Source organism: Neopsephotus bourkii, unplaced genomic scaffold (genome assembly GCF_033783945.1).
Source record: "Neopsephotus bourkii isolate Nb327-2 ecotype Australia unplaced genomic scaffold, CSIRO-AGI_Nbou_v1 NB_894, whole genome shotgun sequence".
Taxonomy (NCBI): Eukaryota; Metazoa; Chordata; class Aves; order Psittaciformes; family Psittacidae; genus Neopsephotus; species Neopsephotus bourkii.
The window spans coordinates 62590-134406 of NW_026901388.1; the positions used below are offsets into that span (position 1 = coordinate 62590).

General features: G+C 37.4%; 2 protein-coding genes across 4 annotated transcripts; both read left to right on the forward strand.

Annotated features, from left to right (window-relative positions):
* Positions 1 to 4663: 4663 nt before the first annotated feature.
* TMX3 (thioredoxin related transmembrane protein 3) lies at positions 4664 to 31402 on the forward strand. 2 transcript variants are annotated; one of them, XM_061357390.1, is made up of 15 exons: positions 4664 to 4791; positions 5055 to 5109; positions 8599 to 8638; positions 9908 to 10031; positions 13075 to 13120; positions 14692 to 14772; positions 16150 to 16249; positions 16458 to 16535; positions 20885 to 20951; positions 21810 to 21908; positions 22433 to 22490; positions 23323 to 23376; positions 23689 to 23745; positions 26499 to 26628; positions 28746 to 28867. In XM_061357390.1, exons 1-15 carry the CDS (start codon positions 4746 to 4748, stop codon positions 28773 to 28775), a joined length of 1065 nt encoding a protein of 354 aa, XP_061213374.1. In that variant the 5' UTR covers positions 4664 to 4745; the 3' UTR covers positions 28776 to 28867. The 2 variants fall into 2 exon arrangements, with proteins under 2 accessions (XP_061213374.1, XP_061213375.1); XM_061357391.1 differs by lacking the exons at positions 4664 to 4791; positions 5055 to 5109; positions 8599 to 8638; positions 13075 to 13120 and adding an exon at positions 30039 to 31402 and having other exon boundaries at positions 28838 to 28906.
* Positions 31403 to 53750: 22348 nt separating this feature from the next.
* On the forward strand, positions 53751 to 69130 carry LOC133214479 (protein-glutamine gamma-glutamyltransferase 5-like). 2 transcript variants are annotated; one of them, XM_061357388.1, is made up of 13 exons: positions 53751 to 54817; positions 57212 to 57391; positions 57690 to 57932; positions 58932 to 59050; positions 59300 to 59428; positions 59666 to 59843; positions 60742 to 60874; positions 61802 to 61905; positions 62004 to 62246; positions 63245 to 63571; positions 64464 to 64621; positions 64817 to 64950; positions 65921 to 69130. In XM_061357388.1, the coding sequence occupies exons 1-13, from the start codon at positions 54655 to 54657 to the stop codon at positions 67608 to 67610; spliced, it is 3801 nt and encodes a 1266-aa protein (XP_061213372.1). In that variant the 5' UTR covers positions 53751 to 54654; the 3' UTR covers positions 67611 to 69130. The 2 variants fall into 2 exon arrangements, with proteins under 2 accessions (XP_061213372.1, XP_061213373.1); XM_061357389.1 differs by lacking the exon at positions 53751 to 54817 and adding an exon at positions 54944 to 55658.
* Positions 69131 to 71817: the final 2687 nt, after the last annotated feature.

Sequence of the window (71817 nt, forward strand, 5' to 3'; positions counted from 1 at the left end):
CATGATCAACCATAAGAACCAATATCAGAGTATGTACCAGATAATATGTAAATGTTCTGAATTTAATTTTCAAATTAGGTAGTAGGAGGTTCTAAATGTGACTTATTAGAAATGATAAAGCAAACTTTAAAGTAAACTCAGACAAAAGAAAAAAAAAAAAAAAAAGGAAAATGTGTTTTTTGCAAATATACCCAAAGACCACCAGGTGTCTCTGTGATAAACACAACGTAAAAATGTAATTATCTTTCATTTTATTTTTAAATCAATCACCAACTCACCATCCTCCCCCCCGCCCCCCAGGGGTCAGTTCAACCTGATCTAAAAAGTAAATTGTTCAGAAAGGTGAAATGTTAATGCGAGACCAGCCAAATTCTGCTGCCAGTGTCAGCAGTACAGAGGCCATCACAATTACATTTTTAATTCAGATTCTACTTTATGCTGTGCCTTGCAAAAACTCCAAGCATTTTCATGCAGAACACGTAGAAAAAAACCCAAAGTGTACCAGAACATGTGTAGTTATCTGTTCTTCTAATTAAACACAAAATTGTAACACTACAAGTTTATTACAACTTTGAATTTAACTGTGATTAATAACAACTGCCTTACTGGTTTAGCTCAATTTATGAAACAGGTTGTATCTATAGAAGGTACTGAGAGAGTGGCACAAACCCGCTATCATAGAGGCAGTCACTATGGGAAGATACCCTGTAACAGTGCAGCTTATTCTGCAATGGGCGAGAAATAAACAGCACTAATATAAACTATTGATGGGAGTATAACTTTGCATACTGTGCATCATAAAAATTGATACCAAATGATACAGTTACTGCTATTGTTGTTTGCAATAGTACTTGCATTACACAATACAAACACTTCTTTCTGTAGCCTGCAGGTAGTTCTAAGAACACATAGGTATGCTCTGTAAAAACGTAACAATGCAAGAAACATTTGTTCACAAATGTGTACTTATCACTTTCAAATTCAGGTACCCATCCCCCCTTCCCCTTCACTGCCACAGTGTATTTTTGTTTTGCTTAACATGCTGAACCCAGCAGTTCTTAGCTGTGAGCACTGTAATCTTAACTGTCTGATAAAAGGTTATACCAAGGAGGTGAATATTTTCAAAGTCCAGAAGGCCTCTACCTTGTTAAGTAATACGAAAAATGTTTCGTCATACTTTCACAAAGAAATACCGCTTAATTTTGAAAATACCCTGGTACTGAAAATTCTGGATCTACTACTAAATTTAAAACATATGTTTTCCCACACATTTTCAGATTTCACATGGCAGGAAGGAAAATGTAAATAGCTGGAAAACATTTTGTATAAAATCTTTGTGTAAATGTTCACAAATAGTATTCTGTAAACTTTATTTTGATGTTTACGTTTCATGTTCTATAATAGAAAATGAATTTAGTAAATAATACACAATGAAGTCAAAATATAAGAGTAAAATTTTATGACAGGCTGGTAAGTTTTCTGTGTCACAGATATGCTATTCACTGTATTGTAATAAAGATGTGCACAAAGAACTTTAATAATTTTAGTATTTTATTTATGTCTATGTGTTTAAGGCCAGGTTGGACAGAGCCTTGGGTGGCATGGTTTAGTGTGAGGTGTCCCTGCCCACCGCAGGAGGGTTGGGACTAGATGATCTTAAGGTCCTTTCCAATCCTAACTATTCCATGATTCTATGATTCTTTTTATGATAACAAAATTGTAGACAGGAAATTATTTGAAAGAGATTATTTCTATTAAGGCAAAATTCCACACATTCCACCAAAAATGTCCGCATTTTGTAATTTAGATGCAGTTACCACCAAGTCCTTTTCCTTGCCCTTCACACAGGGCAATAAGAGTGGACAACCTGCCTAAACAGGTACATAATCTTGCAACAGCAAAAAAGTTCTGAAAAGCAGCCTTCAGCAGGCCACAAGGCAAAGCCTGTGTCTTACCTTTGCTAAATCTCCCCATCTATCAGGTTCAAAAAAGAACTCTTTGGGGCAGAAGGAATATTAAATCTTCCTAGAAAATACGGATTTGAAGGAGCCTTTGAAACCTTGTAGGCAAACTTGGCTGCTCAATTTTCAATGTTGCACTGACTGCAGATCTCCCTGTAATGTTCACTTCCTCCTGCAGTACCTTTCAAAACTTTAACAGTATTCTCTACATCTTATCCTTCTCTTCTTTTTTTCATACCTCCTGCTCAAATAATTTACCAAAGTCATCCCTTTCCCTTCTCTAATTGTCTTCCTAAATCCATGAGTTTAGTGATCTATTAATAGTAATCTATTAATCTCATGTTTTTCAGTTGAACTGTTCATAGTAGAAATAATATTCACACACACACACACACACACAACCAACAAAACAACCAAAAAATCCCAACAACACCTCCTTGAGATTTTAGACCTCATCTATCATTATCCTGTTTATTTCTTTTGCATGTCACATGCCTTTCTCATGGTACTTTGTTACTTGGCTTCAGTGCAAGAACTTTTATATGTATATCACATCTTAGGCAATAAAGCTGTGCTACAAGTTGTGCAAATAAATATAGCATAGTGTTGTGTATGTGGGTGTACACAAATTTAGTTATGAAGACTAAATATATAGTGACCCCTTCAATTTCAAAATAACAGTTCAAGAATAGTGCAGTCTTGCAGAAGTCTTTGGCACACAAAATTAAAAACAATGATTGCATTCCATTATTTGCAGAGACAATACACCTCAAGGCTGACACACAGGATCTAAAGGATGTGCAAACAGCTTTATTCAAATCTTTACAAAACTATATAAATATTCCCCTCTCTTTAAAAGTTATTTAGAACCAACTGTGAAGTGCATGAGAAAGAGAAAAGGATTATACTAATTTAACAGTTACTTGGCTACTCCCATTTTCTCCAGTATAGATTTTCCACTAAAGGACTGCTGGGGTAAATTGTTTTCATTGTCTCAGTCTAGACAGCAGCTAGACGAGGATCAAAACAGATGTCAGCTCTCATTTTGTCAGGCATATAGACACCACTTAGCTAACTGTGGTATACAGAAAGTGAAATGCTGTGGAACATAAATTCTTGGTATTCAGTGAATAATTCTCTTAGTTTATCCGATTTCAGGAGCTCATTAACATCCAATGTTAGCAGCTCTTTAGCTCTAATGAAGGGCAGGGGAAGAGAAAAAAACCCCAACAAACCAAAACCAGTTAAATAGTCAATCAAGATGTGTAATCACAGAACCGTAGAATGAGGTAGGTTTGGAAAAGACCTTTAACATCACCAAGTACAACTACTATCCCAGCACTGTCAAGGCCACCACTAAACCATGTCACTAAGGGCTTCATCTAAAAGTGAACACTTCCATGCAGAGTGATTCCACCACTTCCCTGGGCAGCCTGCTTGATTTCCCTTTCAGTGAAGAAATTTTTCCTTGTATCCTGCCTAACCTTCCCTGGTGCAGCTTGAGGCTGTTTCCTCTTGTCCTATCGCTTGTCACTTGAGAGAAGAGACCAGCCACCTCCTTGCTCCATGCTGCATAATCTTCCAGTGAAATGCAGCTAAGAAAATGGTAAGTCTACCATAGGCAGTCAGATACTTCTGAATTGTAATGTGAGCTATGGCACATACTTTGAGGTCTCAACTTCTTTTTCAGCCAGTAAACCTATGGCATGGTAGCCGGCTTTTCCAAAGGGCTGGACAACTCTGGGGGGAAGTCATCACCAGACATGTATGGCCTAGTGAGGAAGTAATGAACAGCCAGCTAATTTTTATTGCTAGAGAAGGAGCACATGTATCTACATAAATGTAGATACATGCATATGCACACACATGCATACATAGAGCAGCCCAAAAGTGAGGCAACTACAATGTTAGCTGCTTGCAGACCCTATCATTAGAAGACGAGACAGTGAAAAAGTGTTCCCTGATGTTTAGAGGGAACCTCCTGTGTTTCAGTGTGTGTGCCCATTGCCTCTGGTCCTGTCACCAGGAACTGGACAGAGCTTGGCTCTGTCCTCTTTGCACCCTCCCTTCCAGGTACTTGTGCACATCTCAGATTCCCCTCAGCCTTCTCTTCTCCAGGCTGAATAGCCCCAGACCTGCTTTAACTGAACCGTTTAAGAGAGGTCTCTCAGCTGGATTACCTGCCCCTGTGGGACCCTGAACGACAAACAAGGCATTTGAAGATACCAAGAACAGAAACAGGTTTGAAAGAACGAGGAAAGCTGAAGAGAATGATACAGTCATTAGCAGGAAGCAAGCCCGTGTTTTTCATAAAGGTGCTGAAGGAGGGTTCCTGGCATCGCAGTATCAGCACGTGGTGCGGGATGAGCTCTACCCATGGGAACAGCTGACAACAATGCAAATGGCAGACGTTTTTCTGAACGTGTTGAAACTCCCTTCCCTAGGACTCAGAGCACTGATTTTATTGAATTCGAGTCCGGTGGGCCCCACCTCTGGAACTCATTGGAGATATGACAAGGTCCACCCGCGCCACGGCCCAGCAGCGAGTCAGGGCGTCACTTGAGTCAACCCCCTCCCGCTTCCAAAGGCGCTTTTCGGCGGCAGGGAGACCTGGGAACCACCGGGGGACACACCACCCCGGACCCGGACGCGAAACTCGCCAAGCACCAGCGACTCCCGCAGCAGCTACCCCCCGGCCCCACGCTTCCACGTCTGCGCAGTGCGGAAAGGTCGGCATCGCGGAGCGCCGCTTCCCCTTCCGGCTGCGCCGGGGCTCCTGTCAACATGGCAGCGGCGGGTGGTCGGTGGCGGTGGCAGCTTTGGGTGGCAGGTCAGTGCCGGGCGACCGCTGTGGCCTGGTGGGCGGAGCGGGGAGAAGCGGTTGGCTTCGGAAGAGGGCGACGGGCCGAGGAGAGCAGCGGGCAGTGCTGGAGGGGGGGCTGGAGTTGCCAGTCTGGGGCTGTGAGGAAGCGTCGGAGGCGTGAGGGGAGGTGGGGAAAGGGAACGCAGGCGGTGAGCCTGTCAGCCGGCGTGGCTGAGCACCCCCAGCTTCGGTTGCAGGTCACTCACGGAACGTTTTTCCTTACCTCGCAGTGGTTGCACATGTGGTGGTGTCAGGTGCGGGTTTTGTGGAGGATCTGAATGAGTCGTAAGTACTGGGGTGTCTTGCTTTTTTGACTTAAATATTTGGGATTTTGCTGGTGGAAGACCCCAGACTGACAGCTGTATGCAGCCTGTGATTGTCAGGAAAGCTACACTGGGAAAGTTTGTCGTTTTCTTAGGAGAAACGGCAGAAACATGGTGTGTATTTAAGAAGGTGAAATTTATAAAACTGAGGAAAACGTTAATTTTGCAGGTTTATTTCTTTTTTTAACTGTTTTTACAGTTGCTGTTGCCAAAATAGTTCTCAAGCTTTTTTGCTTTTTCTTTCTTTTTGGTCGAGTAAATGGCTTGGTGGATTGATGCTCACCACAAATAAAACCTCATTGCATTTAACCGGATTCTTCATTAGAGTTTGCTGCATAGCTGCTACAGGGAATTAGGAGAACAAGTATAAGTGCATTCATGCATGGCCGGGAAAGGAAGAGGAGGCCTGCAGAACTAGTTCATGGCTGCTTAAAGTGCCAGTTATATTTCATTATAAAAAAGTGCTTTGATGACAGATTTAGCCCTGATACTGTGGAGGTGTTGAAGTAGGTAGTCCTGCCCATACCTCAGTGGTGTGGCGTCATTGTGAACTGCCTTGCTTTGGCAGTTTCATGGCTCCATGCTTCCTCTTCCAAATAAAAGTTAATGTTCTGAAAATCAAGTTTTTTCTTTGTCAGATTAGCAGGTTGATATAAAGTTCTACAAAGCAGCACAATTATTAGAGTTGAAATAGAAGGTATAGAAAATACTACCTGCTAGGGAAGGAGAAGGTGGCATTAGGTGGCTGCTTTGTGGTAAATTTAAGCCAGTTAAAGGCAATGTTTTCATGAGGGTACAATCTGTGATAAATTACATCCTAGAGCTAAACAGTCAGAAAACCATTCACTTTTTTACCATATTGCTTATTCAGCTAGAGCAGATAATCATAGGATCAAATGAGGTGCAGAATTATGGGGGAAGGAATGGGAGTGTGTGGAAGGGGTGCATCAGCAGTTCTGGCTGGTGTTCAATGTGTAGTGAAAAAGTGAAGTACAGCACTGCTTAGACTTGATTTTCAAAGCTTGTTTTTGAAACATGCCTCATATTTTCAAGGACTGGGGATAAAGAGGCTACGTGAATAAAATAGCATATCACATTCCCACAGGTATAAATTTAAATGTGATTGCTGTTTTGGGATGAAGAAGCATAATTCTGTATTCACATAACTTTTTTGAAATAGCTGGTAAATGAAAATCCTTTTTTAGAACACGTGGATTTTTTTCATCTGCAAAACAGCCTGTAATTTGCAGCTGGGATAAGAATTGAATGGTGAGTTGTTCAGGACAGATTCTGGGTTATTTGTTATTTTAGGGTGTTTTGTGTTTTGGTGGGATTTTGTGTGTGTGTTTTTCTTTCTTTGTAGCTAATAGGAAAACATTTTTTAAAAGAAGCTGGGAGCAGTGATTGGTGAAAGTTTCAGGTATTCTCTTTTATAGGTGTGAGTATTTTGTAGATAAATAAACATTATGGAGTTTTTGCTGTTGCTGAGAACTTTGGGGTTTATGTGAGTTTTGGTAGTTGCAAACAATGCCTACTAGAACAAGGTGCTATAGGCGCTAAGTTACAGATACAGGAAAACAAGTAGCAGAGAGAGCAGAGGTGCGGGTTATCCAGCATCACCCAACTGGCTTGTGGGCATGCAAAATAAGAGCTGGGGTTCCTATCAGCTTATGCTGACCTCGCTGCTGGCTGCCTCAGATCAATACTGATCTTGTGATACTTGCTGACTTGTTCCAGTGTGATAACAAAACAGATAAGTAACCTAATTAATGCGGGAAATATTTTTCTCTCTGTGAAGATGTATTGGTGGCTCAACCCAGGGTCTAAAGCAGCAGAAACTGTGCAAGGGGGTGAGAAGAGAGGCAGGGAGAAGTAGATACCAGCTGGGTTGGTTGATGGCCCTTTGGATTATGATGTCCGGTTTGTGTCATGCTGGTTTCTTTTAACTGTTAATGATAAAAGTGAGATTCATGGCTTAAGTAGAGATTGAGGCAACATTTGATCACATAGTGCTAAATGTTGGGAAGTTACATGTATTTGACACAAATAATGTTGTATCTTATATCCTGATATCTTGTGTTATCCTCTTGTGATGTTGATAGAGGATACACTTTCCACAAGTATGATTGTCACTGTGTCAGCTAGCAGACAGGACTGCATAAGACAGTTAAAAAAAGGCAGTGAAATTTTAAGGCTGGGAATATATTTACAGGGTCTAGAAACAACACCTTCATAATATCCTAAAATACCCATTTGGACAGAGATTTTAGTTTTTCTTCAGTCGTATGTTGGGCTTTCTTAATGTTGTCTAATAATTTAATCACTGACATTAGCAAAACTAGAATGAGTTTAGATAGTTGTTTTTTTTCACACTGTAGTTTCTGAGGAAGTTGATTAAGTAGGTGCTTTTAATGAGTGGTCCACCTTGGCAGTTAACATTGTGAACACTACGGTATTTTTTGTAAGATCTTAGGCCAAAGTTACTAAGCTCTGTTGGAACATTCTGCCTTCAGACGTTTCTTTCCCTTGCTTTCTGCCAGTTTTGTGAGATTCTGATCTAACTTTCTCAGTGCGTTAATGGTCTTTGCAGTCTCCCATAACAGTCATACTGTGGCAGGGAGAGAAGAACTCTTCTCTTGTAAATTCTTCTTTGTAAATTCTTCTCTTACAAACCAAAGATGATACTCTGAATTGAAGCACAGCCCAGGGTCTGATGATTCAGTAGCTGCTTTCTGCCTCTTGCATCATAACTGATTATTTAACATTGTAATTGGAAGTTAGCTGGAGCTTCATTAGAGTTCTCAAGAGATTCTAGACTGTAACTAGTTCTTTGATTATCTCTCTAGTACTTAAGGCAGTGAAGCAGATTTTGAGTGGGGTGTTCAACTAAGCAATATTGTGACTCAAAAATGCTCCTTTCCTGTAGCAGTTTTGTTTTAGTTGTTGCAGATACCTTTTCTGCTCTACAGCAAGCTTTGCAAACTTGGTATGCCACCAGTAAAATAAAAAAAGGTTTGACTTTACCAGTGTATTGTTCTATAAAAATGCATTATTCTCTAAACAGTCAACAAAAGTATTTAATATAACTAGAACAGCTGCAAAATGCTTCTCCTTAGATTACATATCCTAATCAAACATCTTTTGTTTTTTTTGGTGTGTTTTCTGATTAATTTTTTCTGTTTTGGTTTTTTTTGTTTTTTTTTTGTCTCTGTGAATAGTTACAGAAACCTAGTTGGTGCAACTGTGTATGTAGCATCAGGTGCAGGGGCAATCTTAATACCGAAACGTAACTATTTCCTCCTTCTTACCCCCAAAGAAAGAAACAAACCAGGATTTTTATATCTATAGTTTTATATCAACTTAATTGTATATTTTTCCTGTTTTACATATGCATTTCACTTATTCATTTTCAGATTTATAATATAGTGATTTCTTTTTTTCCTCTTTCTAGGTTTAAAGAAAGTCGTAAAGATGATATTTGGCTCGTAGATGTGAGTATATGAGAAAAATGGGAATGCCTTCTAGTGGGAATCAAAACACAAAAAAATTTACAGTGCTACACTGTCTGTAGTAAAGCTGCTTCATCATTTGGAAAATCATTTGTACATGGTGCAGAAAAATTACATGACAGTAATTCTTCTGACAAGATGGGTAAACAGTGTGTTTGCATTGTTCAGGATAAAGCAGGAATTATACTGAGTACTGGATGCAGTCAGGCTTCATCCTATAGTTTACTGTCTTTTAAAAAGGAAAGCAGATTGCCTAACACAGTCAGGAGGTGATAACCTCTGTTCAGAATTTTTACAGTTCCATTGTCTAGTAATACCAACTGATTTGTGTTCTACATGTTCGTATTCTGGCACTATAACATCAAATATACAAGGAACTTCTTTTACTTCTCTAATATATTTGAAAAGATTCAGTGCTTCTTATTTCAGAAGCAGGAAATTACTGGAAAGATTGAGCATGTTTGAGAATGAGATAAAATTCTTTTCAGCTCACATAGGAACTGAAATTCCCAAATTGTCTAATTCAGTTTTGAGATTCTGAGTCAGGAAACCTATGTATGCTAATTCAGAATTAATCAGTGCTGTATAGAAAAACAAAATCCAACTTTGTCAAGTTGTGACCTGATCTTGTTACACCAAAATACTGATATCTTCCCAATTAATTTCACTGAGGTTTTGCAGCAAGACATATTCAGAAAGATGAAATGAAGTCTTCGAGTTCTGCTTGGCTGTGAGAAAACAGATTGATTTTACAGTGTGCTTATATAAAAGTGGTTGCTGAAGAACAGAAATCCAGAGGGCAGCTTGGGGAAGTGTGTATGCATATATATGTATAGTGTTTCCTTTGGAAGAATAGTGTTCCCCTGTTGGCAAATAAATTAATATTCCTGGATAGATTGAATACATAATATTTTTTTAAAAGGGAAAATATTCACAAATAATTAAAAAAATGTTACTGCACAGTCTATTTTTAAATAGGAAATAATAAGACAGCAATTGAATGTATTCTTTTCAAACGTGTGCTTTCGTATGAAAAGTAGCACCAAATCGGAAGAGCTCTGTTTGTCACTCCAGCTTTGTCATTAACTTGCGGTTTTATACTCATAAGAGCACCACGACTGGAAAATAATCCTTGCTAATGTATTCGACAGTTAATCATAGAATCACCTTCTCTTAAGTATTTATCTTAATTAACTTCTTTTCCCTCTTTTTTTTTTTTTTTCCTCTTCTTTAAATGTATTTGCTTCTCAGTTTTATGCACCTTGGTGTGGCCACTGCAAGAAACTGGAGCCTGTGTGGAATGAAGTGGGTATAGAAATGAGAAACATGGGCTCTCCAGTAAAAGTTGGGAAGATGGATGCAACTTCCTTTTCTAGTAAGCATGGTTTGGTGAGGGGTAATTTCATGGCACCCTCTGTTTTGATACTGTTCTCACTTTTTTCTTTAAGCCATTCTTCTTTTCTGTATCGTAGAGAACAGTTTCCTGATCTTTTTCTTTCTAAAAGTGACAATATGCTGTAGTGTGCATTTATCACACTTCTGTCTGCTTGTGTGGGAGATTCTTTCTGACAAAGGGAAGGTAAAAGCTTTTGAAAGATCTGCTTCTGATATACTTATTAAAGTACTGTTATGCAGGCATCTTTATGTGGTGTGTCTCTTGACAACATGCAATTTTAGGTTCCCTGTATTACTGTTGAAGTGCTTGTGTTCTTGCTGTTATTCTTTCCAGGTAATTGTCCCTTAAGATGTTGCACCAAAAGCATGCTTAAATCACTGAAGTCATTACATCAATGTCGAGCCAATTTCTCCCCATGTTTCTCTGTAAATGTCTTGTTGAAGAACCAATTTCAGCTATTTTAATGCTTTCTTCTTTGATGATGCCTTTCATATGTACTGACCTTTGCAGGGAAAAGCCAAAACGTTAGCTATTCAGATAAGTAGTTTGGGTAGACATAAGAGGATTGTTGCATTCTTAACATCATTTTCTTAGTTTTAGCATGCTTTTTTATTGTCATTTCATTTAAATCTATGTTAAACCAAGAAGGTGTTTAAGAGAGAAGGCACAGGGGGAGCAGTGTGGACCAAGTAAGATCTGTGTGTAATAAAACTTGGTTATTACAGGTAACATTTTTAGCTAATATGCATTAAAAGTGATTCTTCAGGATTTTTATATTTGCATAAATATTATGCAAAATGTTTTTTTTTTCAGTGATAGTCTAGTTCTTCTGTGATTATATGTAGCAGAGTTTGGTCTTTTGAGATCAGATTGATCTTGTGTCAGGCACCAATTTGTTGTATATAGCTTTTCTGTCAGACAACAGAAGTTTTACCTCATGTTTCATCTTAAAGATACACATTTGCTAAAGAAAAATTAGTCTTGATAATTAAAAATAACAGGATTATGCAACCAGATAACTTCAAAATTGGGAACAGATTTGGTGGATCTCTAGCATTCCAGTCATATATATATATAAAATTCTAAATCATAGAAATTGTATAAACTCTTACCCTGAAACATTTGCATTTGTCATCCTGATACTAACTTTTTGTGCTTGATACCTGCAACAGAATTGGCATTTCTTTTTTGCTCTAAAATTCACATTTGCATATTTAAAAATTACTAAAACCTGCAAAGATTCCTTTGTGCCATGGACATGTTTTTCTTCTCAGAATTGTTACCAGTTTTATGAAGAATTGAGTCCAATAAATCTTTTGAAATTGTTTCATGCTTTTATTTCCAAACTGGAGATTTTACATCTGAATATGAAAACCTCAGTCAACTCTGCTTAATGTCTTCCTGGTCTAAAGATTCTCTGAAATCAATTAGTAATTCAGTCTTGAGAATATCAGAAGGAAATGCAGCTGGGCACACACACAACTAGGAAGGAACTTGAATGGTTGACTCTGCGTAGTTTGTGTTCCTAGTATGAATGTGAAGTAGTGTGAAAAATCTGAACTTTGGGTAGCTTGTTATAAGTGTTGAGATCACAGCTGAACGTGTAAAGCATCTAGTAAGTGTTGCCTGTGGTAGCTGTGTGGAAGGAGGATACAGCAGTTACATCAACAGAGCAGTCACCTGGTGTGGTATCTGTTGAATTTTCATAGGGGTTAGCCTCAGAAGTCTGCCAAATGTGATAAAAAAGGGAACATAACTGCTCCTGTTTGACTTTATAGGCAAACATGTATGCATTCTTCATATCAGGAAGTGGAGATGATGATGTAAATAAGAAAGTCACTTCCATGATGTTGAGAGAACATATTAACTGTCTGTTGACAGCTCTTGTGATTGGACGTTCTAATATACATTGTAATTCATTCCAGTTGTGTGTGGTACAGCTATGAGGGAAAAGGATCAGAATCAAATCAATCCTAATACATATATTTCTTAGATTGATCTCCTTTGATTAAGATGCCGGAAGGTGAGCTGCTAGTTTAAATTGTAGTTCTGTGGAATTAGGATTTTCACCCAACCTTAGTGTTACAATTTCTAAACTGTTATTCAGAGCCCTGCACATAAGTTCTCCCACATGTGCTGATCTGGTATGTGGTTGTTAGCTTCAGAATGTTTATGTTAAAAGTACTGAATCTTGGTGCATTTTGAAAGTAGGGGTTATTTTTCAGTAGGAATTGCACAGGCATTGTCAGAATTTTAGATTTTCTGAATTTTTTTTAGCCTTTTTTGAGTCCTACTTAGTTTACTTTTGGAAGACACTGGATAGTGAAGTTTAAGGTGGCAGTTGCTGTGTTCACAACTGGAAGGGCAGTTGCAAGTTGTACTGTAATTTATAGGAGCAAGATACAAGGTTTTAAAGACGAGGTGGGGAAAAAAATTCTGGAATTGTCTTACTGTTTTTGCCACTTCAATAAGCAGCAGGTAAGTAACTGAATGGTTAGACTCTATTTCTGGTGAAGTGGATGACTGTAGACATACACCTCTGCAGAATTTGCTTCAAAACCTGACATTTTTGTAACTACTACTACTGCAATTTTGTTTTACCCATTACTGCAGCATGTAAGTAGTTAATTGTCTTTTATATTTCTTTTAAGCATTGGTATTTACAACTGTACATCCATGGTGCTTAATTTTTGTCTCTGGTGCTACTTGTATGTCTATTTTAAATGCATATTACCTTCAAGCGAAAAGTGACCAGGCATGTCTATTTAGAGGATTGTCATGCCATTTGACATATTAATTGAGACTGTGTGCTGGTACTCTGGTACTACCTGAAAGAGGTTCGAAATTTAATAAGGTAGTGTCAGAATAACAGCTTCTTGAAAGCACATAAAATAATTTCTGATGAACTAAGTGGTAGGTTTTTCATCTATTTATGTGGCTTCTGTGCTAAATTATATTTACAAGTTAAGGTAAGAGAGCAAGAAAGCCTTCGTTTACTTTGGCATTAACACGTTTCTTTCAGGTATTGCATCTGAATTTGGAGTGCGAGGCTATCCAACAATTAAGCTGTAAGTTGATGCTTCCCATTGAATTTCTAACAATTACCTCTCCTATCACTGATTTCATGACAGTAAAAAGCCTACTCCTCTTGGCTTAAAAAATAATAATGAAAAAAAGCAAACCACATAAAAGCCCCCAAAACAAAACCAACCAAACAAAATGCTCAACCATGTCAATGTAACATTTTTGTTTTCTGCTGGATTCCTTTGCTTTGAAATTCAGCAATCTCAATCAAGCATCTTATTTTGAAACAGAATTCTCAAAGCCAGGTTAGCAAATTTGGAATTCATTTAACTGCTGTTTGCTGTGCAAATTTTAAAGAGTGTGTGTATATAAATACATATTTCAAATATATATTTACTTCTATATATTATATATATATAAAACTATTGAGAGGAATTTTATACACCAGTTGATTTTACATCTTTAGAGTGATTCAGGCAGTAAGTGCATACCTGAGTCTTCCTGTTAACTTTTACTAAGTTGCTGATTGCATTTTCTTATTTTTAATTGCCTTTCTTCTCTTCAGTGTACCTGAAAATCTTAAGTAAACTATAGTAGTGGTTACTGCATAGGATGAAGTGTGAAAGCAGTTATTTGACAAGAGAAGCATATGTAGATTTTTTTAATTCATGTATTTAAAAACAAAATTAATGGAGGACAAAATTTATATTAAAATACCAGTCCATAATAATGTACTTGCTTATAACACATATATTCCAGCACAATTTTGAGTACTTTTTAGTATTAACATACTGGGTTTGCTAGCAGCTTTTTGTTTAAGGAAATAGTATTCATAATGTATAAGAAATCTTGTCAAGTTTTTTTTTTTTTTTCAAAAAAAGACAGCAGAGATGTTTAGCTTCTTAGTATTTAAGGGTGAAAAACTTTGTTGGCATACCGAAGCATAGAAAATTCAGGTTTTTTTTGTTCCTATGGGTTTGCTAAACCTTCATGGATTCAAAGAAAGCCTTTTAGAATTAGTAAAACTTACTTGAATATTCTTATAATGCAAGTGTGCTACATCCCCTGTCAGCAGTGTACAATAAACTGACCTGCACTTCGTGAAAGCTTAATTTAATACATAAATTAAGAAAGTTTTACAGGTCATTTGATACTTTTCAATTATCTTTTTTAAAAAAGTATTTAAGAAGCTTATATGCTTGTCTTTTACAAGGCCTAATTCCTGAGTGCTATAAATACTGAATGTTTGGGGTTTGGTTTGGGTGTGGAGTTTTATTTTTTTGTGGTCATAAGCAATGCTCCAAATGATCCGTATGTTTGCAAAGTAAATGAATGCTCTGCACTAGAAAAAAAAATTGTAAAAGAATATTAATTATTTTTAGAAGTCAGTAAATCAGATATCGTGTAATTAAATTTTACTCCATAATTGTGTGGTGTTGCATCATTGAGTTTTATATTTTGCTGACCATTTATTTTATCTGAATGTGAAAAATTACCTTGCTTATTGCTTTCTGAAGGGTGACTTTAATAAAAGTGTGAACACTGAGTAATTCTACATGTGCATGTATAGTTAGGTTGATTTCAATTCTGTTCTTGTGTTTCCTGTTTTATCTAGCTTAAAAGGTGACTTGGCATACAACTACAGGGGACCTAGGACCAAAGATGATATAATAGAATTTGCTAATAGAGTGGCAGGGTAAGTATACTCCTCTTTGATTCAAAGTGTGCTTTGGATCTCGTGACTTTAAACGTAGGATTTTGAGCTGGGCCAAAAATTATATCTATTTTTAAAAAAATGAGATTAACATGAAGTTAAAACCAGTATTCATTATACATGCAGTTTCTTCTGAGGTTGTTGGTGAGTGGCATGGAGAAAGTAAGTAGTGTTTGGCTAGTCCCCATCCCTTCTTTACAGTGCAGTAACTGAGGGCAAATTAAAATCATGGAAGCCAAAAACAAGAATACTGACCTAAATGCTGGCTGATAGATGTCATTGCTAAGACAGACTCTGTTTAATACTGAAAAGTTATCTCAGCTTAGTACATGCTTATGTATCTGAAAAGTTGCAGCAATTGGCAGTGTAAGAAAATTGCTTTTACAGAATTGTTCACAACCAACCCTGTTGGCTTTTTCTTCCTTCCCTACAATAGCCTGTGGCTTTGATATGTTATAGACTGTAATCTTCAGGGAGAAAAAAGAATCACATATTTTTCCTTCATTCTTAAATATAATTAAGAAGCATTTATATAGGTACATGATATCAATTATTGTTCAGAATTCTGTAGTTTAGGATTTGGTGATCTTTAGTGATTTACCAGAATTTTGTAAGATTATTTATTTCTAAGACCACATTTTCTATCTGCTGTGCTTAGAATTTTATCTCTCAAATTGTGGCTGTGAAGACCTTATCGTGGCCTTTCAGTATATAAAGAGGGCTTATAACAAAGATGGAGAGAGACATTTACCAGGGCTTGTACTGACAGGACAAGGGGCAATGGTTTTGAATTGAAAGAGGGTACATTCAGATTGGACATAAACATGAAATTCTTTACTGCGAGAGGGGTGAGACACTGGAACACAGAGAATTTGTGGCTGCCCCATCCCTTGAAGTGTTCAAGGCCAGGTTGGATGGGGCTTTGAGCAACCTAGTCTAGTGGAAGGTGTCCCTGCTAATGGGAGGGGGCAGTTGGGACTAGATGATTTTTAAGGTACTTTCCAACAGTCTGTGATTCTGTGACCAGTAAATGGTGTGCATGTTTATATCGTAGCAGCACTTTTTACTAAGATGTTAATTTTGTATTTAAGTGTGCTATTTGAGAAACATAACAAATTTTGTGTGTGATTTTTAGTTTGGGGTTTTTTTTTTGAGGTTTTTTGGTTGGTTGGTTTTGAGGGTTGGTTTGGGTGGTTTTTTGTTTTTTTTTTTGTTAGTTCAAACTGAAATAATAAATTGGGAAAGACAGTTTTTTTTTTTTTAAATAACCCACTATGTTGTTTGCGGGGGTGGGGAGTGGGGGGCTTATTTCTTTGTGTTTTGCACCTTAGAATGATTTTGTTCTTTCTTTCCTCCTAGACCTCTTATCAGGCCACTTCCTAGCCAACATATGTTTGACCACGTGCAAAAGAGACATCATGTGCTTTTTGTGTATGTTGGTGGTGAATCTCCCTTAAAGGTTTGAAGCTTGACTGAATAAAGTTACTTCTTTTGACTATTCACAAATGTAAAGTATCTTCTCGTAGACTGAAGTACATGCTTGTAGTATGCACAATTTTTTAATTTTTATTGAAGTGTTTTTACAATCTTGTGTCATAACCGTATTTTCGAACTACTCTTTGAAGATCAGGTATGTTATGAAACTTCTGTTGCTTGTATTTTTGCAGGAGAAATACATTGAAGTTGCTTCAGAACTCATAGTTTATACATACTTTTTTTCTGCTACAGAAGATGTTCTGCCTGAGGTAAGCTGTCTCAGTTCCTGCCATTTCTACAGAAATGGAGTAGTTCTCCTCACATTTAATTTTGCTGTTTTAATGGTGCAGAGCTGGCTTTTAAGTTGTGAATGCTTCATCCAAGTTGTGAATGCTCCATCCCTGGCAGTGTTCAAGGCCAGGTTGGACAGAGCCTTAGGTGGCATGGTTTAGTGTGAGGTGTCCCTGCCCATGGCAAGGGGGTTGGAACTCGATGGTCATAAGGTCCTTTCCAACCCTAACTATTCTATGATTCTATGATTTGCCTGTGATAAATTTCAAACTAATTGCACTGAAACATTTAATTTTTGAGTCTATATTGGGAAAGAGTGCAAAACATGTTTCGGTCTGTCATTGCTTTGTATTGGCCAAATTACTTACTTAGTCATATTAATGAAAGTAAACAGCAGATATACAGAATTCAACATGGACCATATGACCTGCTCAAGAAGGTAGGTACTTGATTTTTTTTTTTAGCCAATGAAAGGTGTTGTTGCTCCTAAGTTCTTTCACAAACCACTTGTATAACTAGTTTGGGGGTCTGTGGCATGGGGTACCACTGGGTACCCTAATAATCAGAGAAGTAAGTGAAAAGGTAAGCTATTTTCATTTTGTACAGTACAGCTGATCAAAACATTCGTTTACCAAGGGCTGGACTGATCCACCCAGTCTACTGGCTACAGAATTCTCATGTGGCATATTGAAGCAAAATAAAGAGGCTTTTTGATTTATTGCTGTCTCTAAGAGGGACCTAACTACTCCAGGGCTGATAACGCATAACTTTGACATTAGTTTGATATTAGCAGGGTGAGAACCAGAATAATGTGGGGTTTTTTAGGCACATAGAATCATAGAACAGTTAGGGTTGGAAAGGACCTTAAGATCATCTAGTTCCAACCCCTCTGCCATTGGCAGGGACACCTCCCGCTAAACCATGTCACCCTAGGCTTTGTCTAACCTGGCTTTGAACACCGCCAGGGATGCAGCATTCACAGCTTCCCTGGGCAACCCATTCTACTGCCTCACCACCCTTACAGTAAACAGCTTCTTCCTTCTATCCAATCTAAACTTCCCCTGTTTAAGTTTGAACCCATTACCCCTTCTCCTGTCACTACAGTCCCTAATGAAAAGTCCCTCCCCAGCTTCCCTATAGGTCCCCTTCAGATACTGGAAGGCTGCTGTGAGGTCTCCACGCAGCCTTCTCTTCTCCAGGCTCAACTTTCTCAGCCCATCTTCATATGGGAGGTGCTCCAGTCACCTGATCATCTTTGTGGCCCTCCTCTGGACTTCTTCCAGCAGTTCCATGTTGATTTTATGTTGAGGACACCAGAACTGTGCACAGTACTCCAAGTGAGGTCTCATGGGAGCAGAGTAGAGGGGCAGAATCACAGTATCACAGTTATGTTAGAGATTGGAAGGGACCTCAAAAGATCATCTAGTCCAATCCCCCTGCCAGAGCAGGAACACCTAGATAAGGTTACACAGGAACGTGTCCAGGCGGGTTTTGAATGTCTCCAGAGAAGGAGACTCCACAACCTCCCTGGGCAGCCTGTTCCAGTGTTCCGTCACCCTCCCTGAGAAGTTTCTTCTCAAGTTTAAGTGGAACCTCTTGTGTTCCAGTTTGTACCCATTTCCCCTTGTCCTATCATTGTTTGCCACTGAGAAGAGCCTGGCTCCATCCTCGTGACATTCCCCCTTTATATATTTATATACACTAATAAGGTCACCCCTCAGTCTCCTCCAAACTATAGAGACCCAGCTCCCTCAGTCTTTCCTCATAAGGGAGATGCTCCACTCCCTTAATCATCTTAGTTGCCCTGCGCTGGACTCTCTCCAGCAGGTCCCTGTCCTTCTTAAACTGAGGGGCCCAGAACTGGACACAATATTCCAGATGAGGTCTCACCAGGGCTGAGTAGAGGGGAAGGAGGACCTCTCTCGACCTACTAACCACCCCCCTTCTAATACACCCCAGGATGCCATTGGCCTTCTTGGCCACAAGGGCACAGTGTCGGCTCATGGTCACCCTGTCGTCCACCAGGACCCCCAGGTCCCTCTCCCCTACACTGCTCTTTAACAGGTCGTTCCCCAATCTATACTGGAACCTGGGGTTGTTCCTGCCCAGATGCAGGACTCTACACTTTCCCTTTGTATATTTCATCAAGTTATTCCCTGCCCAACTCTCCAGCCTGTTCAGGTCTCGCTGGATGGCAGCACAGCCTTCTGGTGTGTCGGCCACTCCTCCCAGCTTAGTGTCATCAGCAAACTTGCTGATAGTACATCTCCTGCTTTGGGGAGTAATCACCTCCTTTGACCTGCTGGTCACGCTTCTTTTGATGCAGCCCAGGATATGGTTGGCTTTCTAGGCTACGAGCGCACACTGAGGGTGGCTCATGCTCATTTTCTCGTCAACCAACACCCCCAAGTCCTACGCAGGGCTGCTCTGTATCTCTTCTTTGCCCAACCTGTAGCTGTGCCTGGGATTGCTCTGACCCAGGTGTGCGACCTTGCACTTGGCATGGTTAAACTTCATGAGGTTGGCATGAGCCCACCTCACAAGCGTGTCAAGGTCCCTCTGGATGGTATTCCTTCCCTTCAGCGTAGCAACCAAACCGCACAGCTTGGTGTCAGCAGCAAACCTGCTGAGGGCACACTCAATCCCACTGTCCATGTCACCAACAAAGATGTTGAACAAGACCGGTCCCAACACTGATCCCTGAGTGACACCACTCATTACTGGTCTCCAACTGGACACTGAACCATTGACCACAGCTCTTTGCATGGGGCCATCCAGCCAGTTCTTTATCCACTGAATGATCCATCCATCAAATTGATGTCTCTCCAATTTAGAGACAAGGATGCCATGTGGGACAGTGTTAAACGCTTTGCACAAGCAAAGCATTTTCCAGCATCAAAGCTAGAACTGGCCTCATTATAGATTCTGTATTAAATTTCCAGAAGTCTTGTATCAAAAGCTAGCTCAGTTGCTGTTTGCACTGCAGCCCCAGCTGAGCAACAAAAGTACTGTTCACTGCTTTAGTGGAAAGTGTTTAAAAGGCTGGAATAATCTGAGATCTTGTGATCCCAGGAATGTAAGCAGTGAGGTGTTTTATCCCATTGAATGTTATTTCCCACAAATGTCATTTATTCTGAGCTAGTGATGGCATGCAACATTCTATGGAGAGAAGCAAAAATCTTAGGAAATTAGTGGTTACTATTTATAATTAGGCTTTGCATGACAGTATTCACTATTGGGCTTTGTTTTGTCACCTTAGGTAACCTTGCTTCAGGCTTCAGGTATCCTTTGCAAGCTGTAAGCTGCACATAGCCTGCTTTTGCTCTTTAAGGAGGCTAAGCAGTGTTTTCAGCAAATAAGAGAATGAAGTGTCATCTAGAATTACCACCTTTTTGCTCATTCATATGACCTGTTACATTATAAACCTACTGCTTTTACATTTATTTCCAAGAAAGGTAATGCAGAATGATTATAGAAGGCATGTCGTTTGGAAAAGCAGTCATGATACTGTTCATGTGTTTTCCAAACATATCAGAAAATTAGACAGTTCAGCCAACATCACCATCAAAAATAAGCTCATAATGCAGTCCTTTCTTAACCACAGATGCTATTAGAATTTTAACTTGGGATGATAGCCAGCAGTAAAGAATGGATGCAGTATGTCTTCTCTGACAGTTACTGAAAACATGAGCTGAATAAGATTAAATTCCAAGGGAAAAGTTTCTACACATTGTAGTTCTGAGGTTTGGTTTGGTTTTTTTAGTGTGTTGTTAACCATCCTAGCTATTGTATTGCAGTTCTGTTTGCCTAAATTAGGACAGTTTGCAGCCCCATCTACTGAAGCTGTGTCTATATTCCTGTCATCCTGAACCACAGGAAATATCCCAGATTTAGCGGGACATGTAATCAGTGTTACTAGTTTACTGTACAATGTTGACTGTCCATTTAGTAGCAGTAACAGTATGACGGATATGCTGACAACAGCACAAATTTGGAACAGCAAGCATGATTGATAAAACCCTCAAGTTATGATCTCCTATCTAAAGGTCGTGTCCAACCAACAAAATATTCTTCATGCTACTGTAGATAACTAGTAGAGCCATGCTTCATTTAAACTTTGTGCGACCTATCTCTCAAAAATATGTTTATGTTGAGTTACTTTTTAATAAACAGAAGCCGATACATTTATTTTAGTAAATGCAGACAGAAAACATTTAAATGTACTTTGAGATTTCCCCCATGGACTACATTTCCACGTTTAAATATTTTTTTTTTATTTTTTTTTTTTTTTAAATCCTTTGATCTTCCATGGTTTAACCTCTTTCAGTATGTGATGTTGCCTGAATTGCCTGCTGTTGTGGTCTTCAAAGATGGAACTTACTTTGTTTATGATGGTAAGTAGTGGTTTATAAATCAAACAAATTAGGAAGATGCAGTGTAAGAGACTGGATAAGGTTGTATCTGCAACTGTTATGATTGGGCGGAAATTTGAAGAACTTATTGTAAGAAAAAGATTTAACAATCTTTTTCAGTGCTCTGGCCTTGTCTACTGTTTTGGTTTGCCTTTCTTCCCCATAGGAGGGGAATGGGATGCAGATCTATGAGAAACTTTATGGTACGAAGTACTTGCTACGATTTTAAGACAATTAATTGTTAGCCTGAAGTTACTGATAATTCATTCTATACAACAGGATTAAGCACAAATGTATTTAATTAGCATTTGTGTGTGTGTGTATATGCATCATACATATATATGTTTATGTACATTTTTCTTTTTCACTTGTGATTAAGATCTAATTACAGTGGCGTTGGTGGTATGTGCTAGAATTTGAGTCATTACAGGTTAAAATACCTGGCATTGGAAACTAACCTTAAGTATAACTGACTCTGAATTTACACTCACAATGCTGTTAATGAATCTAATTTTTCTTGATTTCTTTGTATTTCATTTAAGGACTCATCAAAAATATTGCAGTATTTTTGTATCTCTTTACTTTGTTTGAAACGATGTGCAATTATCTTGTAAAATAGTATTGTTTGTCCTTGATTTAGGAAAAAAAAAAGTCATCAAATCAGCTTCTCTTGCTTTACTATAATACTTTTTGTTTGACAATTGAAAATAACTCTAGAAGTTTTGAAACTAAAGAGGAATTGGGGGAAATGTGCGAGATCTTCTTACAACAGCAAAAGGAAAAAATAGAAGAAAAAAAAGTGCCAGAATAAATATATATATATATTTTTTTTTTTTTTAGAGTATGAAGATGGTGATTTGTCTTCATGGATAAATAGAGAAAGATTTCAAGGCTATCTTCATGTAGATGGCTTCACGCTGTATGAACTTGGAGATACAGGTGAGATGCTGCTATCACTAAGCTTTTTGGCATCTCTTGTACTTAATGCTTAGAAATGTTAAAGAGCGCTAAGAATGTGTTTTTGACATCTCAACAGTTAATTAATCTTGGAGTTAGAGCTGATAGCGCCAGTCTTTTTTTTTATATTGGTGAGATCTGTTGTCTGTAGGCTTCATCCAAGGCCTGCACTAGTCCTTTCCTCACAACATAGAAATTAGTATGTCTAATCCTGTAGTAGTGACAAAAAATTAGTAGGACTTTCAATTTAAGAGCAGATAAGGTTTTGCATAAAGTACATGAAATGTATGTGGTATGGCATTAAGCCACATCTCAATTTATTTTCAGTACCTTTAAGAAAACCACACTTGGAGAGGTAGAAGAGGCTATTTGTTATAGCAGTTGTTTTATACTTAAAACTAATTGCGCTCCCTGGAGAGTATCTAATCTTCTAGATTGGAATATTTTTCATCTGAGAATGCATGTCTCTCTTTAAGTGGTTTCAAGTATTTTATTCCTTATTTTAGGAAAACTTGTGGCTATTGCAGTCATTGATGATAAAAACTCTTCAGTGGAGCATACCAGGTACAGAATTGAGTATTGCTGTCACTGTGGGAGAAGTGTGCTGGTGTGACATAGAAGACTTTGGGAGTGTCTTAAATGTTAAGAAATGCTAGGTTACGTGAATGGGTTTAACCTGTGGATGTTCTCTAATTTCTGACTTTACCCTACTGACATAATTTATGGCTCTGTTGAAGAACGTGTGAGTTCAATGAGATTATGGGAGTTTCTGTATTGCTCTTCTGCCATTTGCTAATGAGGTCACAGGAGCAAACAGTGATCGCATAGCTTTTTAAAGCTGTTGCATCACCTTTTAATCATAGGTAAGAGTACTTGAGTTCAGATGACTTTGGGATGAACTTAGTTTAAAACAATGACTGTTCCTCAGCTCAGTTGCATTAAAAATTAATTTAGTCATGCTTATATATTAGTTGTCTGTAGAGCTTAAGTTAGGAAGGGGCATTTTCAATTGGGTTGGAATTTGCTGAAGAGACTGAGAGGAACATACCTTCCCCTGTCGTTCTGTGATTGCATAGATGAATAAGAAAATATTCTTCAAATACTGTTTATGCTATTTTCTCAGACGTCTTCAGATTTTCTTCAAAGTCATGCGTTTTTAGGTAGAGTGAAGCAGCTTGACATCTGTCTGTTTTACTTGTGTTGAGATTATGTGGTAGATAGTCTTTCAACCTTTAGAAACCAAGCAAGATCAATGAGGTTTTTTGTTAATGGAACAGGGGATCCTTAATGCTGATGAGGTACTATTTGCTGCTTACTGGGGGAATCTCCATGTTTATTGTTTGTATTTTGAAAGAGTATATCCTGGATTAATAACGTTACTTTTTTTTGCATCCAGACTAAAATCTATTATTCAGGAAGTTGCTAGAGATTATAGGGACCACTTTCACAGGTGAGCACATATGGTACTATAATATCTTAAGTGAACTTCTGCATTAATCTTTTTAAGACAGCAGTCATTTTTTCTGGTTTTACATGACAAGTATTACAGTCCTTGCTTTTATATTCATATATTTGTATTTTATAAGACCATTCCATTAATTGTGTTGTGGAGTGCTGTTTGTTTTGTAGATCATCAGTTTTTAATTATGTTGCTGAGTGTGTGCTCTTCAGTTATAGGAAAAATATTTAAGGCAGAACTTTGCTGAAACTTGCGGTTCTTTTTTCCTTTTCATCTATCTGTTTTTCACCGCTTCTCTTACAGGGATTTCCAGTTTGGTCATATGGATGGAAATGATTACATTAATAGTTTACTAATGGAGTAAGTAAATTCTTAGTTGAATATTCTCCTCTTGGATTTGTTGCTAAATGTATTTTATTGAAAACAATCTTACAAAGAATTCTTGTCTTTTGTGTGTTTAGAGGAAAAATTGTTGTCTTCAGAATTCAGCACGTAACTTAGTTGTTTGTTAAATTAAACTGCATAATTTAATGGTAGGAGTTCGGCTTATTGATAAACTGATAATGGTGGTAGGCAGAGCTTATCTTTTAGGTCTGCTTTAAATTTTTGTTAGAACTGTGTGGGTTTTTCCTTCGTTAAGTTTACAACACACTAGACACATAAAAGTTATGTCAGTTCGTAACAGGAAATGTAAATAGTGGTTATGCATTAGCTATGTTTTTTTTATTTCTGGAGAGGCACATTTCATTCTTGATGCATTTTTAAGACATACGTAGAAGTATGTTTCTGCAGAGAAGCAGCATAAAATGCGTGGAAGTTGCTGTCTACACTTTATATGTACATGGTACATTTTGAAATATATAAGTAATTTAACAAGATGCTTGACGTTTGCCCTTATTATTATCCTTGTCTAAAAATGCAGAATTGGAGAATTAAGTTGCTTGGCATTTACAGTTGACTACTCTGGCCTTTTGAGTGAAAGAAGGGAAAAACAGAGGTTGGTATGCTAGCTCTGTAAGTTTTCCAATGGACAAAGCATGTATTCATGCCTCTAAAGACTCTGAGCTTCAAGGGGATTCAGGAGGTGCAAGGTCTGTAGTTCTATGTGGATTAACACCTGAATACAATTAATTTAAAACCAGCTGTCTCTCAATTGAAGTTTAGTGATGTGATTGATCTAGTACTTTATAGCTGCCAAAAGTGAGACCTTACTCACTTCATTAATTGCATCTCTGTTGCAGGCTTTTATGTCAGACTGTCGGCTGAGCTGTTTCAGCCTGTTTGTCTGACAGAGAAGTGTTTCATTTTTTTGGCTATGCGAGTAAGGGAGTTATTTTGCTGATCCAACAAAACCCTTTAATTTCTTCCTATGTATTCTGCTGACTACCAAAACTGACGTGAAAAGAAGCAGGGGAGGCAGATGAGGTCTTCTTTAGGAAGAAGAAAATGAAGGAAAAGAAGATAGAATTGCCGCTTACAGTGATGGTGGTCTGTTGGCAAGATTGGGTTCAACTGGATTGTTTAACTTAGTCTGCAAAATGCCTGATTTTAGAATGTGTAGTATATAGAAACTTGCTGTTAAAATAATTAGAAGCTTTTAATTATTTTTAAACAGAGTGTGTACGTTTCCAGTTTAAGTGGGAAGCAGCAAAATATGTTCACTGTTCAAAGTAGCTGCTCTTCATGTGGCGACTTGAGTAATTCGAGGTAAACCGTATTGTGAGGGCTTCAGTTTTCCACCAGATGGCAGCAAGTGAAAACAGAAAAAACCTGAATAGTGAGACGCCTCCTGCAGAATACTTTCTTACTGCGTAGGTGCACATAGGAACAAATCCTGTTTCTTCACAAGGGACAATATTGTATGATTTGTGGGGATAGAAGTAGTAGTCCTTGAAAACTAATATGCTTTTGAATTTAGCTGTAACTCCATTAGTAGACGTTGTAAGTTATCTGTCTCTTCAGAAGGATGAACATGCTTTTGTTGCATAAAAATTGTATGGTTAAAACTATGCACAAAAGAAGAAAGCAGACTGTGTATTTTACTGAAAGCAGAGATACACCTTCGTGTAAGCTAAGGTATATAGGATCATTGGAATGTCACCTATAGGAGTGTGTAGAATATTAATGCCTCAGCTATTTGCAGAAATGCATTAATCAATGATCATGAAATAATAGCCACAGTTAAGGCGAAATCATCATCAGTATTACATGGATTACCAATATATGCGTGGGGCACTATTAGACAAGAGTGAAAATGGAGAAAAACAAGGTTTGCATTGCTTCTGTGGGAAGGAAAGACACCTAGTATTTAAATACATTATTGACATAACTCCAGAGAATTGGCAAAGTACAGGAGATTTTTCCGCTTATTTAATGTATTTTAAATCTTCCTTGTTTAACAATGCACTTATTCAATATTAAATTTTCCTAAACTTGATCTAATTTTGAATTTAGGGCTGCTTTGAACAGTAGTTTATACTGGTTTATCTCCAGAGATAATTTCTAACAAGTTTTTTTGTTGATTCTCCCCCTCCCCCCATTTTATTTATTTCGGATTCTGTGACACTAAACAATGCTTATGCATGTGAATGTCAACTGCTGAGTAATAATTGTTTAAAAACTCCGTAGCTCATCTGCTATATCTAAAACAGATGTGGAAAAACTTTGACTGGTGTGGCTCATTCTTTTGACTTGACAGGTAGAGGTTGACTGATAGAGCTGAAGAATTGTACTGTACTGCATGGGATTTGGATTATACGTTGTGCACTAAAATATTTAATGTGTTGTGCTAATAGTACATTACATATACAAGGCTACTATCTGTGATCTCTTACTAATTGGCAGGTCATAAGGTACCTGATTTGCAGTCACTATGGGTATGTAAAATTCAGTAAGATTGGATAGTGTCACTGGCACACAGGAATGAGAAACATGCTTGTACTGTTCAGGTGATTCTCTTCCCCTTCCTTCTTGCCTTCAAGGAACTGCTATAAGGAACACACATGAAGTGAAGGTTAATGGATACCATTTTAAATGATGTAGGAATTATTTGGGTTGCAGTGTTTTACACAGTAGTTCTTTAATTATTTTAACTATCTCTTTTTTGTTTCCAGTGACTTGACAATCCCTACTATTGTTGTATTGAATACCTCCAATCAGCAGTATTTCCTACCAGATAAGCATATTGAGAACACAGAAGACATGGTTCAGTTTATTAACAATATCTTGGATGGTACTGCTGAAGTAAGTCTTCATTGTGACTTGGAATATGTTAGTTGGTGTTTATTTCCGTAGATGCTAAAATAGGGAAAAAATTTGGTTACTCTATTATGCCATATATTTTGTCTTCCTGTCTTGTCTGTCTTCCTCTGTTATGTTGTGTCAGTGAATCGTGAGTTCTTGAGGCGTGCCATTGCTCACTGTTCTGACTGCAGAATCTCTTGTAGAAAGCAACCTTTTTTTTTTGTTTATAGCATAATGTTAGATGGCTTCTCTTGATATTTCTTTTACAGGTGTCATTGGTAAATAGAGAGCTTTTTATTCATTTCCTGGTTTGCTTTAAACATATTTGTTAATTTTTTTTCATAACATAATTAAGCTCTAACTTTTTTTTTGGGGCAGTAATTAATAAATTTAATAGCTTGATGAGTGACAGGTTTCGACTCAAAAAACAGGGGTATATTTGCTTCGAAAATTACAAAGAGACACAAGGTTACCCCTCTCTTTCTGCCTAAAACTAAAATAAGCTGGTTTTTGGTAAAACAACCAAATTAATGATAAATCTAGAATGAATGGCTTGGACAATTTTTATTGTTGGCAAAACAAACGTGGGTGTGTTTATTCCTGCAGTGTACTGTAAGATGGACAGAAGGCTTTGTTATGTGGACGAGGAGAGGGATCATGGATCAGAGGTTTCACGTGTGGTGATGGGGCACGAAGTGGGGATGTGCTAACAAATCATTTGGCTGCCTCTTCGGACAAGCCTGTGTTGGTTTAAGCCCCAGTTCACTGTGTATTGCAAGCTTAGTGTTTTGGCTGAATCCCACTTTAAGTTATGCCAACAGTTTTAGGTCATCAGGTGGTAATGACAATAATGCTGTAGATATTTTCAGTCACATGGGGTACACTGGTTTATTTAATCTGACAAATTGATGTAGCAACATAATACAGGTAGGGTTTTTTTGCTATTCATTACTTGCCATGCTTCTAGTTGCAAGGTGAGAGCTATTACTATAATTTAATTGGTGGTTCTTTGTTCTTCAGTTTTCAGTTTTTTAATGCTTTAATTGCATTTAATTATGTTATCAACACCTAATTTGCTCTATTAAACATACCATTCAGGTTGAAATAACAAATGACATTGGTTTGTTTGGTTTTTAACTTTGAAGAAATTAATTTGTGATGCCTTGTTTTTTTCTGCCATAGTGTCACTTAGGTCTTCCTACTTTTTGTTTCCAGTATTTCAGCTAGAATGATTAAATGTCTGTCTAAACTCCCATCTCTCTAACTATGTGAAAGTGATAATGCAAGACAGACAATACAGAATGTGACTTTGTTTAAGCTTAATTGCATCTGTAGACATAAACTGGCATTACTTTGGCTACATTTAGGCCCAAGAAATTCTGCAGCTGTTGAAGAATGACAGTCTTCAAAGTAAACAAGTAACAAGATGCAGCATTTCTGAATCACAGTGAAATTTCTGAGAGGTGAAATACTTTCCTCTTCCCTCCTTTGGGAAGTGTTGGATTATCCCCCTTTATTGTCATTTTCTGTACGGCTCTATAAGTAGCTTTCCATGAGTCTGTTTCATCTTTGTGGACTTTTTTGTAATTTGAGGGGTTTTGGCCAGCATCTGATGCAGATCAGTTGACTTCCAAAATGTAGGTTTGTTTCTCTGTGAGCTCAAGGTGGGTGAAAACTGGTCCTCTTCAACAAATTGCTTTGTTATTGTGAAGACTGCTAAATTAGATGGCAGTGAAGGTATAGTCTGTCATTGCTTGATATAAGTTTTCTTTATTATGCCTTTCTGTCTTCTTGTTACTTAGTGTCTAGACTTTTCTAACAGCTTCTGTTATAAACCATAAATAGATATAAATAAATCCATAAATAGCTGCAGGAAAGTTCAGAAGATCACTGCCGTTTTATAATTGTTACATCAGGATAGTTGGTAGTTTCTGTTAGTGTTCCTTTATGGTAAGAGAATGGAGTGCCAGTCCACTGCTGAAATTTGCACTGATTGTTTAAAACAATTGTGAGAGATTTTTTCATGAGGCTACCAAGATGTTTATCCATGTGTGAGAACTTGGAGCATCTGGGCATCCTGAGATGCAAGAATAATTACTTTTCATTTCCTTCTAAAGGGACTTAAGATTGCAAGGTCTGAAGAGTGAACTTTTGGAATCATAACTGAAAAGTGTCAGCAGTTTTGACATGGTTCCATTTGAAATTTCAGGCACAGGGTGGTGATGGACTTCTGCAACGAATCAAGAGAATAATCTATGATGCCAAGTCTACTGTAGTGGTGAGGTTTTATTTTTCATTAAACTACATGGTGCCATTGTCACTCAAAATGTGTAGAAAAAATTTGTTTACTTATACATTGTGCATATGTTATAGGTACGTGTACATGAGGTGTAAGCCAAATGAACTTCTTGATTAAAGTTTTTAATAATATTTTCCAGTGTGCTAAATATTCAACATACATTAGCTTCTTTCATTCCTTTTCTGTATTGGTCTGGCACTTATTTTAAGTATACAACAGGGAGGATTCAAAATCTCTTCCTTGACTCCTGTGACATCCTTTCACTGAAACTGATAGCTCTTCCACCTTCTGAGAAGTGTTAAAGTCGAATGAGCTAGAGCTACTTTGTGTAGTTTTAAAGCAAATATTTTTATCATCTTTCTCATAGGTTAATTATGCTTAACAAAATTTTGTTGGGAAAATGTACACAAATCCATTTCTTCACTTGCTCTACACAAGCAAAAAACCTGTGCTTGAACAGGTTGAAACCATTGAAACTTACATGTTTCTATCAGTGTCTTCCAAACTTCTATCAATGTGCAGCGTTTTCTGAAACTAAAAGTCCTTTCTCCTAATCCATTTAACTACTGTTCAGTAGAAAGCTAATAACAGCTGTAGAATGTTTCTGCAGCTCCCTTATTACTCAGACTAATTTTTGAGAATGAGACACAAGAGATGAAGCTGGTTGCTTCGAAATGTTACTCTAATGCCATTAGAACAATTATTTCTTAAGCTTCAAATAATTAATTGGATATACATTTGGCGTGTTAACATTAGCTATCCCAATGCAACATTGTAATATTTGCACTTCCAAGTTGTTTTTTTTTTTTTGGTTTTGTTTTTTTATGAACTTAGAGTACTAATTGTTAAAATGAGGACAACTCCTCCTTTCGGGGGAGGAGAAAAAGAAACAAACAAAAAACCCCAAGCAGCCACCACCAACAAAAAACCACAACAACATAACCAAGCAAAAAAACCCCCACCACAAACCAACCAACCAAAAACCACCAAACCCAAACCTGACTGTAATTTTTGATGTTTCTGAATAAATACCCAGAGTAATAAGAGAAGTGATGTGGTAATTTTTTATATTAACTGAAAATGTTTTTTCTTCAAATTTGTGTTTCAACAGTCGGTATTCAAGAGTTCACCGCTTCTGGGATGCTTTCTGTTTGGGTTGCCCCTGGGAGTCATCAGCATTATGTGTTATGGAATCTGCACAGCTGATACAGATGGAGGGGTAGATGAACATGAGACAGCTAAAAAGGAAAATGGTGATCAGGAGCTCACAGATGAAGGCAGTGAGGAAGAACAAGAGGAGGAAAAGAATGGAAAATATACAGAACTTTCAGATGGAGAACTGAAACAGAAAGACGTAATGGAAAAGAAAAAAGACTAACCTTTTGAACAAAAGAATTCTCTAGAATTTCCAAATGGACTTATTTACTGAAGGTAGTCATTTATTGATGATATTCATGAAAAAAGACCTTTTTGTTTATATTATGGTAGTTTTGACTTGCATGTATTCAAATTTTCTCAGAAATCGACAGGTAAAAAAATATGGATGTTCTCTTAATTGTCTTTAACAGATCAACAAAATGCAATTTAAACTGATAAGACTTGCAGGTACAGTTCTGCACTGGTTTGTTTTTTTGTTTTTTTGGTTTTTTTTTGAAGAGTTTTGAATTGTTCATTTTCAGAACAGTGAGATAATTTTACTTGACCTTCGTGTACGTGATGAACTACTACTAACACAGCCCAACTGAACACTCATTCATGTAAAACTAAGGCTGAAAATTAAGAAAGGTAAGTTAAGATATCTGTAAAGTCTTTCAGAGCCTGATAGCTGAAGACAACTTGGAGTTTTCCAAGAGGTCACGTTGTACTTGTTGCACATAACTTTGGGAAAAAAAAAAAATAAAATCCAAACCACCCTAACCTTTTCTATTTTTGCAAGTGAAATCTAAATTATTAGGAATTAAAGGACTGTTTTACAATGTAGTAATATAATTGCTGACAGTCAAGAATGTTTACTTGATATAGGATGTGACAGTTAGATGCTAAATTAAGTTTTATTAGGGCTGTAGCAGCTAAAAATATTGGAAATCTTCATTATAAGCCTTTTAGAATATGATTGCCTGTTAAATTATTTTGTATGAGTGTTTACACAAACTTACAGTGCAAATGATATTTAAATTTTCTGAATGTGCAGTACAACTTGATAAAGGAAGACAGACACCCTTTATTTTTGGTAACTCTCTAATGACAAGCTTTTTGAATGGTGTAAATTTCATAGAATCATAGAATAGTTAGGGTTGGAAAGGACCTTAAGATCATCTAGTTCCAACCCCTCTGCCATTGGCAGGTAAACCTCCCACTAAACCATGCCACCCAAGGCTCTGTCCAACCTGGCCTTGAACACTGCCAGGGATGGAGCATTCACCCCTTCCCTGGGCAACCTATTCCAGTGCCTCATCAACCTTACAGTAAAGAACTTCCTCCTCATATCCAATCTAAACTTCCCGTGTTTACCTTTGAACCCGATACCCCTTGTCCTATCACTACAGTCCCTAGTGAAGAGTCCCTCTCCAGCATCTCTATAGGCCCCCTTCAGATACTGGAAGGCTCCTATGAGGTCTTTACGCAGCCTTCTCTTCTCCAGGCTGAACAGCCCCAACTTTCTCAGCCTGTTTCCATACGGGAGGTGCTCCAGTCCCCTGATCATCCTCGTGGCCCTCCTCTGGATTTGTTCCAACAGTTCCATGTCCTTTTCATGTTGAGGACACCAGAACTGCACACAATACTGCAAGTGTGGCCTCACGAGAGCAGATCAGAGGGGCAGGATCACCTCCTTCAACCTGCTGGTACACTCCTTTTGATGCAGCCCAGGACACGGTTGGCTTTCTGGGCTGCGAGTGCACACTGAAGCCGGCTCATGTTAATTTTCTCATAGACCAACACCCCCAAGTCCGTCTCCGCAGGGCTGCTCTGAATTTCTTCTCTGCCCAAATTTGCTTAATTTGCCAAATGTGTTTAATTCAGATTTTTATGTATATTTTTAGGTAGTTGGCGTTGGTATTTTTGTTTGAGACTGTTACGTACTCTGCAGGAGGGAGTTAACAGATCATAATATTAGTAGATATTGGTCAGTTTAATGCATTTTTGTTACCTCTTTCCTTATAGAAGTCACTTTTAGTCCAACTGTGTGACTGTGAAAAGGACTAGTTTGTGTCCGGGGTTAAAATCTCCAAGTGTATGCTATAAAGCAGACTTTGGCATTGATGTCTTGGAGGGTATCACAGAAAAATAATCCTAAAATTGCGCTTCTTCATAAGTATTTGTCATGAGGTTTTTCTCTTTTTTTTTTTTTTAATGTTATGTGGCTGTACAATACAGATTATAATGCCCTCCTTACAAGGCAGCTTGATCACATAAGAAATGACTATGCTGTAGCACTAAATTAAGGAATATTAAGTAAAAAAGATTGGTAAGCTTAAATTGAGAAGTTCTGTGTTTGAGTAAACATGATGATGGTATAACCAGGGAAAATGTATTGCATCCTTTTTCCTTGTAGGAAAGAAACTTGTTTCTTCTGTTTAGGTAGCATGGTAACAGCTGGCTTCATGTTGCAGTGCAGCGTACAGTAAGTAGATCCCTGACTTCAAAGGTTTTTGTTACCAGACAGTATAAGCAATATCTAAGGAGGTTAGGATTTTTTTGTTTGTTTTGCCTTTTTTTTTTTTTTTTTAAATTCTTGGTCTGATTTTAAGTTCAACCTTTTCCCTTTGAGAGACGGGAAAAACATGAGTTCATAAAATACTGAGTAGCAGGTGTTTGTTATGTCTGGGTTTTTCTTCCCCTTTTTCTTTTCTTCTTTTTCCTTCTATAAATTGCCTTTTTTTTTTCCATTTTTTAATCGTTATAGCTAGTTGTACATAGTGACTTGAGTTTTCTTGTTTTTTGATTTCAGGGTTTTGGGTTCTTTTTGTCAGAATCTTTGAAGTGTAGTTTTAGTATATATTTGAAAAGTGAGATGGTTAAAAATGTGTTTAGAAAGAGTTATTTTTAACACAGTGTAGAGATCTTGTGTTGTTTTAAAAAGATAATGAGAAGCTTGCAAGTTCCTTTGTACTTGAGCACAACTCAGTGCTGATAGTCAAAATGTCGGACTGTTAAGGCAGGAATATATTTTCTTGATTTGTCTCTTAAGATTGCAGTTATGGATCAGTTACATATTTAATTTTGGCTGAGGCTGGAAATCTGCAGTTTATGACTTAATAAAAACACTGAAGTGGTCAATGGAACGTTGCTGTTCCTTCTGTGGTGTGTAATAAATAAATTCTGAATCCTGCTGCACTGCTAAGAACTGTTTCAACTATGAGCCTTCATTTTCTGTTGTTATTTTTGTTTGTGTTTATAAAGTAGTAGCCAAACTTGCTAAGCAATCTTCTGAGATGTGGATCTGAATATGATAAATACTGTGTAAGAAATGGATCACACTGGGATCTGTTAAAACTGAAACACTTAACTGCTAGAGTTAGAAGGAAAGCATGTGTCTCAGTCACTTCTGAACTGCAGTTTAATCAATTAGATGTATACTGAACTGTTGGAAATTAAATTTGAAGTGTACTGCCATTTTCACCAAACCCTTCTCCCAGCTATATTCAACAAGACACAGGGAGAAAAAGAGTGTACAAGTCTGGGTGTCAGATGTGATGTGAAATTAAGGGGTTTGCTGTGGTGATGCAGATAATCGAGTGCTGTCTGAGGGGGGAATGTGGCATTTTATTTTTTTCTTCAGTCTTTAAAGTTTCTTGAAACAACTTCACTGTAATAACTTCAAATTCACAAAATAATGCTGTTTTTTTAAGTCAAGTGTAAGCCTTTTGTTTTTCTGTAATAAAAATATTCAAAAGAGTTTGTTTCCTTTGCTTAATTTACACTGCGTTAAGCTTGGCTATTACACACTGTTAGGAGGCTGTGGTTCCTGGGGCAGTTGTTATAAGTGTACTTCATGCCCCAGTAAAGCAGTACAAAAAGGCAGCTGGCAGCTTTTTAAAAGAAAAATGAGTTCATCCAGTCTGATACCTTCTCGTCAATATTTGGAAATGCTCTCTAGATGGAAGAGTTAATATTTACTTTTGTTCACTCAATAAGGAGAGTGAATTAACAGCAGTATAAAACAAATGTATTTCTAAAAAAGAAATGTTAAAATACCCATTTGTTCCATTAACATACTCTCAGATTCTTAGAAGAGTCTGAGTAGCGAAGGGAGCCTGAGCCATACTGTTCCAGTATGCATCTTTCTGGAAGACCTTGAGTAGCTTTGACACTTGGACGTGTGCAATCTGTTACTCCTTCATTTACATAGGCTGTTTTAACAGATACTGTCCACACAGTGGTGCTCACTGCTTAAAGGATGGGATGATTTCATTGGTAGATCTGATGTGTTGAAGATAGCAAAGAGGAGCTTAATTTTCATGAAGTATTTAAAAGGTTTAGCTCATTCTATTTCAGCCCAGGACTAGTTTACCCTGTTCCTCTTTTGTCAGCATGTTTGAAGAAGTGATTGTACTTGGAGGAGCGGGAGGGTGGAGAGTTGTGCTGATGACAGCCAGAAGCGCGAGTCTGAAAAGGGTGCAGAAGTGGAATGTACATTCCTTAAGCTTTTAAAGTCTCATGAGACTATAGAAGTTCCAGGTTGTATTACACTGTGACAGAGTGGAACTGGCTCCCAGATCTTCTTGGGGCACATGGCAGCTTTCTGTTGGTTGTTCTCGTCACTGAGTACATTGCTAACATTAAATCATACAAAGCTGTTGCAGGTCATATAGCTGTAACCAACAAAAACAATTTTGACAATATTGCATTGAATGCTCTGTTGAGCTCTTAACTTGTGAAGGTTTTATAATCTGCCTAGGCAGTGTATTTGTTCCTGAAACAATTACTTCTCTGATTTCTTTTTTATAGTTTTAAAAGATGGCTGATACTATCCTTGTATCAATTTAGTGAAATAAAATGCCATTTAGCAGCTGATATGAACTTTCCTTTTGCTAGCAAATTTCCTTCTGCTTATACACCAAGGAGTATAGAAATGTTTGCAGTTGTTTAGAATGAATTGACTAAAAGCATTTTACATAAAGCATTTTTTAATGGAGTATTTTGGCTTTCAAGAATAAGACCTGAAAGATCTAGGTGGTGCTTTGAAGGAGAGCAAGGAAACCTCTAAGACGATTATTTACAAGAGGAATAGCATTGCTTTATAGCTCAGTTACAGGGCTGGTGTAGTCTTCAGCTGGGTTAATGACTAAAATGATGGCTGGTTTTAGACTGACTCAAGGGATTGAGTAAGCCCTAACTCATGAAGGGGATCAAAATGCATTAACAAGAAATGGGAATGGGAGAAGGGAAAGGAGGAGGGGCATGTGTTCTCTTATCTGTATCTTATGTCTTGTTGTGTATGAGCTACATTTAACATTTGCATAACTAGTGGGAGTTTTAGACCTTCCAAATGAAATCTTATATTCTCCATTCACTTTAGAGAGAGAAGGTTATTTACCTGGCATAGAGCAAGTAGCATTGCTACCCAATCAAGGTTACTACTTATGGATGGATTTGCCATTCTCTTTAGAAACGTACACTCCAAGTCACTCAAAATAACATATTTTAATGTTCATCGTTTGTTTGAAACAAATACCAAAACCCAACCCGCTTTCATCTTAGGTTGCTACACCACTGCTTTAAAGAAATGGTAACTCGGAGTGTTTTTAAATTCTTGCAATGGTGGTAACTTGTAGTCCTAATGCTATTGGGAATTGGCAGCTTGTAGTCCTAATGCTATCAGGAATTGGAGATCTAAGCAACAATGTGGGATTTGTATTTTCATTTTAAAGAAGTGTGGCTTCTGTTTTTTTGTTTTTAAAGTAAACAAATAATACTGCAAGAGTTGCTGTAATTTTATTCTTTTTACCTGAATAGTAAATGTTGACTCTTAATTCAAAGCAGACAATGTATTGTTCATAGACTGGAGGCAAGAAGGGAGAGGAGGGTGGAAATTGAAGTGACTCAAAAGAAAACAAAAAGACTTTGGGACTTCAGTCCCTAAGCTTTTAATCCCCTCCCAAAGCAGTTGGGTTGGGTTGTTTTTTTTTTTTTACTCATTGAGTCATTTTGACTTAGGATTGACTGTAACTTTTTACTTCATCTTTTTTTTTTTTTTTGTATGCTTCTCTAAAAAAAATTTGAGCGTGCTGACAGTACACTCTACATTAAAAATTGAAATGCAGACTGGTGGTGTGGATGGTGACTGGCTAATTTTCTTTATTTCCTCTTCGCTTCTGTAAGATGTGTCTTTTTCAATTTTACCTTTGCACACTGGGCCAGTTGAGCTGCTTCTGCTTTGCACTTCTTGCAGGGTACTACTTAGAAGCTATTGAAGTATCACTGTAGTTTTTTAAGGCATTTTTGGAGATTCTTTTCATCACCAAACATTTAAATCAAGTTTTAGAATAACTTTCATGTTCCTAAACAGAACATTTGTTAGAGCAGGAGGAATTAACAGAAAAAAAGATGGTCCTATGGTACAATGCATTTCAAGTAGAATGTGTGTAGATGGTCTGTATGGAAACATAAAGTGTCTAGGAACAGAATTCTCCTTTGAAGTAAGAGTTCTCCTTTTATGTAAAGTAAAAGAAAGCTAAGACTACCTTCTTTTCAGTCAGTACAAAAGTTTAATGTAAGCGTATTTCCTGCAGAAGTTGGAATAAGTACTTGTTGGCCCAGACAAGTCCTTGGCAATGCAGTGGTTGCTCCTGAGCTGGAGAAACAGATTAATTGCCTTCAGCAGATTTGTCATTTAATAGCTGTGTCCAAGTCTTGGTGGAGAAAATAATTATAAATTATGCTGTGCCATCATGCAAAATTATGCTTCATGCAAATAAAAAACACTTGAGAATTGGGTTAAACCTTGACATGGTAAGACTATGGTGCATATATTCCTCCTCTTCTCCATCTTTTAAAAATTAAATACTTTTGGAAAAAAAAAATGCAGGGGTAATGAATATTCTCATAGCTCATTTATGAAATCCCAAAATGCTTCAATCACATCCCAAATGCCACAGGTTGCAAGAGATAACGTGATATACTGGGGCGTTAACTTTTTAAGATGTTCTTATCCTACTCTCAAGTAAGAAGTACCAAAAGGCTTTCAGAGTGGGTTGAAGGAGAAGGGGAAGTATTTTCTAAAAAAGTAAGCAGAAGTGTTGGTCAGTGTGAAGTCCCTCTGAGAGGCAGATGTATCAGAATATGAAAAGTACTCTTTGGAATGGATCTTGGAAGTAGCTGGGAGTTTAGTGTCATGAATTAAAACGATTAAAAATAGAAGGATTTCTAGTAGAGGGAGAGTAAGTAATACTTGGTTTTTAGAACAGGATTTAAGTGCAGATATGAATCTTGACCTGAATGAAGTATTCCTATTTTTACTCTTTGCATCATGTGCTGTTACAATTTAAGTGGTCTGTCTTAAAGAGGAAAGCTGTCAGTGCGTTCATGTGAATTTGTGTTGGGTTTTCATTTCCAGAGAGCACCTGGAATTCCAGCATAATGCAGAAGCAAGGGGTACTTTCAGTGGGCTGTAACTCTGTGTCAGCTTCAGTTGTCAGAAATCTAAATGCTAAGACATGCCAGATAAAAGACCTTGAGTTGCTCACTTAGCTTTACAGAAGCTCAAGCCATGTATGGGAAATTAATCAAATGCAGGCGTTGTGTCTTAGCTAATGGAGAATTATTATCTATGGCTTAAACAATCCCAAGAAAGAACCTGCATGCCTTCTTTTAGTTTTGTAAATAATGGTTAGGAGATGGGAGGAATTTTTCATTGTGACATCCTTAACTGTTGCATCCAAAATGTGTTATCTTGGCTAGAAACGTGCAGCAAGGCTCACAGGGGAAGGAAGTTAGCAATGAGGGCTAAAGGCACGATGATCTTAAAGTAAGATTATTCCTCATGTTAAGGTGCCATGGAGGCTGGGAAAGAGTTATAAAGGAAATGCATAATAAAAAGAAGCTTGTAATGTTCACATTCAAATAATATGCTACTCTATCACACCAGTCTTCTTACAAGAGTGTTAACAGGCCTGAGGTTGTATGAGGATGTGATGCACTGTCATGGTAAGAAATAGTGAAATATTTCCATAGCACTGGCAGTTCTTTTCACTTCTTCCTTTTAAAAGGAGAAATGCTGCAGTGCAGATCCTTGGTGTGAATGAGCACTGCTGAGCTCCAGCACCAGTTTCTTTTCCCAAGTCATTTTGCAGAAGGAGGAGCTTGGCTGCACCGAGGAGCATCTCTGGTGAGTAGTGCCTCTGGTAGCCTCTGTCCCACAAGTGTGGGTTAGTCCCAGTGGCTTTCAGAAAGAGCTGGAAGTTGGACACAACATGAGGCTGAAAAGTGGCAGATGCAGAGACTTCAGGAGCCTCAGCTTTGGCATGCAGAAAGTGTACTGCTGTGCAGAGTTTTAATGACCACATGAAGACACAGCACAAAGGACTCTTTCTAAACATTTAAAAAAGTCATCACTGCATTGCTGTGATGACGTATCATGAGGTGAGAATGAATACATGAGGTATAGAGGTGAGCAGACACAAGGGCCTGTAGGGTGTTTTCTCTGCTCAGGCCCTTGCATGCTTGTTTGAAGCTAGGACAAGGCCACACCATTTTGGGGACAGCAAGTTCATGATCATAGATGTCTGTGCCTCTTGGTCCTTGGGCAGTGAACTTGCCCTGTCATGTTTAAATTAGAGTGTAGACATGCCATAGAGCATTAAGTTCAGTTTCTGGCCATTTTCCTTTGACGTGGAGCACAGTTTTAGGCAAGTTACTTAGGCCATAGTTTCATTATACTGCCCCTTTAATGACAGTGCTGGCTTAAAGAGTTTCTGTCCTCATGCCTTTGTACACTGCCCTTTAAGTTATGGCCACACATGCTTTTGGAAAAGCAGTGCTCTAAGTAGATAAATTATCCAGGGGGATGCAACTCTGGACAGAACAGCATGCCAGGGTATGAGAGAGCAGCAAGGGTCTGGAGACTGCAGCAGAATGGGAAATTTTTAGGATTATTTCATTATAAGACGGCTGTGCTGACTGAAGTATTTATTTTGTGCTTTGCTTACTTCCTCCAGAAAACAAAGGTGATTTGTCAGAGTTCTTACATTGAAGAAACTGTGGGTTCCTATTCCATAATCCCACTTTCAGCAGTACAAGTCTTGTTTGTAATGTATCTTAACCCCCCACCCCACCATCCTTGCTGCAAGACAGTTAACATGGAAAAATCTGAAGTCTTGTCACTTTAGGCAAAATCCATCTCGCACAGGATATAACTAGGTGAGAGTGGGAAGGATGCACTTCTCAGAGTGTAACTGTGGGCAGTCACTGTCATAGTGATAGGATGACTCACTGGGCTATACATTTGCAGATAAATTCTGCTATGAAGTTCTGAATGTACATTTGAAGCCACAGAGTGCTTGGAGTTCGAGTCCAGACTCAGCAATCCTTTTCATTTGTGCATGACTGCCTGTGCAAATAACTAAGAGAAATGGGACCTACGTTATAGGAAGGGTCAGGGTTTTCAGACTTGTGTTTTGTGAATTTCTTTCATATATAGAGAAAGATAACGACATGAATTTTAGACTAAACTGCATGGCATGCAGCAATTGCAATTTTTGTTGGTAGAGTTTTCTATATGAGAATTTTAAGAGCTTTATGAGACAGACAGATTCAAGAACTGTTGCAAGAGAAGGTCAAATTAAAATCTCAAGTGTCTGCAATGCTTTATTTTGGAAGCACTTTTCCAAGTTATATGAGAACATTGTGGCTGTAACCTTGGAGAAACAGTACCAAATGCTATATATGTTATGTTGCTAATAATTTGACAGAAAAGTACAACAGATCTTTAACCAGCAGTGGCCAGAGATGTATGCTGAGGACTACTGGCAGCCCTGGCCACTCCTTTTGGGTGAAAAGACTGCTTTCTTCAACCGCTTGGTCACTTGCTATGATGTCTATTAATTTATTCTGTTTCCCATTTTGTTTCCCTTTCCTCTAATCTTCCTTGTCTTTTTTCTTTTTGAATTGTATCCTCTAACTCTTTTACTACCTTGGTTTCTCCTGCCCTTTTCCAAGCTTTTTTCAAATCTCCTTTCTTCCCCTCACTGTATGTTAGCAGTAAGAAATGTAGAGGAAATACCAGATAATGATGAAAGAATCTGTAACAAAATCTTAATTCAGGCTACTGCATGATCTCTCATGATGTTTCATAATGACATTATTTCCTTAGTAGCCCAGCATGTTCAGTATTCTGGTATCTTACATAGGTTTCTTCATTAATTTTGACTGGATGAGTTGAAATTAATAGGCTTTTTTATTATTAAAGATAAGGGAAATGTTTGTTACAGGTAACTTAAAGAATTGAGATTAACAGATTTATATGCAGATCATAAAATGTCTTGTCTTTGAGCCTTCCTCTTGGGAGTTGTCACATTTTACTCCTGTATACAGAAAACAGGAGAATTTTAGATTTGCCTCTTTTGAATTTTTACTACAGTTAGTGAAGTATTTAAATCTTTCTTTCAGTGAAGACCACACAGATAAGCATTTGCAGATTAATTTTGTCCTGACCTCAGATGATAAACATGGTCTTGCAGAGTCTTTCCCTCTAGCTAGTTACTAATTTCTGTGATAAAATACTTTAGATACAAATTTATCTGCTACTCCTGTTGTTCGTACAGTTAATCTTTGGATCAGCAGTTGATGTCTAGTTAATTAGAAAATGAATGCAGAGCATATAGTTTTCAGATTGAAAAACTAATGATTTTTCTTTTTTTTTTTCCCTAGGGCTTTTCTTTTCTCCTTGTCTCATTTTTTTATAGTGTTGAGTGAAATCTAAAGCAAGCAGATAAGAATGCCATCTAGTAATGAATATTTTTTATGCAATGGCTCAGTGTCTGTGGAAAACACAATGGTTTCTGTTGAGGAACAGTTGATAATGTTTGTTCTCTTGGCAAAACTATTTAAACTGAGCATATGTAATGCTCTTAGTTTTTCCAGAATGTCATAATGGTGATTTAATGTTTATTTAGCCAAGGTATGTTCATGGAGACATATTTCTCCTTCACCTTCTTTCTTAATGTAAATATCAACATGTAAACAAACGTGCAACTGGTAAACTGTGTGAGTAGTTCTCATAATGAAAGTATCTCATTTTGCTTGTTTCGGACATGACCACTGCTTTTGTATTATTCACAAGAATGATTTCCAATTAGTCCAGATAGTTTATGCTTCAGTAGGACTAGCAGATCTCTATGGATTCTTCAAAGCTTTCTACCACTGTAGCTTATTACCTTTTTGCAAGGTAATTTTTTTGTTGTTGTTGTGAATTGCTTGTTTTTCAGTGCTGTTATGTTAGCAAAATTCTAGTTATGCAAGATATAAATTTCTGTGCAGTCTACAGAAATGCAGCAGGAAAAATAATGATTCAGAAACTTTGTCTTGTACGATGCAACCCGCAAACATCAGAACTTAAGAGTTAATTTACCTGAGCTTATTAAATTTTAGGCATTAAGACTGCTAGTTAGTTTAGTTTCTACTATCAGTGCCTGCTGTAACAAGCTGAAATGTTTGATTTTTATATGATGCTGTTTAGGCTATGCCAGCTCAAGTCTCCCAGAAAAAAAATTGTATTGGTCTGGTCCTGCAACATCATAGCTGAGGTCTGATAAACTGTGGCTTATTGGAAAAATTGAAGCATGGTGTCTGGAGATGGAAGACTAAGGTAATATGTAACTTCAACAGAAGTCAATCTACAGATTGTTCAAAGCAAAATAACCACTCCCTGTCAACTCTCCGAAACACAGCTGCAAGAAACAATTCTAAGATAATTTACTTCTATCTCATTGCTTTTGCATTCCACTGATTATCAGGTTGTTAGCTCCTCTATGCTGCTCTAGAGAATAACTTGCTGCATAATGGTAAGTAATCTAAATTTATAATTTTACAGACTTCATGTCTATACACTCACTGTGAAATGTGGGCAGTCTAAATACAGAAACAATTGAACTGTTTCTAAAAATGAGAATCCGAATGAGAGACAAAATCTGAAACTTCAAAATAAATTTATCATTAATAAAATAAAATTTTATGCCTAGATCACATAGGTGTTACTAGGTAACAATGATAATTTGCTTACTTAATACCTATGTCTTTTCAATTTCATATATTCACAGGGGGGCAATATTAAAGGACTGTTTAGTTATCCATTCCTTCTCTTATGAGATTCAGGGAAAAATCACACTGATGAATAAAAAGATGAAAATAATGTAACTGTTGATCATTTGTATAATTCAATTTTTTAATACCATGTGACTCTGGAGAAGGGCAGGTTAATAGAGAAAATGTAGATTGTCTTCCCTGAAAAATAGATTAAATAGCATGGGTGGTCTGTTCTACAGGCAATTAAATTTCTGTTGTTAACACTATGTGTTTTTCAACAAAAAGTAAGACAGTTTTGGACAGTTGCTTGTGAAAATAGACTATGGAATTGGGGCTTCAAGTCTTACTCTCCCAGCAGTGCCTGTCTGTTAATATGATAATATTAGTAAATACGAAGTCTCTGAATCTAACTCTGTGTGTTAATGCAGGATCTTAATTATTAACAGCCTAACCCAGTCCTCCTAGTGCAAGGCCACTGGAAGTCTCTGAAATATAATTACATATTTAGAAAAAATTCAGTGGAAACAAGCAGTGTTTTTCAAAATATTAAAAAAAAAAAAAATGTTTTCAAGTCTCTTGCTTTAGTGTTTTCTCTTTGCAAATGTTCTAACAGGCTTCCCACCACTCAGAAAGTGCTTTGTGACTCACCAGTTACAACTGACTAATACAACCCAGAAGTGGATTTTAATGCTTTATATTTGAGAATAATTGGTCCACACAGTTTAAAATTCTAGCATACACATTTGGGAGAAAGATGCTTGCCAATTAGAAAGCCCTGCTACTCAAGAGAGATGACATTGCTACAAGAAATCATGGGTTTGGTTCAGCTCTAAAATAGTTTTGTGCTTTCTGTGTTTAACTGTCAGAAGTTTAAGTTTTAATATTAGTTATAGAGTGAAGTTATCTGCTACAAACCATTTGTTTGCTTTTTATGAGCAAGCTTTCTAAAACACTCTGATTGCCATCTTGAGGTGTCTTTTGAGTAATCCAAAATACCTTACTGTAGGCAGGTAATGAATGTGCCTACACTTAAAATGGTGAATTTGCTTGAGAATGACTGCTGTGCTGTCCCAGCTGGGCTTGCAGAATGTTGAGGATCATTCCATTTCCAAATCAAAGAAATCCTAAACCAAAAATCAACTTTTTTTTTATTTTTATCTTGCATGTCTGACTGATGTAGATCAATACATTTGTTTTTTCTGTTGTGGTCCGTCTATGAATACAAATATGCTATTTTTCCTCTATGCTGGAATACTCTTCAGTTGTCTGTCTTCGGGATAGAGACAGCAAACCAAAGTGGGTTATATTTAGATGTCTGTTAGTATCTTTTTCCTCATACAGTTCTTTTCATCTGTACTTCATAAATGTATACATTTCTAGTATGAAGATACTCTGTCCTGTTCTAAAATAATTTCTAATGTAGTGCACAATGATATTGTCACATAAATGAATTCTTTACATCATATTTTCTACTGAAATACAATTTTTAGAGCTGCCTACTAATGCTTTAAAATATACTTCCAGACAATAGAGTGTGAACTACTTTTACCTATTTGTCCGACAGTACTTTTTAATTCCTTTTCTGAGAACTCAGTAAAGCAGTATGTAAGATCCTTAAGCCAGCTTTCTTCACTAAAAAGAGAATGCTGATGTGAAGGAAGCCAGCAGTCTCAGCTTCTTAGGTATTTCAATGCTGTTCATACAACTTGCTTTATTCTGTATTAAGCTTACAATACATAATTGCTAGATACTTTGGCACTCTGTATGTGATTTTCCTGTAGGAATGGCTGGAAAGACATACCCCCCTTTTTTTTTCTATTTCCAATATTTTCTATTTCAATGTCTGTTTCCTGTGCTAATTTCAGTAACAGGAAAAAGAAGAAAAAACAAAACACAACAGGAGCCCATAAGGCACTTCCTGAGTTTGATTACTCTTTGCCTATTTCTTTTAAAAATAGTAGTACATCAACTAATTAATGGTGGACAAAGAAATTACTAAAAGATTCAACTATGTGCCATATGTACCTTACTTGGCTATATTTTTGCATTTCTGATTATAATGAGCATTTTTTTATTGTATCATGACATTGTAAGACAAGGTGGTTTTACTTAAGTTAGACATAGATTCTAGCTTTGAGTACAGTTAACATGAAAATTTTTATAATCATTAAAGTCATGTGGGGGGTTCTGTTTAATGGAAGAGCTTTTATTTTTTAAAAATCGACTGCTTAATCTGTTTAAATTTCTCTTGTGTGAAAAGGCAAATTCACAGTCAGGTTAATAATATACCTGGTAAGGAATAATGCTATTTTCTTACCATTTTTACTTTTATTACTCCAAGAATTTCTGAATACATTTTTTAAAATGAACTGGAGTGTCAGCTGAGTGTTTCAGAAAGTTAGGTGTTTAGCATGCCAGATGTAGCCAAAGCTGATGGGGGAGTTAGGCATAAATTCACTATCAGAAATGATTGGTAAAGTGTATATCTTTCCTAGTATAACATATCATATGTAATTTATGATACATATTTGTCCATTAAAATAAAAACAGTTAAAGAAAAATACTGTCATAATGACAAACCAGTTCTGAAATCCAGATCAGACCTGATGTTTTCCCAGATTGGAAGCTCTTTGATGTCATAATGAAGGCAGTAGATTTGCAGCACAAATTTGTAACCTGCTCTACAGGAGTGATTTGTTGACCATAGCAAATGACAAATGTTAGATAGACATGCTCTTTGAGGTGCTGCTAGGCCTGTTCTTTTGGTGCATGAGGCGTTTATAAAGTGTTCGCTGTTACTTACACACAGGTAAATGGGAATATCCCTGTAATTACAGTTTAGTATGTCAAACATCAAACATCTTAAAAATATCTCTGGTTATTGTGTTGGGATTAAACCATGAACTATATTATTAACTTGCTTGTAGTGCTTAATGCAGGTTGTAACTAAGGTGTTTCTAAACCTTACCTAATTCCCTAACACATTACTGTTCTAATCTTGTGTCCTATCTTTTATAATATTTTAATAGGGTTTTGTTTAAATTATACTGCTGTGGAACGTTATCAGTTTTGAAACTTTTTATATCCCGAGCATGAGTAGCAGCCATAACACTTTTGGAATTTCTTCAAAGTGGGCAATAACAAGCTTCAGGAATATGTACAAACTTGCTTTGTCATGGTGAGGTTGATGAAATCTAATGTGTTGCTGTGTGTCTTAACATGCCTGTGGTTTGTATGCAGCATACTGGTTAACAAATGCAAAATCTTAAATGTATTATTGCTTGGAGGAAAAAAACAGATACTTGATAGGGGAAAAAATCTGAATAGATTTGATGGCATTTACTTGTTAAAAAAAAAAATAAATTGGTCAAAGTATTTGGAAAAGAAGGGAGCATTTTTTAATGAAACAGTAATCTTTCAGTCCTGCTTTGCTGCCTCCTTCATAATTTTTATCAAGCTTTCTGTCAGTGTTGACTTGTCCGATGTTCTACCGCATATTTTTCCGAACAAGTTAAAAATTAGCAGTAAAATAAAATAATGGGTTTCATTGGTATGTGCTCACTCATTGAGGGGTAAATGCACAAATTTTGCTATACATGAAGTTAAGAAAAGGTGAGGTTGAGGGGATCAAGAGGAGCTTGTTTAATTAACACTATGATTTTTCACCTAAATAGGAGAAAAATTGCTGTAAGGGCTTTAAGATTAGATCACATATAATTTGGGAGATATGAGTTAAAGTCACACCTGCTCAAGTTTGAAGTAGCTTCTCCTGTATCTTTGGAAGCTGGTTCTCCTAAAATCCAAGAAAATGTTACTGTTAATGATTCATTGGTCATATAACAGATTGATGCCTGTTATTCAAAAAACTGCAAAGGAGGTACCAGTTACCCCTGCAGTGTTAATTGCAAAGTAATGAAAACAATACTAAGAGTTAGTAGTAATTACTTTGTTTAAATGTTTATTTGACACAGATTAAACAAAAAAGAGCTCCAAATTCTTGTCATTAGGTACCTAACAGGAATTAGGTACATAACAGAAATGATTGCTGTTTCCAGTGCAATGCAGCAGTGATACAGCCTGGGTCTTTTTCATTTCTGTTGGCAATCAGTTCACACTAGTATGTGTGCATTAAATGTTGTTCTGACTAGAAGCAGGAAAGCTGGTGATGATTCTGAGGTTTCAGACAGACAGTTACTTATATGCCTGTGCTCTTAGGTGTTGATTTAAATTATTATAATAATCAAAGATACACAGCTACTTTCTGTATAAGAAGGGCTTTGACTCTCTTTGACCTGCATAATAATGATAGTCTAATACAAAGATGTTTTCCCAGATCAATAAAGGGAGAGAAACAAGGGAGTCTTGTGTTTAAGTATTACCAATAATAAATAACAGGATGAATTACCTGTACTTGTTTTCTTCTCCAAAAAAGCATGAAGAATTCTAACTTTTGCATCATCATGCTTCCAAATGAAGAGGACAGAGTTTGGAGCTGGTGCACAAGGCTGATGACAGCCACTATCCACACCCTTTACCATTTTCCTTTTAATGATTTACTATTTAGAAGATCATTAGCTGGAAAGAAAAAAAATGTTTCCATAAGCATACAAGACATCCAGGCTGATTTCCCTAATTACTATTCTTTGGAAAGATAATAGCACATTTCACTGTAATTATTGATCAGCTGGATGTGTGCTTATGAAAAAGAACTCATTTCAGATTATTGTATAGGATGTTAGAATGTGTGGTGTTCAAAACCAGTGAAGAATAGACCTGATATTCTTATTGATTTCTATTTCTGTTCTATTATTGATATTCTTACTGATTTCTAAGCATAGCAAAATTATTTGCAATAAATCTTGTGAATACTCAGTTTCTTTGCACAGAAGCTCTGAAAAGATGTGAAAACAGGTTTTAAAACATAATTGAGGGCAAGATTAGGCAAAGACATTACTGAAGACAGTTGTCTTCTGAATAAAATGCAGCAAACTAAGGTTATGGCTACTGTGACGTCAGCATGCAAATAATCCATGCTTATATGATATAAACTAGCCCAAAGCATTTTAGTATGTCCTTAAAATATAGTCCTATTTAAAATCTGACTAGAAAAACTGGAAGGTGCTGCTTGGAATAGGTGACACCTGGGTGTGTAGTTGTCTCCATGCTTATTTTCATGATGCAATTAAGTTGTCATTCCACTTTATTTTACTGGGTTAATGAAGTATTTTTTCGATGTTCTGATAGTGAAGTGCCAAGCAGAAAGGTGTGAGCTGAATTTTCTTTCTGTGTATCAGCTGAAATTTGGAAAGTTTGTACACTTAGAAATATATTAAAGCAACTACAAAAGTAACTGAAAACAAAACTTTACTCTGGATTTTCTACTGAAAATAATTCAGTACATGAAAAATTTAGCACATGAAATTTTATTAAAATGTGTTAGATGAAGAAGTTGCCTATGTATAAAGAAGAACAGTACTTAGCCAGTAATATCTGAATTACTGGTCATCTTGGTATAAAAGGATGTGTAATCAGTCCCATTCTGTTTTGTTGTTTGCTTGTTTTTCTGTAATGTGTGAAGTAATTTCATTAAGAGTTGGGAAAACAAGTTGTCCATGCCAATTTTCAGGACAAAACAAAGCATACCTCGATGAAACTAACACCTTACATTTTTCTTAACTTAGATCATTAACTAACTCAAAATTAAGTCTAGTGAGCATAAGGACAGTATATACAGCATCCTCCTAAAAAAGAAACCCAACCAACCAAACTAGCTATCTTCTTTTGAACTCTCAAATATCTTTTAATAGTATAAATGGATGCTGAATCAAGAATAATTGCACAATGTTTTGCCAAAACATTTTCACTGTGTGTACTACATCTTTTCTATGTCTAATATTTATGGAATAAAAGCTGTCTTGAATCTAAGTTAAGCTAAATTAGTTCCTTTCATTATGATATTTTTTCATTTTGAAGATGGGAGCACCTATATAGCCTTTATAGAATATGTTAATGCATAAGCTTACTACAGCTTAATAAGTATAAATTGAAGTGTGTATAAGAAACTGTTGTAGAAAAGATAAAATACTATAGAATTGTCCTGTTAAAAATCTGATCATGGCCACTATATATTGAGTCGCTAAATGACACATCAAGGATCATCTTGCCAAAAGGCAGAGATCTCAAAGCAAGACAAGAATATTCACTGAAGTAAAAAAATGCCTACTGACTCAGGAACCTCTAGTAAAGGGAGACAAGGGCCTTCAAAGAAAGGTGTTGGCACTTACACCTGTATTTGTACAGCTGCACTTGTAAAAGACTTGGAACTCTTTGCTACATCATTCTAAGATTATGTTTGTATGCCTTGCTTGTACGAGAGCTGGAAGTATTTACTCCTTCATGCTGAAAGACATTTGTCTCATGCTAGTCCTGGCTTATGTCTTGACCTTTTGTACATTGCCATATATAGAGTTCAGCTGCCTATGCCTTATGACACAGTAATGCACTAGAGGTAAAAATCTGTTGAAGGAGAAGAGTTTGAGTTGGATGAGAATTCAGGAGTAGAATGGATTCTATTGCACATCTAAAACTAATCTACAAAGATACTTCCAACTTGAGAGAACAGTAGCTATCCCTTTGACTTGCACTACTGCCTGCCTCCATACAAACCAGCATTTCCAGCTCCCTATCCCTCTGCACACTATGCCTTGTGCTGTATTTATACTACTGAAAACAGAGATTAATTTTTTCACTAAAATCAATTACTAATCCCCTACTTTTGGGAAGGCTGTGAAAGCTGAGGCAAGTAGCATCAGAGCAATGTCGTTGCCCAGCAAACGTGTTAGTTTGTCTGCCCAAACCTGCTGTGTAATGGTTCCTTAATGAGCAAATAAATCATCAGCTGTCAGGCCTAATCCTTTAAAAAAAAAATAATTTAAAGTTTGCAAAGGGGTTGAAATGTATGTCCCTCCCCCACCACCCACCCAAATGTAATATTAGAGCCTAGAAGCAAGTTACTATGCTATTTCTCATTGAAGAAAGTGTGTGCCTGTGCATAAGTTTAAGAAAGGATAAAAATTGGCATTTGCTTTTCTGAGATATGGGGTATTCCTTACTCTGTATACACAATATTATCTTCTTGATATACCATGCTTGTGTAAGATATCCACTACAGAGATCTGAAATGGCCAAGAATTTTAAGAGTTTGTCCCTGTTAATTTTAACTTCTGAGTCTTATAGTCCCAACTGCTTAAAATAAAACCGGAACTGCATACCTTTTAACTCTAAAATAAGCAATACATGAGAAATTTTAGAAATCGTGAAAAAGTTTCATCAGGCAGGTATTGAACTTACTTTGCCAGAAAATATTTACAAAAATAAATATTCACAAAATATTTCCTCATCACCTTTTTTAATATTAGGTACTTCCCAGGTAAAAGTAAGGGCTCTTTACAGTGTAAATATCAGTCCTCAAGACTCTTACATTTTTGCTGGGTTGGAGATCTATACCTTAGACTTCTGCCTCAAGATGTTGAGCTCCACTCTTATATAAAAACATTTTAAATGAATATCTGTGAATAGGCATTAGAGGGGAACATGGATTTCTTTTCTTTTTTTTTTTTCTCCCTTTAAACAACTAGGAGGCCTCATTAAAAGTTTAACATTTAAGTTAATGAACAGTGTAGGAGCCAACTTACTAGAATGTTCTCCCAGAGAGGCCCAAACCTCCTGTGATCCAGCCCAGTAAATGTCCCTCCTTGTTTTGTTCTTTCAACTCATACTACTCAAACTGAATCTTTTCCAATTAGCATTGCCTGTCCAGATAAAAATCTATGGTATCTACTCCATTGCTTGGGCAGTTAGACTGGTGGGTTATGCTTACAGGCCTGCTTGGTGATTTATAGGTTTCTCTGAGGGGGGAAATTTCTGCTCAGTGAGCTGAGGTTTGAATTTACAGTACTGATAGTTTATTCCACTTCCGTTTTTAAATAAAGTTGTGAACAAGCTCATTTGAAAGTGGACTTACAGTATTTGAAGTAGGCTACCTGGCAAATTACTCAGCTGTAAATTCTAGCTTCATTTTGTAAAGGGTTGTTGGTTGGGGTTTTTTGATAGACAAATTTTTCTTTTTATTGAAATTTATTAATTGTTATTTATGGAATGTTTATACTTTTATTCTATTAAGTTAACCCAGTTACTGTTGCTACTGTTATTAAGTTACATTAAAAAAGAGACAATTAAAAAAAAATTACTATGGAAGTGCTATAGGGCAAAGGTGAAGTACAGAAGTAAGGCCTACAGTATGACTCAGGCTAGCATTTTACCTGGGTTCTGTTCTAAATATGATGACTATCTGCCTTAAGCACAAATGATGTTGCTTGCTCTTATGAGGTACACATCCTTTAATTGTCTGACTTTTCAGCATTCTGCATATACTGCAACATTATAGATGTGTGTCTTTCTCATCAGCATGGTGGATATTGGGCGAAAAAACATCTGATTAAATGGAACAAGAAAATGGCTTACACAGTTGATGGAAACCCAGGAAAAGGCTGAGAGACAAGTAACTCAGAGTGCAAAACAAGTCTTATGGACCAGGCTGGATAGGAGCTGCCTTGAAGGAGTTTTTGCTTTCTTTTATGAAAGCTGGTGGTTTTGTAGTGTCAGAAACCACCTATAGTTATTTAATGCTACTAATTTCCTTCAGCTTCTAGAAAGACAGAGCTTCTCATTTAGGATTTCATTTGAAGCATTTCTTTGTCCTAATTCATCTGTAAATAGGGTGTTGTAATAGTTGCTTATGCCGAACAGAGTAGCTGTCAGTGCTTTCAGGTTCTTTAATGAAAGGCACACTCATTGCAAATTGATTTATGAATTTTAAGAAACTTCTGGGTGTGCTCTGAAACAGAGTTCATGTTAGTCTGCCAGCCTATTGCCCTTTTAATATGAAGTTTCTAAATGTCAGATGTGTATTCCTAACAAACATGCTTATTTTAGAGTTAACTTATGACATCCGTTTTTTAATTCACTATCTCCTTGTTAGACATGAATATTCCTTGTGAGGAATGGGAGTCTGCTCACACTCTTGTGAGGAGATAGGAATGCCATTTAATGACTTCAAATAAGCCCAGTTTTACAGGTAACTTTTTACTCCATCACTCATTACTATTGCTACAAAATTGCAGGCTTTTTTAATAAGGTGAACTCCAGGTCCAGCAATCAAAGGAATACAATTATATGACCAAGTGCAAAAAGTGAACTTGGGCTGCCTACTGGCACATGCTTGAGTAGTCAGGTTTTTTTAAGTACTGTAGTTACACCAGCTTTTCACTAGATGGCACTTTCACCAAGACACTTCGATTCACATATTTTCTGATTTGTTCCTTTATCCCTTGTTGAGCTTCATTTTGTGTTCCTTTTTCTTGAAAGGATTCTTTGAATGCTTGATTACTGCGCCTTCTCTATTGCTCCCCAAAATATTAGTGATACTGCAGAACTGCCTCTATGCTGTTCACAGATGTTTTGTGATTGTGATGCCCTGTTCTTCAGTCCTTGCCGTTTCCTACTGCTATAAGGGTAATTGAAAGCTATGAAAATTTCAGAACCTTAGCAAGCTCATCTTATGTCAGTCTATTGTAATACAAGTAATATTTAAAAAACTAAACCAAAACAAAACAAAAAAACAACAAACAAAACTGTTGTAATAAGTAAATGTAGTCTGTAATATTGTAAGTACCAATTACTCCAGGAATTAAAAAGTCCTCTCTAAACTATTATCCAGCAGATATTTCTGCAATAAGGGCCAAAGTCAAAGTCTTTAAAGAAGCTTAATAACCTAAATGGCTTAAATTCTGGAAGCGTTTAAACCCTCATAAATGTGCTATCCTGCAGAAATTTGAGGCCTGCATCAGGGGTATCAGCTTCTTTTTACATTTAGGGAATGCTGGATGTGTAAGTTACTGTAGTAATGTGGAAAGGACAGCCTGGTTGAATGATGAGTGAAGTGTTAGGGAAAAAGGTTGAGGCAGAAGGGAAAAGCACCTCCAGCAGGGACCAAGGGACTATTAACCTTAGCTTGGCACACCTTGCTGTCAGGCAGGGTGGGGAACTGTTTCAACGCAGGAAGAGACTACAGGGAAGCAACCTCTGTTGGAGGTCAGCAATCTGGATGCATCAGTTGTTCAGTCATGCTGTAAGCTGAGAGGTAGAACCTTTGTTTGAACCATTATCTGTTTCCTGTTTGCGCTCAAGTCTCTTGTGCCTCCTTCTTTAGAGTGGGGACCCTGCTGAATGGACTACTGGAGTCCGACTCATATGATGCAGGGCATGGAAGGCAAGAGAGGTAAGAACAGAGTAAGTGCACCTAAAGAGTTAGTGTGCTATGATTTTTCTACCTTGTTCAAGAGTCTGACTTTAGGCACTTGGGACTTGGGCTTGAATGAGGACCAACCAGTCTGATAGCTGTGAGCTGGCAACAACAATTGTATGCCTTTGGAAACACTGAAAGGCAGGAACTTGGGTATATGAGAGGTTTTGCTTTGGGGCTGGGTATCTGTATAGTGATCCTGCAGAGACAGATAGGCACCAAAGCAGCTTCAAGGACCTAAGCAAGCATGCTTACTAAAGTTAGTGACTCATATCCATACAGAAAGTGTTCCACTCCTGAATCAGGCCTTTATTATTTTAAAGTCTTAATTAAGTCTCTTTGAACCCACAGGTGCAGCTACTCACTGATGCTTATTTGTTTTCTTTTATTTGTCACAGCCTTTCATTTACCAAAGTATTTCAGTCAGATTGAACTAGAAATATTTCAGGGGATTTTAATCTATCCTTGGAAACTGTGAGCAATTTGGGTACTTTCCTGTGCTATTCTCTGGATATTAGTATGGGCATACATTTGCAGGCAGATCTTCAATGGGTGACTGGACCACTACCATTCTTATTTTACAGGTTTATTTAAGGTTCATTATGTGTTTATGGCTTCTAAGTTATTTCCTATGGAATAGTATTGGTTTTCTTTTTTTCAATGAGCTGAAGTTTAATAGTCAAATGATAAATATTAAGGAAAATAAAATTTTCAGATATATGAGAAATTAATGAAATATTTAAGATTAGCATATTTTTCATGTCTGCCTACTGAATAGGCACCAGATATTGACAAATTTCAGAAATGAGCACATTGAATATTGTGTTCACTTTCTATGCATCAGTCATACAAATATTTTAACCACTCTCTTCCAAACCCACTGCTGTGCTGATTTTTTTCTTTGCTCTAATTTCCATGAAGTTATTTCACAATACCTGAGCTGTTAAGTTATGCCTACTAAGTTATTTCACTGTTAGTTAAGCTCTTTCATTTTATGATTTCTTAAAGCACTGTCTAGAATCCAGGTAGTTATGCAAATTGCTGAACGTCAGTCATTGTGTTCCTTCTATATCAATGAATGTTGGTTTTTTTAATTTATTTTTGGGAGGTTGTTATTAGTTGTTTTATTTTTGTTGTTTGTTGTCATTGATTTTTTTATGTTATTTTCGGGGAAGGGGATTGGTGGGTTTTAATACGAAGTAGAATAACTTCGAGGCATTCAAAGGATATCTCATGGAAAAGTTGGCATAGAGGCATAAGAAAGATAGGAGGTAGCATAAAAAATATTCATTTTGGTTTTGTGAGAGGAAATTTCAGTCTTTCCTGTTTGCTGGCTAATGTACTTATCTGGGTGTGCAGAGAGAACATTTTTGTAGTTCTTTTATTAAATATTCCTGGAACCTAACTAAAATAATACATTTTTGTGCATACTTAAATGTTTTCTGTTCACAGATATGATTGGAAAAGTCTTGTGGTTTTCATGATTTCAGGAGAAGGGAGATAGAGTGAGCTAAGAAGCTACAAAATTGTTTGTGTGCTAGAATATAAACATACACAAAGTATAAATAAATTCTGCCATGTTTAGATTAAATTTTACTGTCAACTTCAAAACCATGTCATGCATGTCTTCTGTTTATTTTACAGTATAGCTAGAAAAAAATGTAGCTGTTTCACTTTACTCTGACCTCCCCTCGGAGGGAGTGCTATGCAGACTTTCTGAAAGCTGGGATTCCTGCTTACAATACAAATGTCAACTGGAGATCATATTCAGGGAGTCTAAATCCAGCTTAAGTCTGGCGTTCTTTATTGTTTCCATATAGGTGACTGAAGATGTCTAGCCAGAAGGGAACAGTAGGTGCTGGGATTTATGGGAAATTTAAATGGTAAAAAATGGCTTGCACTGAAATGTGTTTTGATTCATCCTGGTCTTAAAATATTTTTGAGACATGGTAAGTTGTGGGACGTTGAAAGTACTATGTTATACGTGAGGTACCAAGATCTCTCCCTCCCTTCAGCCTCAGGACTCTCCCTAATAATGCTGGAAGTTAAAATGAATCATTTATGAGCATCAGTAGACACATGGGTGGTGCCTCTTTGTAAACTGGTATTTTGTTGATGCAATATGTGTGACAGCCTTTTAGTTCTGAATATAAATGTTACCGAGGGGAAATTAGGTTGGTTCACAGAGGAGATCAGCCAGACCTTGCAGTACATCTTGCTGAGGAGCAGGTATCTCCACCAGTACTGTTCTTCAGAAACTAGTACATGTAGAAGAAAAATGGAAGGTGAGTGTCTTGAAACTTTACTATCACTTGACTCAGTACTGAAAGTGGAAATACTTAGGTCAGATGTAAGGACAAAAAAAAAAAAAAGAAAAAGAAAAGGGCATTTTGCTGTGTGGAATCAAGTCTAGAAATTACTTCTCTACGGTTTAGATTTTGTTTGTGGACTTAGTGAGAAAGAAAAGAAAAAACAGCTTTGGAAGAAATGCTTTCCTTTTGTAATGGAAAATGAGAGCTGTTTAAAAGAATTGGTGAAACAACAACAAATTGAGAGCTATAACATGGAAAAGAATATATTTTATTTCCAGCATAAATGATAAAGTACTAGTTTTCAGTATTCTCATGCTAGAAGCTATTATTTCACAATGGATACCTGAAGTATTCTTTCTGGACTGAAGGCAAAATGTGAATTAATAGAGAAAAACCAATGACTGGTATTGAGGGTAGGGTTTCTACCAGAGAGAGAAAGCCAGTAAAAGATATGAAATTGATTAGCCTTTAGTATTTTCTCCAAGATGCCTTTGCTTAAGAAGGCAATTGTTAGCGCCTTTGTGATCCAATTGTGATAATTAACTCTGATAAGCAAACCGTGGGCTGACTTTAAAGAAATTCTCTGGGAAACATGTAATATATCAACTCCCTGATGTTCTGGTTCAGCTGGATTAATGAGTGGATGAGGTGTAGTTGTCTTGGTTTTTAAACGCCTCCAGAGAATGGGTGAGGGCATGCCAGGTTCTTTCAGTGTTCTTGACCACAGGAATTCATCATGTGTGCTATAACCACTTCTAATCCTTTCTGTTGAACCAGAACATTTTGTGTTATGGTTGAAAAAAATCTCATTAAGGTATGAGATTTTCAGTTCAGCTCTCTTACTCTTTCTTATCAGCAGGTATGATGCATTCATGAATAATAATGATGTAATGCATTGCTATATTTTTGGTTGTTGTTGATGGTGTGCATGTTTTAACATGGGTAACGCCCAGAACTGCATTTATCTGCTGATCTTTGCTGAAGAGCTGAATGATCAATTTGATTAAATGATGAGATGAAAACTGAGATTAGTTTTGTTCAAGGAAAGAAACCAGAAAAAGTTGGGGGGGTTGTGGTTGTTTTTTGCTGGGTTTTATTTGTTTTCTTGGTTGGTTTTGTTGTTGGTTGGTTTCTTTTCTCTTACCCGTCCTCCCCTCCCAGTTCAATTATGTTTTACTTCAGGAAGTGATCCTGGGAAACACTACTGGGTTGCCTTGGAAGTGTCCTGGTCCCATGGGCTTAGCTATGGCTTTCCTTTTATGTGGATACACCCTTGTTTCTGGTTAGGAAAAATTAGTTTCTACTAAATACCAACTCTATATTCAACTTAGTGCCAGTATAGTTAGAGAAGTTGCATTGCTTGATTTCTCTGTAGTCTTAGCAAGACCAAACTTAACCCTTTAGAATTAAAATAGTATACAAGACTTTGTAGTCCATTAAGGCAAATTTCCAGAACTCCTGAGAATCTGTGGCTCCCATTATCTTCAATAAGAGTGAAGCACTTTCGAAAGTAAAACATTGGATTCAAATAGGTAAAAATGAGTGTTGCCACCCATCCTTCTGGCACCAGGATCATAATTACCCTTATGAAATGACTGATACCCAGACAGGATGCCTAAGGGCAATCAGCTAAAATTTTTGTTAAGCTAATCGTAGCACTTGGGATGGATTGTCAACATTTTTTTTTTTTTTTTTTTTTTAGTATTTCTGTCTCCATTAAATTCCTCAAAGATGTCTGCAAACCTTTTATGACTTAAGCACATGCAGATTGAGAGATTTCATGCATATTTAACAGTACTTACAGTTTGGGGGGAGATATATATTTGTATTTTTTAATAACTCATTTAAGCTTTCAAACACCTGTTTTTTTAATAAAATCTTTCCTTCAATTTACTTTATTATTTTATTACTTGTATAAAAAACTCAACTGATAGTATGTGCAAAACATCTGCTGTCTAGCTGTGGTTGAAAAGCAACTGTAGACAGTGTGCTTTAATGTGGAAAGAACATTACAGTGCAAAATCAATTTTTCAAGTAGAGATACTAATATCATCCCTCAGCATCAGGTATTTATTAAGCAAGAAGGTACTATACAAAAGATGTGAAACTTGTGGCACAGCTTTATAAAGCATTATAACAAGTTTCCACCTGCAAGCTAGGGATGTGGTGAACTTGTAAGGATAATTTTATGGAGGTATGCATCAATCTCAGTGTTGCTGAATTTTGAACAAACTCCTGAATTCATTTTTTGAAACAGTTATCTCTGTCTTTCATCTTTATCTGCTCTTTCATGTAATCTTGACCTCAGTCAATGATGGGAACTGAACTATCTGGTTTTTCCTTTGTGTTCCTTTCTCCGTCCTGCAGTCATCGAGCTGGGAGAAGTTGACCTGAACTGTCCTTCAAACTGCCAAATTCATAATACACAATTCTTTGGAACTGACAGACAGATAGTAAGGAGAGGGCAAGCCTTCAACTTTTATGCTCGCTTTCAAAACCGGGAATGGGATGACTCTGTGGACAAAGCCATTTTCACCGTGGAGACAGGTAGTTACTCCCAAACTCAGTTTTAGTCTTTCCCAGTCCTTTTCTGTTATGTAATATTCTCAGTAGTCTTCAGTGACAAATAGTATCTGCTCACACATCTTCTGTGAAAACTGACTACCTTCCCCTAGCTCAGGCAGTTCTGCTAACTTTTAAAATTTTCTCACTCTGCTGCAGAGGTGACAAGTGAAAAAGAAATCCACCCTTTGCTTTGTATTGCAAATGATGCCTAAACAAATTACTTGCTTTTTACATGTGCTTTGTTTAATCTGATGAAAGTTGTATTTATTTCCCTGAGAAGGCCTCAGACCCTGCGAATCAAATGAGACAAAATGTAGCTTCCCAATGGGCAGATGCCTAGATCAAACCTGCTGGAGCTCTTCCTACAAATTTTATCAGCCAAAATGCATCAATATCAGCGTGTTTCCTCCTTCCAATGCCTGCATTGGCCGTTACATTCTCAATATGCAAATCACATCTTGTGGTCATACATATCAGCGATGTCTTGGAGATTTTTATGTCCTTTTTAACCCTTGGTGTGCAGGTAAGAGCTGTAGTAAATGATCAGATTATTTTAAGAAAAATTCTAGTGATTAGTAAAAATGTTGAACATATGTATTACTTAGATCATAAGTAAGGGATGGAGTCACAGATACAGGGATGGATTGTTTTTGTTTTCTTGTTTGTGTTTTGGGTTGTTTTATTTTTTTCTCTCCGAGTTCAAGACTGTCTCAAGCCAATGTTTTGATTTGTTTTGTTCATGGTAGTAGGGATGTAATATATTCCCCTCCCTCCCTTTTTACAGTGGCTTGACAGGGCAAGAAGCAATTAGCACAAACACTTTTTTAAGGTGAGGGTGACTGAGCACTGGCACAGGTTGCCCAGAGAGGTTGTGAAGTCTCCAACCTTGGAGATGCTTTACAGCCACATGGACATGATCTTGGATAACCAGCACAGCGTGAACCTGCTTGAGCAGGGAGCTGGACCAGATGACCTCCAGAAGTCTCTTCCCACCTCAAACATATTGTAATTCTGTGAATTCTGTGATATCATTATAGAATCATAGAATAGTTAGGGTTGGAAAGGGCCTTAATATCATCTAGTTCCAATATAGTATACAAATACAAAATAAATTCCATAGATCTGTTTCTGATAGCAAGCAGATCTGGAGTCTGTAGGACCTTGCCAAAATCATTACACATTTACATTGCCTGTGCTTTTGATTTGATAAAAATCAGATACTGAACTCTAAGTGCCCAGTGACTGGCTTCTAGAGCGGCTCAGTGTGAAGATAAATTGCAAGTTCTGTAATTCAGCATACTATAGCAGGGAGAGGCCTAATAAAGATAATACCTAGCTGTAAGTAGAACTGAATTGTCTCTGAATGTTTAAAGAGCCCTTAACATGTTTAAAGAGCCCTTGAACATGTTTAAATATATAAATAAAAATAAGTAGGAAAAGAAAGAGGGATGCAGTCAAGTAGAAGATACAGAAGTGCTAGAAATGTACATTTGGCTGACTGATAGCTCTGTATGTTTTCCAGATGACCCTGTATATATGGACAATCAGGCCCATAGAGAAGAGTATGTTCTGAATGAACATGGTATACTGTATGAAGGAGTTCACAAGCATATTACCTCTCGACCATGGCACTTTGGACAGGTATGTTTTAAAGGTTTCTTCAGAAGTAGATGTCATCCATATATGGATAAGTGAAGTGTTATCCATACCTTTTAAGCAAGTTATATTATGTGGTGTGAAAAGTTCTAAGGACCAGTCCAGATTATGCATGCACAAAACAAAACGTCTGAGAATTTCACTGTAGACCAAACAAATGGAAGGAATTTTTCTGTAGTAAAACTAAGGAAACTGCAGAACCATTGATGCCTGTTTTAATTTCTCTTTCATCAGTTTGAAGATGGAATTCTGGATATCTGCTTGAAGATCCTAGACATTGGTGCAAGTTATCATCATGGCTCTGATCGTGACCGCTGTTGGCGCAATGACCCTGTGCATGTCAGCATGGTGGTAAATCACATGGTAAGACCTCTAGTGGTGTGTGACCTCTAAACAGGTCAGAACACACTCCATTACATTATAGAAGGACATGTTGAATTGTAATCTAACATAGTATGAGTAACAGGGGAAATTGTTTCTGTGCTCAGATTCACTGGAAAAGCTAACTTGTGACACTAATATCTAATGATTTTATGATATACTTAGGTTTAAAGACATGGTCAGCTATTTGAGAAAGTGATTTTTATTTTCTCTTTCTAGATAAGCAGCCATATCACAAGCAGTATAATGAAGATTCCAGAAAACAATGATTACCTGAAGGGAACAAAACCATTTTCCTGGAATGGAAGTGTCCCTATTCTTCAGCAGTGGTACAATGGCAGATGCAGGCCAGTCAGATATGGCTACTGTGGGTCTCTTGCTTCAGTAATGTGCACAGGTATGATATTTCAGTCTACCCTTACCCAGCTATCCAAAAAGGAAGAGAGAAAACCAGGATCAGAAATCTCTGACCCTAAAAATTAGTGGAAGGATATTAAGCATTTTATAAAAAAAAAAAAAAGTATTTTTCTCTTTTTATAATATGGTATGGCTCCTAGCATAGTGTTTGTTATCAACCTATTGCTTTCCTATATAGCATGAAGAGCAAGAAGAAAAGCAGTGCTGTCTTTTCTGTGATCTTTACACCATGCAGCTATCAAATCTACAACTTTATTATAAACATAGAGCAAACTGTAGCATTACGGAGACAAAATATCCTTTGGGTGAAGTTTGAAGGCTGAGAGAAACACTGAACAGGAAAACTTGCAGCAGTGTCCCCTCCGAAACATGAATGCAGCATACTATGTTATTTTACTGCAAAGAATAAGATAATAGCGAACTATACAGACAAAATAATTAAGCTTGAATTTTTACCATTTATTTACTGAGCCTGCTTCTACACATGAAATTGAATTGAATTGATATTGAATTGCAATTGAATTGATATTGCAAAGATGAATCTATGTGTACTACACTGTTTCAAACAAAATGACTGTGCTTTATTAATGCTGGATCAGGTTCATTATTCTGGATTAGGAATTTGGGGATATTTCTAGTATAAACTGGAAGAATACCAAGCCATTTCTCTCTGCTAGGCTCTTTTCAGACTACTTTCAACCACATAAAAGAAGTTTTGAAGACAGAATTAGGACATCCCAAATATTACTTTCTATCCATTGTATTTATATAATTGCAAAGTAGAATATGGGAGACTTATTTATAAAACAAGAAAAGGATTTGCTTGTTTAATTACCATTTGTAATGACTCATTAATATTTATTTTTTTTTCCCTACAGTGATGCGCTGTTTGGGAGTTCCAAGCCGTGTTGTCACAAGCTTCTGTTTTCCAAGCTCAAATGAGAATCCACTTGGTATCAATGAGATTTTTGACTGTACTGGAAAAAACCTATGTGGTAAAGACAAGCTATGGTAAATGAGAAATACACAAGTTATTGTGTTATTGATTTTGGTTTTGTTTTGTTTTTTGATTAAATGATGGAAAGACTAGTGTAAATCTAGCAGATCAGCGTATATCTTTCTTTGTCGTGACAAAGCAGTTTAGTTTCCTAAAACCACATTTCAAAACATGTAGTTACTGAACAGGCAGTCTGCTCAATCTACATTTTCAGAAAAGGAAAACCACCTGTGAGAAGTTATGCTACCTACTTACCTTTCTCAGTTAAAAGAATAAGGCCATCTTGTTTGATAATTATGTTGTCTTCCTGAATTTTTTTTATCATAGATTGCTTTATTGTAAACCTTTCAATTCATTTTCATACAACTATGACATTATCAGTTATCACAGCAGAATTTCATGTTGTCACCCTTGGCCTGTGTGTTCGTAGTTTCACTGCAACAGAATTTCGGTTTTGTCTCATCTGTGAGAGCTATTAATGCATTTTCTGCCCTTTCATGTGTTAAAAAAAGTGTCAAACTGAAATATAAGGGACGGAGTATCTTATTTTAGCACAAATTGCTAAAGAGTTTATTCTTTGTTAAGCCATTAAAAAAGAAGACTAAGACAATATGTGATTTTCCTGTGAAGGAAACAGGAGGAAGACATTAGGAAAATAAACTACTTAAAAGAAAGAACTATGCTGACACATTATCAACTGAAAAAAAAAAAAAGGCTGTAATAAGAGTGTTTTGCAATCAGGTCTGCAGGACAAATTTCCAGTCTGAGTGATATAAAGTAAACCTAACAACTCCTGTCCCCAAACATCATTAAAAGTTTTAAGACATAGAGAGTCTTCAGTTGATTAAAATGTTATCTCTGACATGGTTTTCCTCCATTGTAAGGCATTGAACTTGGTGATCCAAGAGATGTCTTTAATCCTATATACCTGCACCCTACAGGCGATATCACTGCTGGAATGAATCTTGGATGGCTCGCAGAGACCTAAAACAATGCTGTGGTGATTGGCAGTGCTTGGATCCGACACCTTTGGAAACAGGAAGAGGTAACTGTTTACTATAACTGTAATTGTTTTCTTCTCATGTTGTTGAGTTTTCCTACTACTCAGGTTACAACCTACTATAATGTTGCTATCTGGCTTAGGTACAGCTTGTAGCGGTCCTACCTGGGTTCGAAGCATCAGAGAAGGGGAGCTGGACTTGGACTATGATGGTCATCATCTGTTTTCTCGAGTAAATTCAAACTATGCTGGCTGGCTTTCCCAAAACAATGCCAAAAGAACAAAGTTTTTCTGCGATCCTTGGCCCTGTGGACAACGTCTAATCACCAAGCGTGTTGGCAGTGAGCAATTTGAAGATATCACTGGGGCTTACAAGTATGAACTAGGTATGATGAAAAGCCATCAAATAAGTTAGAGGAAATTTTCAGTGCTAATCATATAAAATTATTAGTGTAATCTGTCCTTTGTTAAAATTAATAGAACAATCTGAAGTTGGTATTTTTTGAGAAAGAAGAAGGTGCGTTTCTGTTCAAAGACCTTGATTCTTAAACTTCTAAACACATTTAGATGACTAAAATGAAACAGATAGCAATTGCATTAATATAGGATAGGATGTTTCAGTTGGAAGGGACCTACAGTTATCCTCTAGTGTAACTGCCTGTAGCACCCTTCTGCCTCAAAGATGTATTTAACTGAAAGTTACAGCATTATTATTAACTCATTGTTCAAATACCTCATTCTAAGGCATTCACAGACTTGGGATATCAAACACCTCTCTTGGAAGCTGTTCCAGCAGTTGACCACCCTCTTGGTAAAGAAACGCTTCTTCATGTCAAGTCTGAATATCGCCTGATGCAGCTTTGACCCATTCCCCCACATCCTGTCAGTAGGTCCCAGGGAGAAGAGCTCAGCACCTGTCTCCACTTCTCCTTGGGAAGTTGTAGAGAGCAATGAGGTTGCCCCTCAGCCTCCTTTTCCCCAAATTACATAAGCCCAGAATCCTTAACAACTCCTCACAGGACATGCCTTCCAGCTGTTTTAATACCACTATTTGTATGTACCTGTTTTGGTGTCACCGGTACAGCAGTTTAAAATATTAGCAAACTTTAGATAATCTAAAGAAAAACCACCCTAAATTCTTTTAAGCCCAGGATTAACTTCTTTCTCGTTACTTTGTGTACCAGATCTGTCAGAAAATATGCCTGCTTACTGAATTCATGTATTATTAGGATATTCTGCTGTTCTGGTGGATTTGTTCTACACCAAGACACTACACTAGGTTTCAGGAAGAAGGAAGAAGAAATTTAATTATATCTTTATTATGTGGGTAGATGTGTCTTCTTGTGCCTCTATTGGATTCCTTATCATGTATCTTCTTCAACAGGTTCTGTGAAAAACAAAGAAGCCTATTACCGGGCTTACAGAAGAATTTATCCAGGGTACTGCAATGCTTCCAACTGTCATATTGATAGAGAGTTATCGTCTCTGAAAAACCCATTTTTGAGTGACTCTGGTATTAACATGAGGTTAAAGATGGCTAATTGCCCAATGTACGGTGAAGATGTCCAACTGCACTGGCTGCTTGAAAATTTGCGTAATGAAAACAAAACCCTGAAGTTTAATTTGTGTGCACAAATAATAACCTATAGCGGCTGCCCATTGGATCAATTTTGGAAAGACAGTGTGACTATCCCCTTGGGTCCAAGGGAAGGTAAGAAGGTGAATTTGTCTAACACCTCTTTGTCTACTGCTCTTTTCAGGAGATAGTTTGGTTTTTAGGACTAGTGAAGACTTAGTAATAGAGGTGGGAACTGAAATGAGTACAATGTTAAATATTGACAGCTGAATTCACTTTAGGGTGATGATGCAAAAATCAACACAGTGTCAATACTACATGTATAGTGACAGGTAAGTTGTATCTTTAATTTCCCCAAGACTTAGAGGTTCTTAGGATCATTTAAAAACTCATTTCCACTAAAAGTTAGAGTTCTGGTTTCTGTATTCAAAAAAAAAGATAAAGCTGAAGCTGTTTATTAGAAAAGCATTTTTTCCTCCTTTGTCCAGAAGTTACTAACCAATGTAAAACACTTGTTTTGAGCACTAAAATAATACTTTCTAGATATACTGTATACTGGGGAGTGTCAGAACATGAACACTCGTTTACAGGGTTAATATCTTTTTCTGCAAGATAAATGTTGCCTTTAATTAAAACATACCATTATAAGATTAAATTTCATACCTCATATTAACATTCTGTTTTATCACACTTTAATTTTCCTGCTTTTTAGCTTATTGCTTTACAAATTACACTGGAATGAAATTTTCCAAATTTGTGTAATAATAATGATAATGATGGTGATGATAAGGCTTATAATAAATCAACTCGTAAATGCACTGATAGCTATATTAACTGAAAACTATAAATCTGGTTGTTGCAAGTAACAGTGTATCTAACTAGGTAAGCTAGGAAAAATCATGTCTGTTTTTAAAAATGCTGTGATAAATTAATATTTTAGCCATTGTAAATGCCAGTTAGACTTTAAGAGAAAGTGGAAATATTAGCCAAAAATCAGAAAAAATAATTAAGATATTTTTATTTACAGTGAAAACAATTCCAGTATGTATATCATATAATCAGTATGGACCTTATCTCTGTGATCACAACATTATTAAAGTAGTTGCTGTCTCAGACCCAGAGTGTGGAGAAGTTCTGATGGTGAGCAGGGATATCGTGATCAACAGACCACCTGTTATTGTAAAGGTAAAGAATTTTAGTTATGGGATTGATGATCTAAGGAACAGAGGGACTCTTCCTGGCCACTTTCTAGGTATAATGCCAATAAACTTGAAATACTTCCTTGGTTTTTTTTTTTTTTCTTTCTTATCTTGGCAAGATCAGTGTGAATTTAAATGTGTAACGTTTGACTCTAGAGTGATGTGTTTATTTTCTGACTAGCTACTGAACCAGCCAAGGCTGAAAGTACCATGTACTGCAGAGATCTCCTTCTGCAATCCTCTCCAGGAAGATATGAAGAACTGTGTAATGACGTTAGAAGGCTGTGGGTTATTCAAAGAGCCAATGACCATTGAGTAAGATCATTGATTATTTAAATGGGGAAAATATTGGGCGTTGACTAAGGTGTGCTAGATCAGAGCAGGTTTTGAGGAAGTCTAATATTTTTGGTGTTTAAGACCTGAACAGGGCGTTTTGGCTCTCACTGCTTTGAGACTCCATTAAAAGCCTTAGTCCTCTTGAAACTGATGGATCATTTAGAGCTGGCAAGATATGCTGCTGCTTCATTTATTCTCAAGGTTTGCATAAACTGTGTGTTTGAAATTTCTCTCTGAAAGGAAACACACTGTTTTCTTCACAAGAAATTCTAGCTGTATTCTCCATCCCTTATAATCTTATTGAGTTTTTCATAGAATTTCTCTAGTTATTCATGAACTCACATCACACACATGATCAACTAGAAAACAGCAATGAGAAACAGCAATATATGCATTCTGTTCTCATAACATGTTAATCACAGAAAGTGGAGATATCCAGGATGCTATAACATCCTAGGAAAAATAGTTGTTCATTAATATGCATTGATGTTCTTCATGACAAGGAGAACTGACAAAAGTATGACTAGTTTTGAGGGGAAGCAATTAGGAATTGTTCTTGTTGAATAGTAATGAACTCGATTCCACAAAGCTATCTGATCCAAATTAGGCTACTGGAAATGGAAAGCAGGAAGTACATTTTTTGAAGCAGAAGGGTGCTACATTTTTTGCAGAATTCCAGACAGTATCATGAATAAGCTTCCAGTTCCAACTGCAGAACCAACTATGGGAATTTTCCAAATCTTCTCTTGGAACAGAAGTTGTTCCTATCCTTTTCATATAGTGGGTTTGGTTATTTTTTGGAGGAAGGCAAGAAAGACAAAGTTGTTATAACAGTGTGTCTCTGAAAACATATTGTATCAAATCAAGCCTAATTACATGCTCTCACATTGTAGTTTTTCATGTCTCTGAGCTGGCCAGGGTCCTAATTCTTTTCCTTATCTCAATACAGTTTGGGAACACTGGCATCCAACCAGCAGGCACGAACCATTGTGGAGTTCACACCTTACAGGCTTGGCAGTCACCGGCTCCTGGCTAATCTTGGATGCCACAAGTTTGCCTATTGCAAGGGATGCACCAAGGCCGAAGTGTGTTGCCTCACAGGCCAGAACGGTACCCTGCCTGCTGCTCAGAATGGTGCCCTGCCTGTCAGCCAGAACGGGTCACACCCGGTGTGTGAGAATGGCGCCGTCCACGTGAATGGCTCTGGGCCTGTCCCAGTGGCAGACCCTGCGTTCAACTCCATGTGTGAATATGTATGTATCCCAATGTGCAACCCAAATTGCAGTGCAGGGGGTCAGCCTGTGTATGACTTTGTGTACCTCCCTGCGGGCCATCCGTTATGCAACTCCATCTGCAACCAAGGCTTCAATCCAAATGTTAATTCTGGTTTTGATGTGGGAGGCGATCCTGGCTTCCGCGTCGTATGTGAGACTGTGCCTTCTGCTACATGTGCCACGATGCCTCCATCCATGTATGGCTCTATGCCTGCTCCAACCTCCAACCCTGTGTGCCCCCCTATGCCCCAAGTGGTGTTTGAGACAGGTACTACTCCCGTGCACCAGCCTGGAGGCAGTGGGGGGCCGGTGTCCTACTCAGTTGCTGTCCCCGCAGAGAATGCTGTGAGTGCCCTGCTAACTCACTTCATGGCTGGCTCTGGCCCCACCGTGGCAACCCAGGCAGTCCCTACCCATATATCTGCTCCACCATCCCACCCAATGTACTCTCCAGTAGCTCACACTGTCACCATGCCACCAACAGCTGGTGCCTCTGTCTCACATGTTGTCTGTGGCTCTGCACCCTCTCCCACAGCCCAGCCTCCATGTGGCCCAATGCCCACCCTGACCTCCCAACCCCTGAGCACCCCGGTAGGCCATGGCGTGTGCTCCCCAGCCTCCTGCTCAGTGGCTTCCCCTGCACCCCACTCTGCTGCTCGTAGTGCCACTCCAGCAGGGCTGCAGATGGGGAGCGCTCCCCCAGCACGCACGCTGTGCTCCCCAGCCCCGCGCCCCGTGGGACCCCCGGCAGCCCACTCAGTGTACTCTCCATCCCCACGCCCAGTGGGAGCCCCTGCAGCCCACTCCCTGTGCTCAGCCACCTCTGTGTCTCTGGGGGCCACGGGTGCCCGCACCACTGGCTCACCCCCCACTCACCCTGAGGACTCACCCAGAGCCTGCTCCCCAGCCCCAGACCCCCTGGCAGCTGCCTCAGCCCGCTCCCTCTATGCACCCACCTCTTACTCAGCCTCCCGGGCTGTGGGCACCCTGGGGTCTCGCTCAGTATGCAGCCCTCAGTGGGGCCCCTCCTGTGACACCACCACTCGCTTGGGCTCCAACCTCACATGGGCTCCCGCCTCCCGCTCAGCATGGAGCTCTGTGGGACGCTCAGGCTACTCTCCTTTGTCCCGCACTGCCTACAGCACGCTCACACGCCCTTTGTACAGCTCCTTGTCCCGCTCCTACAACACTTTGTCCCGCTCTGCCTACACCACTCTTCCCCACTCCACCTCACCCTCTGCCTATGCCACCCTGCCTCGTTCTGGGTCTTGCCCCCCTAGCAGCACCTTACCCCAGGTAGGGTCCCGCACGCCCTGGAGCCCCAGGAGGAGCACTTATAACTACTTCAAACGTAAATACCTGTAATGGAGAGTAACTTGGAGAAAAGTCAAAGCCAGTGAATTAAAGGCAGGGTGCAGACGCTTTGAAAGAGTTTAAAAATAAGGTGATGGGGCACGGCATGTGTAGTCCTGGGTATTTAGCCACACATTTGAGATGTGCCAAGAAAGCAAGCTGCTAGCTGACTTCTGAGGAATGAATTTGATGTAATACTCGTATGTCTTGAGATACAGTATGGTGGAAGTGACAAACTGAACATGCTCTCTATGGGGCTGTTGTGACAACAGTTGCACAGTGCAGGTAAATGGACTTACTTGCTTGGTTAAGCTGTTTTATAAAGGATGTGCTTTGACTCTCTCTTCTCTTGATTTTTTGCAATGATTACTTCTCAGATCTCTTTGGGCTACAGCACTTGTTGCAAATCTCTCCCCTTGCATGAAATGTACTGTCCTTGGGATACTGCAGAGGTGGCAGTAGACTTGCCTTACATGTTACCTAATATATTGGGTCCCTGAGTCCCAGTATTGTTGTGGCTTGGGTCAGTTCTGCACACACTCAGATTTCCTTATGGGGCAGTGAAAACTGAGGAGGTCATGGAGTAATTAAATTGCTACAAATCAACTGAAGAGTTTAAAAAAAAAAAGAAAGACAGTTGTAATAAATGTAGTATTACTACTCTTGATGTATTACAGTTCCATTATCAGGAACCCAAAGGTCAGATTAGAAAGGCTGCAAAACTCAGTGAACGAATAATACCAACTTACTGGCCTACACAGTTGAATACTTCTCAAATCGCATATTCCCAAAAGTTCTTCATGTGTACTGCATGCATTTAGGTTTGTGGGAGAAGGTCTAATTCCAAGGCTGTGCTTTTTTGATTCAGTATAGGTAGTAAACTTCTATCACCATACCTGAACTAGAGAAGGAAGTATGATATTATCCTTTTTTTCCACTACCCAGCCCTCACAACTAAAAGGTTAAGAAGGTGAATGAAAATGTACTGTGTCTTCTTCAGATAATTGGTACCATTTCAGTGCTAACCCTTTCCCAGTGTAAGAATTGAAGTCATATATTGTCATAATGGAGCTGTCCCCTAATTTTGGATTTGCTCAGAAGAATTTTAGATTTACTGACAACACTTCCCATCCCTCCATTATTTTCCTCTAGTGCTCTTTTATTTTTGGTATAAGTGCTAGTGGGGTTTTGTGTTAAGATAATTTTGCCGGTGCTGCAGAATTTTCAGTTGTGTAGTGATAGTATTTCAGTAGTATCACTTTAGTTCACACCCCTATGCTCTGTGATGAGACTGAGTAACCTTCCAGGGATATGGGAAAGATGTGGCATCAGATGGTAACTATGAATATGCCAGCACTATTAACTACATAGTAATTCTGAGTATGGTAGAAGAACTATTTGCCTGGATATTGTAGTGAAGTGGTCATAACTAATGACTTTTTTTTTTTTTTATGCAGTTTCGATAGTCTTTGCTAGCTATTTGCTGAGAATATCTTTTCCTGACTGACAATAAAAATAGAAATTTAAAATCACCTGTAATTCTGTTGCTTTGGGGTTTTGGGGGTGGGAGGGCAATATCTTTTCAAAAGTGGGGAAGGAATCTCTCCAGATGCACTGAAATGTGAAATCTTCCTTCCACTCCATTTATAGAATCATGTTTCAATTTCTTTTATATTTCCTCTTCCTTTCCCTAAAATCTGAAACCAAGGCTTCAAATTAAGATCTGAATTTAGGGGAAATGTATAGATTTCCTACTATAACTGAAAGAGTTGGTATTAGAGGAAAAATTCAACCATCCTTTTTGCTCACAGTAAAGTCTTCCTCTTGCAGATGCTTCATGAGGTTTTCTTTTGACTTCATGGTCTGCAAAACTCACAATCCACAGAAAAGCCAAAATGAGCAGGTCTTTCGGTGGCAGAAAAATACCAATACGCTATCTACTTCAGAGAAAATGTGATTTTTTTTTTCTGAGAATGTTAATAGTAGCTGGTACCTACATCATTACCAAATAACATTTCAGATTTATTTTCCCAATAGTGGTTTAACTTCTCCGATTTTCTTCATTTCTGCGAATGAACCTGGTCCATATTTCAGAAACATTAAAAATTAAAGATTTGGTCCCAACCTGTTCATGACACTGGAGCTGTCCAACGTGTGTGCAAACTTTATTTACTATTCTTCTTACCAAATATATTGAATACATATTGCTTTTGAAAACTGAAGCAAGTTATTTATAATTGGAGCCATGGAAAATAGCAGAAATCCTTTAAAGTTCAAGATAATTGTAATGCTGAAAAAATTATCTTGAGTGTGTTGTTGTCACATATATCCCAGTACTAACAAAAGGTAGGTTGTTGTAGTCTATTTTATAGAGTCATATTCATTTGGGTTGGGAGGGAAGTGGCAGTTGAAGTGGAGAGAATTAAAACAAAACAAAAACAAAACAAAGAAACCCACAAAAAACTAAAACACTACCACCAAACGCCAACAGGACTGATTTAATTTGTCACCTTCTTAAATATTTAAGTGAAAGACTACAACCTATGTTTTATAAGGTAGCTCCTATTACAGAAGTCATGGCTTGAATTTCTACTGGATTTCTGTTCTGTTGTGGGTTAATTTGTTTGTTGGTTTTGTCTGGTTTAGTTTTGTATGTTTGTTTGTTTTCCCAAACTGATATGCTTGGCTGTCACAAATGCATTTTCCTGAAGTGGAACCCACAAAGAATTCCTTTTTTTCTCTTTTTTGCCTAGTGTAGTTAACATATTGAAGATTAACCATATTCTGTAATGTGGTGATACATAAAGAACTGTGTTTTAGAGAATGGGAGTGCAACTCAAGTGTGACAATTATAGTCATCAGATGTTGAATATACTACTATTTTATTTATGTGTTCAGGTATGCATTTCAAATTTTGATCTCAGTTCAGACATGTATTTTATTTAAGTGAGGGAAATACATTAATTTGTTTCTAGACCAGTGAAGGTGAAAAAATATTTCTCATTCATTGTTATAGTTACCTTTTCTATGACTTAGCGTAATAAATAGGATTATTGAAATTTATTTTTGTTGTGACTAAAATAAGGTTGTATTTATTTTAAAGAGGAGGAAGAATCTAGTATGCGATAATTTTCAGTTTTCATCCTTAACAGTTCATTAGACTTATACAAATCTTTTTTTTTTTTTAGATGAGAAATTATGAAGATTTAGCCACAACTTAACCATTTCAAACTTTAAATGCTTAAGGTTTGTGCTGCTTTGAACATTTGCTGGTGACATAATATACAGTGCCTGAGTGAAATGTGATTTATTTTTATATATTCCATTGCCAGAAGAAAAACACTGAAATGTGTAACTCAGTGAACCAGTTTTCTACCACGCATTAGTTACAGATGTAAATTAAATTTGATATAATATACCGGACAAGAAGATTAAATTAGGGAAACACTATATTCATTTTACTTAGTGTTAAAACCAAACAAAATATTTTGGAACATGCATTATGAAGTGTATTAAATATGCTGAGCAGGAAAACATGAAAATATTCAAAGTGCAAAAGACAACAGGGATTCCTTTTTCTGTTTTTCAGCAATTTATGTCATCTTCCATTATATACAAATTTTCACAAATCAATTTTTTTATGCTGCATATGCAGCTGTGTTTTCATAAGGTAAGATCTTTATTTGTAGAAGGAAATCCTATTGAAATATTTTACAGGCATCTCAGCTCGCCCTTTCTTTTGGTGTCTTAGATGGGAGGAATTTCTTCCACGCCTCTGTATATTCTTCCTGGATAATCTTGTTCAAGCTTTTAAATTATTTGTCTTTGAAGTGCAAGGTATGTTATGTAATGTGCACGTACACTCATTTCTATTGGGTAATTTTCTGACTCTCTGACTGAGACTGGAAGAAAGATTTTATGCAGGAGACCAATGCAGGCCTGAATACAGATCCTAGCCTAAGGATCGGCTACAGTGTACATGCATAGCTGAGCCCTCGTTACTATTCTGTTGCTTGTTTATAATAATAATTGTGATACCACATTAATTTTGATTTTACATCTGTTTGTTTTCGATATACTAATTGGCCACACCTGTCTAACTTTTCTACTACCTTATTTTTTTTTCATGTTCTCTCCTGAGAAAAGTTGCCACAGATGGTGCCCAGTAGACTGTATTAGCTATTTGAGCAACTTTTTCATATGCCCATTTCCAGCCATC

Excerpts from the sequence above, each read along its gene's own strand:
- TMX3 (XM_061357390.1), top strand. The coding sequence starts at position 4,746 with ATGGCAGCGGCGGGTGGTCGGTGGCGGTGGCAGCTTTGGGTGGCAG. Across the intron at positions 20,952-21,809 it reads AACTTACTTTGTTTATGATG|AGTATGAAGATGGTGATTTG; the intron begins GTAAGTAGTGGT and ends TTTTTTTTTTAG. Across the intron at positions 21,909-22,432 it reads GTATGAACTTGGAGATACAG|GAAAACTTGTGGCTATTGCA; the intron begins GTGAGATGCTGC and ends TCCTTATTTTAG.
- LOC133214479 (XM_061357388.1), top strand. The coding sequence starts at position 54,655 with ATGTGTGACAGCCTTTTAGTTCTGAATATAAATGTTACCGAGGGGAAA. Across the intron at positions 61,906-62,003 it reads ACCTTTGGAAACAGGAAGAG|GTACAGCTTGTAGCGGTCCT; the intron begins GTAACTGTTTAC and ends TATCTGGCTTAG. Across the intron at positions 64,951-65,920 it reads AAAGAGCCAATGACCATTGA|TTTGGGAACACTGGCATCCA; the intron begins GTAAGATCATTG and ends ATCTCAATACAG.